Here is a 72,089-nt window from a genome sequence, read left to right on the forward strand (position 1 = left end):
TCATCGAGAAGTCTCGTGTTTAATTTCCAGCAAATCTTTTCTCGTGGAGTAATATTAGCCGCACACAAGCGTGTGATCAGCAGCCTGTGATCACTTAGGGCATTAAGGAATACCCACACAGAGTGCAGGAACCGGCTATGCTAGCAGAGACATAGACGCGGTCAATACGGCTTTTGAGACCACGGCCAGACCAGGTCATGCCGGCGCGACAACGCATCGGTTAAGTCTAACTCCTCCACCAGATCACGCAAGGCCTGCGCGCCATCGTGGTCGCGTCCAAGCCGCCGCGGTGTACCCCTAAGAGAGCGGCGGTCTTCCTTTAAGAGGACACAGTTAAAATCGCCCACTAACACTATTTTGGCTGGGCCAATAAATCGCTCTTCTAGCTCCTCAAAAAATTCTCGCTGTACAAAATGGCATGGGGCATATACATTAATGATGCGCATGCCAGTTTTAAGGTCAATCGATAAAAAGCTTCCTTCGTTGTCCCGATCATGGCGTAGGACTGACAGGCCGGCGTCTTTTAGGAAGATGAGCACAACTCCCCCAGAACCCTTTTTTCCAAAACTTCAATAGGATTTTGTGCTGAGACGCAGGTCAAAATATTCAATTTGTTCTTGCCGATGAATATAAGTTTCTTGAAGTACGAGGATGTCGGTCAATCTTTTTGGCGCGAGCCATGTCTATTGTTTCAGCTTGTTTGGCGGCTTTAGTTAAGACGCGAATGTAACGGTTGTGAGAACGAAGGAAAAGGCCAGGATGTAGCTAAAGGAAGGAAGGGAGGCAATGCACGACCACCTCATGAGGAGGGAGCGGTGTCATGGGCAGTGGGAGAAGCGGAAGGTGACTCCGCTGTGGAATCGCCGTCGTAGATGTCCGAGATGTCCGAGTAGCAATCACAATTCGTTGTGTTGCAAATGCAACAGGGAGGTTGGCTCGGCATTTCTATTTAGGTGTCAGAGCTGCTCTCGCTTATTGGGGGAGGGTTTTCAGAAACAAACGCTTCGTCAACGGCGCGTCGGTGGAAAATTCCGATGATGCAGATGGCGCTGATTTCTTGTTTTTCTTCTTGGGACTGCGCTTGCGTTTGTGCCGCGCTGTGGTCGTATCCATGTCCCTCTCTTCATCTTCTTCAGTTTCAACCGAGCGGTCTTTTGTAACGGCAGCGACGCCGGCCGCACAATATTTTTCCTCTACCATGGCGGCCAAGAGGGCACCTGGCATTGTCCAGTTTTACGTTTTATTTTCGGGGTCTGTTCGAACGCTGTAGAGGGTGCGGCAATGTCCGCAACCGCCTTCCCGGCAGCCGACTTTGGGGGCACCTCGTGGTCTTCATAGACTACTTCTGCTCGCTTGTCCTCTAATTCTTCAGATGGCGCGGCCGCGGCCGTCGCCTCCTTGCTATCTTCCTCGGTGATGGCGTTTGTAGACGCGTCACCCTGCGTCTCGGTTTCTTTCGGGTCCTCAGTGGTTGCGAGCGCGAGTGCGGGTGCGGGCTGCTTCCAATAGTCAGCTGGCTGTTCATTCACATCTTGATTTCCTAAGACAGACGCAAATGTCCTCTTCTCACATGCCTTTACAGTGTGGTCCTCACCACACCTAGGGAACACGACCTCACACATTTCATGCCCATACGCGCCGCAATGCTCGTACTGTGGCGTGTTGCAACTCGCGCCTATGTGGCCTTCGTATCTGCGCTTGCGACATACCCTCTTGACTCCTTCATACTCGCACTAAATGGTTGTATCAATAACATCGAGGAAGTTCGGAATCTCAGACTTCATCTCTATCTTGATCCGTCGGTTTCCTGTGGTGAGGAACGGGAAACCGGGGACGGTCTCGCGAGCTACGCTGACAATTTTTCCATAGGGCTGCAGTGCATTTGCCAACTCGATATCATGATGCTTCGATGAGTAGCCGAAGCCGCGCACCAGCGTCGCGCGCGTGCCCCGATACTCAAGCGTTACCGCAGTTACCTTAACATCTACGACGGGATCCTTCAGGAATCTTACAACAGCAGCCCGAGTCTTCAGGAAAATCTCGAACTTCCCGCCTGTGAAATCTTGAACGCCACCAAGTTCCGCTTTAGAAAAACGTTTCAATAGGATCTTCGTCAGTTTAAGTGTAGTGGTGCTATGCGGCACATGGCCAAAAAACGTAAAAAGCTTCAGCCGCTTGGCTCCTGGAATTGCGAGAACGCGCCGGCGAGCGCCGGGCGCGCAAGTGTCCTCGCAGTGACGCAAGCCAAGAATGGCGGCGTGGACGCACAATAATCAAATCACAGGGCCAGCTGACCAACTCACCCCTTTAGGTAACGTTTCCGTGCTTGCGTAGCCTTCTTTATCACGGAACACGAGCGTTGCTGTCCTGGCACATCTGAGTCACAGAACTTCACAAAAAGGTCGCGAGGCCAGAGCCCATGCGGCGCACGTCCGCTTAGCTCAGCATCTCAGAGAGCTCTACCGCCAAAAGAACCTCCAAGATGCTTGATTCAACCAGGGTTTGCGTTGATTACCGCTGTATTAACAAGATCACGAGAAAAGACTCCTACCATATGTCCCACATCTACGACAGTCTGGACTGCCTTCAAGGTGCAAAGCTATTTTCGTCACTTTAATTGCGCTCTGGTTATTGGCAGGTCCCGAAGACAGCTGAAGACCGAGCCAAAACCACATTTTATTACCCCAGATGGCCTATATGGTTTCACCGTCATGCCTTTTGGCCTATGCAACGTTCCGGCCACATTCGAGCGAATGATAGACACAGTTTTGCGTGGCCTAAGGTGGAGAAAGTTCCTGGGCTATTTGGACGATATCGTATTATTTTCGCCAGATTTCGAAACTCATATATGTCGCCAGAAGCACGAACGCAATTCAGCAGCTAAACTTTGAAAAATGCACTTTTGCTGCCCGTGAACTCACGATTTTAGGTCATGTCGTTTCGACAGATGGTGTGCACCCTGATCCTGCCTAACTTCGTTCCGTGACAGCGTTTACGACACCCACCAATGAGGAACTACGAAATTTCTTAAGGCTTTGCTCTTATTTTAGGTGCTTAATTCGCAATTGTGCATCAATTGCTGCCACCTTGACTGAGCTACTCGGCAGTGATACCACTTTGTCGACTTGTTCAGATGCGTGCGACAACGCTTACAGCGCCCTGCGTCATCTTCTAACGCTGGGCCATTTCGACGCAGAGGCTCCGACGAAAGTCCACACTGACGTCAGTGGTACTGGTCTCTTTGCAGTGTTTCGTCAGTGCAAAGCTGGATTCGACAAATATGTCGCTGCGTATGCCAGCCGCACACTCAGAAAAGCCGAACTATTGTGTAAAAAAAAAAGAATGACTCGCCGTTGTGTGGGCCGTTGGCAAATTTTGCCCTTGCGTGCATGGCCGTCCTTTCGAGGTCGTTGCGAACCATCATGCCCTCTGTTGGCTTTCTTCATTGAAAGATCCTTCTGGTCTCTTGGCCCGATGGGGACTTTGGCTCCAAGAATATGACATCCACGTCATCTATCGGTCGGGCCGTAAGCATCAAGACACCGATGCCTTGTCCCACTCCCCGCTACCAGCAGAAATTGCGAGACTCTGTCGAGACTTGCATATTCTCTCGTCATGAGGGAAATGCCTTCAGAGCAGCTCAAGGATCCTTGCAGTAGGGCACTTCTGAACTTTCTCTCCGACCCCTCGGTGGTATACCATCACGCACTCTGCGGCGACAAGCTTCAAATTTCGACACCCACGACAACCTGCTCTACCGTCGCAATTACCACTCTGATGGCCGCCAATGGCTCCTAGTCATTCCATGACAGCTACGGGCCTTTTACATTTGCTCAGCTTTTCAAACGGACATGCAATGCGATCACGGGGGCCTTTTTAGACGTACACGCATCTGCACCTCCGATGTTACTGCCGTGGCATGTATAACTTTGTTTTAAAGTACGTGCACTCGTGCCTCGACTGCCAACGCCGCAAAACGCCCACCCACCGTACTTCTGGAGATTTACAGTCACTTCCTTGTCCGCTTCACCCTTTCGACCATGTTGGAATTATTTATGTGGGCCCCGCCGTACACGGTATGTGACAAACAATGGATTATTGTTGCCATAGATCACCTGACGCGGTATGCTAAAACCACCACTCCCCCTGTGGCGACAGCCTAGGATGTGGCATCCTTTCTTCTACGGAGGTTTATCCTTAGACATGGTGGCCCTTGTGAACTGCTCAGCGACCGAGGACACATCTTCTTGTCCGACGTCATTCAACCTCTGCTCCTAGAGTGCAATGTAATTCACAGGACTTGCACTGCCTGCCACCCTCAAACAAATGGCCTCACTGAGCGTTTTAATCGTAATTTGGGTGACATGCTGTCTATGTACGCGACACGAACAGGCACGTCGTCCTTCCCTATATTACATTCGCGTACAATACAGCCCTACACCCTACTACAGGATTCTCTTCTCTCTTCCTTCTGTGTGGTCTTCATCCTTCCTTTCCCATCGATACTGTTACCGTACCACCCTGATACATCTCAGTGTACCACCGTTTCGCAAGTTGTCAAGCACACCGAAGATTGTCGCCAGATTGCACGGTCCCTCACGACGGCTACTCACTGCCTCCAATAAGCTTGCAACGCAGAAAATCCATCTGCCCCACATTTCCCGCCTGGCCCTCTCGTCTGGCTATGGATATCCCTCAGTACACCAGGCCTCTCCAGAAACCTGGCAAAATATCACGGTCCCTGTCGGGTCTATCGTAGCGGGAATATTCTTTCAATTACGTTATTGCGCCCCTCACGCCGTCTCCTGATCTCCGTCGCCGCGGACGTGAGACAGTCCACGTCCAATGCCTCAAGCCTTATTATGACCCCGTGGTCTCCTCCACTCCTTAAGACGCCAGTTTGGCTCCTTTTGTGGTCGGGGTCATTGTAAAGAAAAAGACGAGCTTGTGCTCGAACCTCGTGGTCGTCGTCTTCGCTCGCGCCTGGCTGGTCTCGCTGCTCTGTCACTGCTGCTGCTGGTGGTGGTAAAACATTTATTTTTGGAACCAGGGTACATTACAAAGGTTAAGGTGGTTCCTAATCCTGGCTGGTGTCTGTCAGGCCGTACCTGGCAGCGACCGCTTCAGCCCAGTCAACCAGCATCTTTTGCACTGCTGGGTCCGAGCTGGCGACCGCGATCTCTCAACCATCTTGGTCCGTGAGGCCACATTGGGGCGGTGGCTTGAAATCTTCGCATAAAAGCATTATGTTATTAAAGGTGGCTCCAGGTTCGCAACATAGAGAGCATACACCTGCTTTAGAGCTTCCAGTTTAATTCAGTGTTCTATAAGTAAGCCTCCACTCTCTTACGTCTTTCTGCGGACACCTGAAGGGAGGAAGTTGGGAGTGAAAGTGGATAGAGCGGAAGAGGAGCCGTAGTGGGTGCACGGCTACGGAGTAATTTCGATCGCTTGGGGATCATTAACGTGCACTGACATCGCACTGTCCATGGACGCCTCTTTAGGTTTTGGGAAAGGAGGGCACAGTATGCTCTGAGCGGAGACCACGGATTTTTGGACGCCCCCACTCTACTAGACCAAGGTCACGTGAAGGCCAAATTTAGTGCCACGTGAAGACCGACTCTACCTAGCGTAGTGCACATTTAGCTTCCATTGTAAATTCATTTATATGAAAGGAAAGCGGCGTCATATGCCAAGGTCACTTGAAGCTGAAGATTGGCCTCACGCTGACAGATAAAATGAGGTTTTGGATTAATAATAAAACAATTGTTTCACAGGAAAGTATAGGCGCAGTACTTGTCACACTAGTTCTGTGGACAAATATTATGGTGAGGCCACCAAAAAATATAAAATAATATGCCTCTGCCCGTGCCACTAGGAATAACGGGCTAAAGACAGCTTAACCACGCCCCAAGGGATGGGATAAAGGTGAGAATTAAAGTAAAAGCAAATACGAACCGTAATGGTTACACACGGAGTAATGCCGACAACTTAGGTATCTTTAACATGCAATGACATCGCACAGCACACGAATGCCTCTTTGTTTTACCTCCATCCAACTGCAGCCGCCGGCCATCGGGTTTGCTAAACCGAGCGACGCACGTCACCTCCTTCTCTTTCTCCACTTCACATTCGTGTAGAGAGAGAAACAGGCTTCGAACAGAAATGGATGAAATCTGTGATTGTGGCTAGTAGGGCTAAGCACTGCAAATTGTGTTCCCACAATGAATAGAAAGACTGTCTTTACTAGCTCTCCTCAGCGGAGAGCGCAGAATACTACTCCAGATTGAATGCGTGAAAACTATCATTCTCGTTGTGTAGCAAAAGGATGTCACAAGGCGCTGAGGGTAAGAACAATAGCTTCTGTTCGAGAAAGAACGAACAAAACTTGCAACCTTCTCCCAGAGTATAGTTATGGAAGGCAACGAAAACGGTTCAAACTCTGCGCACGCAAAATTCAAGCCGAGACCGAGACAATGAATCTAAAGTTGGAGATGTTGCGACTTCCTGTGATGTCGACATAACACAGCACAGCGCAGCAGCATTCTGCAGCCTTGGCAGTGAAGAAAAAAATCTTTAAAGGAATACCAATAACGTCGGGAGACTCAATTTACCCTTGAATTATAGCGCAAGGCGCATGACGTAACCCGTGAAGCAGCAAAAGACTAACTTGCAGAATATAATTACCAAAACCACGCAAAAATTGTTTCGTATACTGTAAATAAGCAGACTTGATTGCTCTCCTGGAATGTTTCATTAGAGAGATTAGTCTTAACTGTTGGCTCCAAAGAAGTACTCATGACCAATTCAAAACTGACAGAACTTCGGATAAAGAACAGTACACAAATAAAACTGCAGATCCCTCACTGGCCGTCTGAACGTCCATAGTAGATTTATTTGGGATGTTTGATGATGCTCCTCTGAAGCGGGAAAGGCTTGTTTCCACAAATTCCAGCCCAGTCATCCGCGTTTAGGGTGAATGTCATGGTGCCTCCGTAGCCATTTCTGACAGCCCATTCGGCCTGGAAGCATCCAAAATAATTTTTATTCTCAAAGTATATAAAAAGCACAAAAACCAAATGAAGTGCTTAATACTGCTAATATTTAAGCGCAAAACGCCTCCCGTATAAGCTTGATTCTTAAGCCATTAATTCAACGCGTTTTCTAGTTGTGTTTGTGGCTGTAACAACATTCATTCAAACTGGAAAAAGTAAAGCCGACTAAAAAAACTTAACGTGCAAAGATGAAAAGACAGAGAGGGGCAGGAATAGTCAATAGAGAGTGCTTGTATATACATAGATGAAATACAATACATATAGGTGCAATCAGGCGTACACTGGCTCTGTTCCTGACTAATAATGACCATTTTTGCCAAAGGACGACCTAAGATCGTCAATAACCCCGGAAGCATTTTCTAAGCAGCAACCTACCATTAAAGACAAGAAATACTGTTGCCTCTAAAACTGAGGAATGCTTTTTCTTAATGGCAGTAGATGAAATGCTGCCGTATATGTGAGGACCAAATTATTGTGGGCTGCTATCAACTTCAAACATCATCGATGTAATCGCTTTCTAAACTGGCATATGTGGCATATTCACGCTCATAGGAATATCTGGTACCTACGCACAAGGTTTCTAAAGTTGCGGCACAAGGGTAGCCGTTCTAGTAATAGCACACATTTTCTCCTTAATCTTTTCAGTTGTTTCAATTTTTTTCCTTTATATCCGCGTCCCGAGGGCTCATATTTATTTGTCCACCAAAGAAGAGACTTAAATTGACAAAAGAGGAGCGTGAAAATTTCGATACGCTATTGCGCATCGGAATCTACCCCATCTCACCGTTCACCACAACTTGGTAACCAGGGTGTCCGTGGGTATTGCGCACACTGCATTATTGCCCTGAGAAGCAGGCTTTCAATTCTTCCTTTTTCACATGGAAAGCGAGCAAAGTAATAGCAGAAATATTTGGTAGGACACCCGTTTCCTCTTTTTGACGTTCTGGGTTAGAATGCGCCTTCTTAATGTAACAATGTCCGCTATTTATTGTTCATTTTTGTACGCTCCTACATGTACTGATTTTTTTTTTACTCTCAAGGCTTATCCGGCGCTGCAGAGAGGTGCGTACAAGGGTTCAACAAAATCCGAGAATACAAACAAAATGAACAACTAAGCAGTGGAGCAGATTGAAAATCCAAAAAGGTGACAAAAGCAAAGTGCCATAACAAGAATAAGTGGCAGAGGCTTTAAGACAGGAAATTTCTTAACACGTCTTTGAATGCTTCAATTCGGGAAATGAGTGGGACGGATGGTTTTACTGTTTTCCGCTTCAGGCCAGCATCGAATGGAATAAATGAAGATCTGTACGGTAAAATGGAGGCCGAACTTTCAGCAGGCTCAGAAAGAGGTTATATTTTGAATAACAAGCTGGCTAAAAAGGTTTCTGGGTTTGAAAGAAAATGGAGAGATTTTTCTCGACAAATACATTTTGTTGACTCATTTAATATTTCATTACAAATAGCGGTACGGGAACAATTAGAAGTAATTAAACGCGCTGTTATATCGTAAAAGTAGTAAAGAAGGATTACTACAACGAAAGTATAATTTATAAAACGGTCTCTTTGGTTAATAGCTTAGTTTTCGTGTCTCCATGAATCAATTTAAAGTCAATTTCCAGTCAAGAGGGATCTAAATCATTCCATGTCTATGTGCCACTGTTGCACACAGTAAAGAAACTGCCCCTACCTTAATTGCCACGCTATCCTGGTCGTCGTAACTAATCCACAGGGTTCCATTATGTAGGAATGGAACCTTCGCTTCTTCGTCATATTCACACGAAGCTCCATCTTCCAACAACCTGCACACCTGGCAAATAATATACCACATGATGTTGTAAATTTTTGAGTTCTCTGTGTTATTCAAAACAAATTGATTACACAAAATTGTGTCAACTAGTGTTTTCTTGCTAATGCTTAGGTGTCCAGGAATGAAAATGTCCACAGCACAAAAGATAATGGTTATAGACCATTTTCGCGGCGAGGTAGAAAAAGCCTCGAACAGGAGCGCGCAGCCTCACTCCTCCTTTCTGCTCTGTGGGGACGCGGTGATTGCAGCGAAGGCGCCAGGGCAATCAACGCAGAAGCCCACGCGCTACGCAGTCTTTTGCACACAAAACATCTTGAACAGATGAAAACCGTCTAAGGTTCTCAAGTGATACGAGCGATGGTCAATTTCTAGTTCGTTACATTTCGTACGCTTTAGACATATCCTATACCTTACCTCTCTACCGTCTTTTCCCCCGTTCCTTTCCTTCCGATCCACGATTGTTTCATTTCTGCCGGCCATACATAGCTACTAACAAGTGCCGCGGCTAGCAAAACCTTTTCCTTTTCGTTAGTGTTTTAATTATCAAGGAAATAAGAGCTTAAAACAGATCGTTAATAAAAGATAGAGATGAAAAGCACTGTGAGTTCATATCGCTATTCCAGTTGCAGCTATTTCTATCGGGCTATGACGAGCGGCCGCTTAATTTCAAACACCAAGCAAAAATGTTTCGCTTGGCAGCCTTTCATGCGAGTTCCGAACAGTGTGTTTGTAGAGAAGAGACAGAAAAAGCTCAATACCCGTGTGAAAAGCGGATGATGTTCTTTACGGCAAAATTTTACGGTTGGCTGCCTGGAGAAGAAAAATTATTTCGACGTACCTGAAGGTTTTGCAAGTGTGAAAAAACATGATTGTCCCAACTGAAGACAACGATGCCAAATAAATTGGTCGTCACTTTATTGTTTAACCAAATAGTGCCACAGTAAACATTTTTAGAAAACATGGCTCTCATAAGCTTTTGGTGCCGATAATAAATGTGAATGTGGTCATGGGAACGACAGCCATTTCCTTTTAATAAGCAAATCTTGCGACAACAGATGTTTAATGTAATAGTTGTTCATAAAATTACCTTCATTTTGTCACTTTGAACGTCAAACTCTACATAACCAAACCAAATGAAACAAATTTCGCTGTGGTCATTATGGGACATTATTCGTAAAGTCAAGATTTTATGAGATTCTACTATCCATTTCCTATTTCTTCTGCTGGACCTCAGCATTACAGCTGCATCAGACGATTCACAGCGAGGGACCAGTCACAGAAATTCCAGGATAGCAGCTCCCGTCTTCGACGACAGCCATCGCTGCTAACCACAAGCAATTGGTAAACCGGTGGCAGAGTAATGCAGCGAATGCTGAAATACGATTGCCAGGTGGTCAGTGCCAAGGACGCTTCAACGCCACTTGTTACCCTCAAACAGTGATCGAGGGCACAGTAAATGGAAATGAAGTGGACAATGGATCATGAATATAACATTAGTGGATGCGCAACAACTTCTCCCAGTATCCGCTGAAGTAGTAAACAGTCTATTAGCATGATCGGTTTGCCCAACAAATTTAGCACGATTAGCGTTGCTCCTACAATCACATGAAACGGCATTGGCTTGCTTTCATTGCTCTAAGCTGTTGCGGTCACCCATCCATACAAATCTTTCAAGAATAAAAATTAGATCCAAAGATGTCCTGTATTGTTTTATTCACCACGCCAATGGTACGCCACCGCCCCTCTGTGCCATACAAAAGCTACACGCTGACTGTAATCAGGCTTGCGGTCCATGGCCGAGAAATGCCTTTTGCTTATATGAAATCGTATCTGTAGAACGTATTTATGAATTTCGCTTGCTACAAACACAAGATTTGCTCTCCTAATATTACAAACATGACATCACTACCAAGTTTACAACGCCGAAATACTGATATACCCACCATAAATCTGGATGTATGGGAAATTCTACGATTCCGTACAATTTTCAAGCTCAAATCTTTGGCTCACAATCTACCAGCAATACTGAATAAACTGATACACATAGTAAGCCCCAGTCGAGAAGAACACGAGGTCTTCGTTTTTAGAGCAATGAAATTGCTGTTTGCTGTTTTTTTATTTTTAGATGGAACAACTCACTTTTTACGATGAAGCTACTGAATTTGTTTCACTACTTTCTTTTTTTTTGTCATTCAAAATGTGAATTTCATGTTTTGAACTGTTTGCGTTAACAATTTTAAGATGCAATTAGTAAATGGTTTGATTTGTGTCTTTCTTTTTGATGCCCAATGTAAATTTCATGTTTTGCACTGTTTATCAACCGACTATATAATGATTGTTAGTGCTAAATCCTACTGCTGTGTTTTCTTTTTGTGTGCTACTGCCCCGTAGTGGTCTCTTGTACCTTAGTCAAGCTTCATGGGGAGCTTTTAGCCCAGGAGGCCATTGATTCATATATTTCGCTCATTTTTGAATGAATGGCTAGATGCTGCTGAAAAGATTTCTTTTTAAGTCAGAGCGAAAAAGTGTGCACATGCAAGCTCCGCAATACGGATCTGTGTTCCTTGTCTTCTCTCCCGCCGACGTGAACGCAAATACCAGCCACGGCCGGTCTCGAGGGAGAGCGCGTTTCTCTCTTATCTTACGGCCTCTCCAATGGGGTCTGTTTCCACCGCCCGCCGCGCCTCAGTGAGGTCGCCACCGCCCCACTGCTGCTCCTCCGCTACAGCCCTTCACGCGCAAGGGAAACGCGCGCTCGCTCTTCGCTCCGCCTGCATCGGTTGCAATCGGGAAGGTCCAGATGTTTCACCCCTTATGGCTTATAGGAAAAAGCCGTAATCAGCGTCTGATTTATCGTGTATAAGCAATAAAATAGGCAATAAAGCGCACGAGACCGCGCGCGCATTCGTTAGAGCTGTCGCGCACGGTCGAATGAAGTTTCGGGTGAACTTACATCATCACTTTTTGCCCCGAAATTTTTCACAAACCTATATGTACCATTTTATGCAGTGTGCCTTTTAAAGCTGTAAGCAGGTATAGCGCGACCTACCGCTAGTGCATGGCAAACTGTTCGATGGATATTCTGTCAACTACTGCCATTTTCGTTTAGAGAAAAAGAGGCACTGAAGAAAATTCATAGCACGTCTCAGATTCAGAGTAAGGAACAAAAATTTACCCATACAGTTAAAATTTCAGTTGTGTAGTGAAGTGGGATGTTCTAGCTTCGTTTAAAACAAATCAGTAAGTTGAAAGACAGCAGATGTATACGTAGTCTCGCGACTGACGCACACGTAGACAGTCGTAGTCAATTTAATACAGTGATAAAAACACAACATTTAATCAAGGAAATGGGCATAAACAGGTATGCATAATTGAAAAGAGCAGCAAGCAATAAACAAAATGTCCTTCAATGTTAACACATTGCACTCATTCATGAAAACGGTACATGCAGCTAGAAAATTAAAGTCTCAAAATCTTTCTGGATGGTTTGTGCACATAAGGAACTGGCCTTTCGTTCCTGTCTGTCACTTTCTTAGCATAATTGACAAGAAGGATTCTGAGAAATTTCTCACATTTTAAAGAAGCGGACCTTATAGCATGGCTATTGTCAATGCCTTCCGGGCAACTCAGCAAAGGTGTGTTCTCAAGTGCTGGCTGGATTAAGATTTGAAGGACTTCAAGGACATTTGTGTGTGGTAGGTGCACGACAGCTTTTTTAAAAAAAAAGACACAACCTTGTCCAAGAGGGCTACAAACTCTGATTTTTTGATAATGCAGTCCGCTAGAATCTTGTCGTCGCAGAATAGTGTACATGGGGCTGCTTCTTTCGCTGGTTTCAAGAAGGATAGCACAAGCGTCACACTTGAATTCACTGATTAACTTCACAATGTATCCAGCGACGTAAGCTAAACCAGAATACGTGACAGTGGGTAATGGGATGACAGGAAATACCATCACTTCTTTCAGTTCCTTGGTTACTGATTGCGGCAGAGCTGAAATGATTTCGTCGGTGTCGACAGTAGGTGCCTAGGCGCGCAATACAGCGCGACATACAACTCCTATGGTCACCTCTGAATAAATAGCACAGGGAAAAGCTTTTATACCCATTATAGAGGAGTCTCCCTTGAGTAACAGTGGCGAATCTGTAATAAGCAAAGCATTCTACCATAATAATGGGGCAGCGATTGCTCTCTATAAGGCAGGCATTACTTCACAGATAGTTACAAGGAACTATTAGTTCAAAAACATACTAGAAAAAGAAAGAAAATATTGCTAGGAATTAGTGCTTGAAATAGATTTCCTGTTTTTTCATGAAATAATCATGATATCATGCAAACATTTCATTAAACCAACGCTTATTTGCAAAATTAAAATAATATATTTATAATACAACATAAAACATTTATTGGTCTATAAATTATAGCAAAATTGACAACAAAACTTAAAAGAGTTCCTCTGACGTTATACTAATACTTTATGTCATGTAAGCATTGTGCAACTTATATTACATTTTTATAAAATTATTTTCATCTTCAGTGTTACCTCGATGGTTTCTCATCTAGCGCTGAAAGACGGTTTTCCCATTGTTGCTGTTATGTTTGCCTTGAAGAAGCTTCGATGTGATCACTACTCATTCATATTTTTTTTATTCATCTTCTTGTACAGGCTTGGGAAAAAATTCAGATTAAAATGAACACAAGTAGATACCATGCCGCAATACATGTCATATGCTTGTCGAACGTTTGCTGAGCGACAGTGTTTTTTAATATAAAGACTCCATTCACGTGTGTAGCACGCTGACAGGATGCCGCTGCAGCATCTACCTTCTGTAATCTCTCATTTAGGGGCTGCACTCACCACGAAACCCGCGGGCGACAGCGCGAAACCAGGCAAAAGCCACCCGACGCCACTGAAGCAGATGCGGAGCGAACAGTGAGCAGGTCGCGCCCCTTGCGGCGGCGGAGAGCGTACCTCAAGGAGAAAAGTTCCCATCGGTCACGCGGCGATTGAGAAGGCCGTATGAAAGAGCGCGGGCTCTCTCCCTCGAGACCGGCCGTGTACCAGCATGGCGGTTGTCCGCACCTTAGCCGCTAGATGGTGCCAACTACGCAAAATGGCAGCTAACAAGTAGAAGGGAATTGTGCAGTCTGTAAGCCGCGGATATTGTAAACATAGAACCTAATTACCATCCGACGCCGAAATGCGTTCAACTTAAACACGCAGAGATAACAGATAAAAATTCTCTCGTCTTATCTAGGCTAAGCCTGGTTATGCAAGAAAAAACCTGTTTTGCTTCGAAACACTGTGTTGTCAAGTCAGGATAGATTCATATATACAGAGCGGAAGTCAAACGATCGGTTCTTGCGCGCGGCTCTTCCATGGCTGTATTCGAATCTCAAGCACACCAAAGCCGGGTAAAGGCGTAATAAGATATCGGGACATTTTGAAGAGGGAGATCGTTGGAGGGGAGCCAAATGGGCAGTGGTGACGGTGGAGAGAACACGTAGGCAGGGGACTCGAAAGCTGTGCGGCATTGTGTCAAGCAATATTGCATATTTGTGGATATACGTACCGGTACGAATATAGTTTTAAGTGTGTGTGAACATTGAGAATTAGCAGCAGGGTTACGAAGTAAAAGAACCGAAGCAGCAGTAGAGGAAGAAGGGAGCGCCGCCGATCCCGTGCGCCGCACCTGATGTCAAATTGTGGCGCCCAAGACCGTTGCTCGAAGAGGGTTGTAAAACTGTCGCTTTAAAATGATTATATGCTGCAAAAGCTTTAAGGCTACGTGACACAGGAAAATAAGCCCTCATATTGCGCGCAACTCAAGAAACCTGCTTGCGACGTACCAACGCCTCAGGATGGTTGCTGTTTGAAACAGTGCTCTAAAGGTTTCATTGCACTTTACAAGTGTGAGCTACACTCTGAAGAGCTGCAGTCGCTGTTTCTAATCAAATGTTTTGAGCATTACTTAAGCCGTACGCATGTTACTTTGCAGACGTATAGCTCTGCTTTACATACATATAGGACATGCATCATGCAGTTCAGGGCGTGCAGCCCATAACAATACCCCCTTGTCTTCGAAGTACAGTCTTTGTCGAAAATATGTAGAGTGCTTCATGGGACAGTTACGAGGCTCGCTGCGCATCCTAGCTTGCTTTTCCCTGTGTGAAGACGTCAGATGCATCACCGTATATTTATTAAGAACTACACTCGCTCTCCTGAGTTAAAGCTGAATGTCTCCTTTATAGCCAGATTCTGCATTTCTCCATTGTTCACTCTTAGTACAAACTCAAGAAAGGAGTTGTTTCGTCCACGCTTTATACGCTTCCAATTAAAGCGTAACCCACTCGGGGATCCTGCCATCCTGCATAGCATGCCACATCCCTTAAAATTTCTGTATCATGCACTATGCCAGGGCACGCTCATGGCAAAAAATCATTTTAGCCTATCTGTTAGTGCTCTTTAATGACACTTGTGTTTGTCTTAAAGGTAGCTGTAGGTAGCTGTATTAATATTATAAACGTAAAATAAGGAGAAGAATTTGTATGCACGGTTGCTAAAGATCTGCTAAAGACGTGTATAACCACTGCGGATCCCATTACAAAAATAATATGCGCTCAAATATGAGCCCTTCATCATATCTGCAGAACAATTACGTGTAAAAACATAGCGAGCTGGGACACTTGCATTCGAACACACAAAAAAAAGTCTTGTTGGCTAGGTATACGTCTCTTGAGGCTTCTGTGCCCCTTCTCAAGAAACAGTGTCAAAGCATGCAAACACACTTGACGAGAAGAGTAACAAAGCGCTTACTAGGAACTGACAGTTTTCTGCCTCCTCATTAAGAACAATAATACTAATACATATGCGCTTAAAAAAGAAAATCAGAGGAAAAAGAACAAATTTAGAAAGTGCTTGCGATTGTACCATGAAACAAATGTAACCAGCGTTAAGAAGAACCGTTAAGGAGATAGCCGAGGCTAGGAAAATATCCATACAGGGAAGTACGCGTGTTAGCACCCTTACGGTATTATTGATGCAAACCCTGTCACCCCTATTGGACTGTTAATCCTTGTTTATTGTACATAGTGTGATTGTTGTGTCGGAATATTCTTCCGTTTTTGTCTGTCTTTTTTCTTATTTTACCGTCCTTCCTTTTTGGTTCTTTCTATGCCTGTTTTTGTTATTTGTTGTGTTACTTAGCTGGAAGAAAATTGTCAGTTTCTAGTCAGCGCTGTGTCTCTCTTCTCGTCGAATCTATCGTTTTGTGTTTGTGTTCTTCCTTTTGAAAGATCGGCCGACAAGCCCACCGATATGTCCTCGCCCATGTTTAGTGCAGGCTTCCACAAAACTGCAGAAATCACTTTATGGCACCTGTACGAAAGCATCTAGATTTCAAGACACGCAAATCCTTTGTGATCCCCACTTAAACGTGCACAATAGCCTTCCGGTTTTTGCTGCATCCTCGTTGCTGTGACTGCGTAGACATTCCCGAAACTCGTACCTTTCAGACAATTCACTTGAAACTTTAACGACGGTAAATAAAAAAAAGTAATATTTTCACAGTAGTGTCGAATCTTCCGTGAGGAATGACAACGACATTGAAATATCCCAAAATCTTAAAGGAAGTTTTGATCTCGCTTATACTTGAAGCCACGCCCTCGATTTCAACACTGGACATACAAACGCCGTTTCAGAATGCTTTCTGGGCCGTCCTTCTAAGCATATTTAGGATCGTGGAAATATTTAGTATAGAGTTACGTGTTTCAGGGCTAGGTCTGCAAAGAAGGCTGTGCAGAAGGCGAACGAAGAGGACGAAGTGCTTACTCTTTGGTACAAGCGCAGTCAAACTTCGAACTAGGCGCATCACTGCTTGAAAAGGAGCCAAGGTCGCAATGTTGCGCCATAAGCACAAAAGGAGCTGTACTGTCGCTCCGTGACTTGCTGGGTTGAGTCATGTAGGCTATCCCAGTCAGGCCACCACTGCGAAGCAGCCGCGACAGTGGTACGAAGATGGAACCCAGCACCTCCGCCAAAGATGTTACGTGTTTCGAGGCTAGTTCCAGAGTACAAGACAAGGTGTACATTGGACGACCACTGCCCAGGACAGCACAGCACAGAGCGAACAACACGCTCAGCCCTTCGACCTCGTCGATCGTCCTCTTCGCTCGCCTTGTTCGTAGCAATATCTTTCAGCAATTCTCCTTTTCAATAGGTGGTATACGATCGGCGCTGCGTTGATTCGACGCCACCCACCATTTTCGTGGTGCACGTAGCCATGCAGACGACCTAGAGCATTGCTGGTGCGGGTCTCGTGGTTGCACCGCTTTGTGACTCTCGGTGCGGACTACCGGCCATGGTCCCGCGGTGGTGTTTAGACCATAAAACGTTTGGACTACTGCGCGCTGCAGCTAGTTGAAAAACAGCGTTCAATAATGGCGTTCTGCACAGACAACCTAGTGCATTTTCCTGGTGCGGGTATCGTGTCTTGTAGTCGCAGTGCTTCCTTTGAGGATAATGTGCAGCGAACCATGTGCTGTCTTGTCAACTGCGCTGCGCCTCACCTGCGGAACTCATGAAACATGAGGCAGTACACGAAAGGTCTGTTAAAAGTTGAACGCCCAGATACGTCACAAACGTCAGGAAATGGTGGCGACGATCTTTTTGCTTTGCCAAAAACGAGTTGACCGACGATGTGGAAATTATCTACATATGGATAAAGCGGACATAAACTATACGTTCGTCCGCAGCACAAGCCTTTTGTCTAGAGAGCACTTAAAATGCAAACAAAAAGAAATATTTGCATTTGCACAATTATCTTGCGAATCGTCTAGATAAGTAGCCAAAGATTAAAATTCTGCATGATGATAACATCGTTGTGATCGGAGAGGTGTTTTCCGATCACATATTTCGATCCAGGCCGGAGCATACGCTAAATTTCGCCATTTTCTACTTTGTGTTTTCAGGTGCGCCATCGCAGTCATTTCGCGAAAAACTACTGATTCCATTCATGGCTCCATATGAAAGCTGATGGCGAAGTTGTCCACGCCACTGTGTGTGCATGAATTGTTTGGGGGAGACATATTTTCACACTGGAACGGTCCTTTTTTTTACGTACAGACGGTGGTAAACCGTCGTAGCAACCTTCCATGCTCGACAGTCCAGGGTCCGGAATCACGTACAACTTCAGACGTGCCCTTTTCCGACACTGTGTGTACCTAGAAAAAAAATCAACCCTCTATCGTTGGACTCCACAAATCAGCGGCTCCATTGCTAACTTTCCCTTCCCTCTTCAATTCTCCCATATCACTGTCCAAAACTCTGATTCGAATCTGTCATTTGCAGCCTCTCCAAAAAGCGTGGTCATCTTGTGGTTCCATTTTAAACTCGGCGCCCAGCCAGGCTGCCCCTTTTTCATGTAGTACGCAGTTAGTCAATTCGAAGCACCTTGTGGGATCAAGTGCATTCTCAGAGCTCCAAATACGAAGGTTCTCTCCAGACACTTCGCTCACCTGTTATGAAGAGCGCAATGCACACGCGGTAGTGGGTCATCTAGTCGTTCGGGTCCTCTCTGCGAATTCATTCCCGCCGTATTGTCTCCCGCTTTAATAAAAGCGATGCCGTCTTCGAGCACTCTCCCTGCCTTGGTTTTGATGTCGAGAAGGACACCACATGCGGCATATTTTCATCGTTGCTTCCGTTTCGTGACCGGCTCGTGCAACCGTAAACTGCATAGAACACCATCATGAAGCGTTGTTTTCTAACTGGCTGCAACGCGTAGTAGTTCAAACGTTTTGCCATCCAAACGCTACCGCGATACCGTGGCCAGCAGTCCACATCACTAGTGACAAAGCGCGGCCACCAGGAACCCGGTTGCTACGCGCACCTCAAAAATGGCGGGCGGCATCGGTGCCCCGCGGCGCGGCAGTGAGCCAGTGCATGCCACTCATAGGACCTAGAACCTGCTTTTGCTGCTTATTTTTGGTGAGCGTCCATATCTACCTTTTTTGCGCAATTTTAATGGCTACTTTAGGTTGGGGAAACCTATGCAATGGGATAAAGCCAGTTATAATCCCCATTGTTCCATACCATGTGGCTGAAGGGGGCCGGCTAAGGGGCAGTACTTCCCAGGCTTACTCAAAACAAACAAAAATGAGGAAGGCAAGAAAAATGAAATGATGTGCCATGTTTTTAACGAATAATCACAGCTATCGCGGACTTACTTCAGGATAGTAGACGAAGCCATCCCCTCTTTCTTGGCGTCCAGTGGCAAGTGCGCCGACTTCCCATGAGTCAGGATCTTTCAGCACCCACGCGAGCCCGTAAGTCGGAATACCGACCATGATTTTGGACTTTGGCATGCCCAAGTTCGCCCAGAGTTCAACGCTATTTTTCTGCACAGAATGCAAGGGCAAGGAACAAATAATCAGTTCACCTTTAACGCACCTCCTATGACATAAAATTTTTCAATAAATTTGCATGTTTCACGCACTGCTTTTTTTAAATTTTGTGTTGAGAGATCTAGCTGAAGCAGAGTTCTTGACACAGCGCAATCCTGTTGCTGCTGGAGAAGACCATTTACCCCTACGCCCATAGAGCACAACAAAATCTGTGCACTTTAGCTACTCTGCCTGAAAGGGTCTCTTAAAAATAAAGAAGGAACGAATTTGCGGTATTGTCAGAATGTATTCTAAATGGTATTGCGCACAAGTGTGCTTGCTCAATATGTAATTATATTTTGATTGTTCTTTTCCACTTCGTAACAGTGATGCTCCTTTTTATGTCACGAGAACTTGGGCAAAAATGCTTCCTAATAGTCACAGGCATTCGTTTTCACCGCAGCGTATACATAATTACCCGATAGACTGTTGGTCATTCTGCAGCATTTTGCTTCAATGTAACAATTCTGTTCAGCATTTTTGCTAGAGGCACGTAATTTTGCATCTAGTACTGCAATTAAACGAAAATTACTACAGGCATTTCCTCAACTCATGCCTGCTGTTGGACAATTACATTGTAGCGATAATATTAAAGAGATTCGCTGGCAGGTAGAAAAGCGATACCATTTCCGTAAACATAGGCGAATGTTTCCGACATGGCTTACTGCAAAAAGCACTGAACCTATGCTTCTTGACTTCTTGAACACGACGCTCTCGGTTCATTCTGCCTACCAAATAGCATTACATGGAAAGTTAATAACACGTGTTTGGTTTAGTTTTGTTCATCAACATGTTAGATCAGCAATATCTCACTTCCTTCCCTTATTCAGTTTAGGTCTCTCATAATACATATATACGATGACCGAAATGTGAAACCTAATGCACAACTCCGGGTGCCATTGTTGACTCCGCGATGGGGTAACGTATCCTTGTTTGTAATCTTGATTCGGTGCCTAACGTTCAACGTTGGAAGACGAACCTAAAGCATATCTTTTCATATTTGCGCGTGGTAGGAGGTTCTACTGCATATAAAATTTCCGCCAATCAATGACGTCGATTCTTAAGAAGGTTACTTAAAATTAAAAGCGCTTTACAGTATCAATGGCAACACACAGGTGAAAATGAGGACAATTTGCTCCACTATGTAATGACAGTCCCCCTGCAGGACGTTCGCGGCAATCGAAATGTACACTATATAAGTACGGCGAATGGCCGCCGTGATATTCGCCTTGATGTTAGTAAAGAATCTAGTAAAGCGTTTCTATTCGATCTGATCGCTACAGCTAAAAACAACTGCAAAACAAGATGTAAATGTCCGCAATAGTAAGCCCCCTATTCAGTACCATTGAGGTCCTCCAGCTCCGCCATAAAATTAAAAAACAAAAGTGCGATATTTTGCAATTCACTCATAGGTATATTTTAGCCCACATTCATAGGTTATATCACATGACTATTGCCTTGCCTTTTCTGGACACTATCTACTCAGAAAAGGAGAATGAACTTCTTAATGAGGAAAAATGAATGACATGTGAAACAAGCTTTTGAAGCCATGTTACTGCCATCTGAAGAGGTGTAAGCTTCCTCATCTTGGATAGAGCGTGAAAATTATTTACTGATATTAAAGGTGTGGGCGTTCACTGCTGTCAAAGAGAGCCTTGTATGCTACTCCACTCTGCGGAAGTCAGAAAAGGGAAGTAAAAGAGAGTTAGGGGGCGAATAGAGGGTGACATCATTATGCAGGGAAATTGTTTGTGAGAAGCCAGGATAATACGGAAACCATACACACACTTCATAACTTTTCCATACGCACCAGTTTTAACTGTATACACAGCGGCATAGGTGCAGAAAACTTTCCGTTTTTTTTTTCAGGGGACGTTTTTATTGCCTATGAGTGTAAGAAACTCCGCCGAGCACTTTTGCTAAGCCAAGATTGTTGTTTTGCGTTTATCGTCTGGTAGGTGCAGAAAAAAACATGCTTATTACAATTCCACCAGTTGGCGCACATGAATGTTGCAAGCTTTATGCTTGCGGCCTGGGGTACACTCAGCAGCTAATTAGCCATCACGTTGACTGCATATGGATTCTGAATGAGAAATGACGCTATGACGCTGAATGAGTATATGACGCTACCTTGAATGCTGCCCAAGGAAATGTTGGATCTAAAGTTTGATACGGAGTCTATGTTAGTATGTCTATGAGGTAGTAACAGTAGTCTCTCCAAGCTATAACCTGACCGGAGCTAGATCTAACAAAACAATTGTGTTAACCGAATGCTGCACTTACCACATTGAGCGTCTGTAGATACAAAGGTTCACTACATCTTGTGAACAAAGGACTGTTGTGATTCACCCAGGGCGTGTACCAGCTGTATAGGTGCAAGTCATACGTCATCAGGTTCACGAAGTCCACGAACCTGTTGAGACCATCAAAATTGTTGATGAAAAAATAAAACAATTTTACAATTTTCCTTACTATCTTTAATTGCGAAAGGTAAAGGAAGGACGGGGGAAATCACTCTGAAATGGGTTTTACTGAGGGTTCAACGGAATATAGTCCTCTGTAAGCTGCACGGCGAACAGCACAGGAACACAGTCCGTCTAGGTACAAACCAGCGAGCTCGAGCAGCGCAGCGGCACTTCGCTGTTCTCTTCCTCGTGTTTCGTGACATCCGCTCTTCGTTCACTACAATTCCCCCGGGAGCGAGGAGGAGCCACCCTGGCGACCTATGGCGAGGGCAAGACGAGCGGGTCGTAGTATGTTTTGAGGCGGCTCACGTGCACAGTTTCGCGGCCGCGATGACGCATGTTCGACAAGTATTGGATTTCTTCCCCATTTTCACTTAACTCGAGCCCAACATCAGGCTGTAGGAAGCGACTCAATCTCCTTCCTTTCTTTATATTTTGCTTTGTACAGTGCCCCGAACTATTATCATCACCACGAAACATCCACTTTAATCACGGCCATTTTCCACCAATGACACTTTTTTTGGAGTTTCCGAATTTGCTACAAAGATATCCCATTTGTACCATTCGTAAGCGGGAACTGGTTAAAAGTGCTAACAACGGGGCATGATATAGCATAAATCAGCGAATAATTGCAGAATAAAAAGATTTTATGTTGCCCTGGGTGTGATCACTGGATGGACGGAACTGTGACCTTCATAACGTCATAACGGCATCTTAACGGCAACGCGTCTGGTAGTTTTGAGCCTATCTCCTGTGAAGCGAACATTTGGTTAGCGTCCCACGCTTGTTACGTCATTCACGTTGCAACTCAATATCTTAGCCGCTTGACAACTTATGACTTCCTTTCAGGAATCCTCTTTCCCTAATCTCTATTGTTTTCCGCGAATATTAACTTTAGTTCTCGGCCAGATATTACAGACGGATCAGTGTATTCCTCGGTGTAAATTAATACCTGCCACTTTCAAGCGCCGCATTATTTTTTTTTATTTTAACTGGCGTGAATAATGCAGCCCCATCACGGTCCTTCACGAAACAACTACACGTGAGCAGTGCTCCTCGATTACACTTCATCTAATAATTAAGGCTAAGAAAAAGTCTTAGAATGATAAACAGCAGGGTAGAGCAAAACAGAGTACTTGATACCAACAATAAAAGGACTGCGAGAGTGTATATATGTCTGCTTGCAAGCACCATATTTTGATAAGGCAGCGCCTCTGGTAAGCCGAGTGCCCGAAGACGTGTAAGACAGGAGGATTGTTTAGAGACAGCCTCCGTATCGCAGCCTACAAACGAAGCCAAATGAACTAATAAAAAGTATTGGCAAATGCCGTCATTTTTTGAAACCCTCGCTGATGGTACGCATTGGCAAGCGTGGCAAAAAATCGGACTCATGGCGCAAGTTTCATAGTTAGTAGCTTTCTATTTGTTTTAGCTTTCATTTCCCTCAATACGAATGACTCCTACGTCGCTTGAAGAATGTGCGGTCTTAGAGCCCTTAATGCAATTGTTAGAGAGGTTTCGAATCACATAGGATATCGACAACTGGACACTCATAATTAACGCCCGTGTCAAAGCCACTCCAACAACGACAAATTTTGGCGCCGCAGAACAAGAGATATTCTGTAAGTCGAGATGGCTGTGAAGCTAGAAGCATGGGATTAGGAATAAGGCACAGTATGGCTACTATCCAGTGACCCTTAGATTATCCGTCTTTGGTAAAGGTATAAATAGCCTGAAGTGTCGGCTTCTCACTCTTACACCGGTACATTTAAGAAAGCCTTCAAGCTGCATATATCTACAAGGTTAGTTAGAGCAACTGCCTTCACCGTTTCAGACGTTTTAATCACTGACCTAGGCCAGATTTGAATTATTCGGGCCAACCTCTCTGCCTTTTCCTTTCAATAAATCCATCTATCTATTAATCACTGACCAGGCTTACGGGCTCCATAATACGAGCCAGCAGCAACATATGCAGGCAAGTTACATTTGGCAAGACGATACCCCTGCAGGATATATCTTCCATGATGTTTTTGTATTCAGATTGAACTCCCACTAGACGTGCGTAGTAGACCAATTTGCGGCTAAGCGTTTCGCTAACGAAACATGTTGCAATATTTTTCAGCTCAGCAACGGTTGTTGTGTGGTTACAGTGCTATAGCCTGTTGGTCCTGAAGAGAGGCATTTGATATCGACCACTGAGGCTCCTTTTTTATGATGGGAAAACCGAGGCGCCCGTGTATACTGTGCTATGACAGGGAACGTTAAAGAGCTCCAGGTGCTAGAAATTTCCATGCCCCTCCAGTACGGCGTCCCTTATAGATTGTATCTCTTTGGGGTATGTAACTAACCCATCAGCAATTTTATTCTCACATTCTTTTATTAATCTCCATTTTTCGCACCATTTTCTTCAAAACGACCCCTCGTCTGCCAAAAATTACATAGCTGATTAGGAAACGGGCTGGATCCTGCTGATTAGGCTGAATTAAAGAAGGACTTCATCTTTTTTTCTTCCGCACTGCTTACCGTGCCATGCGGCGGACGTAGTACCGTCCTACCACGAGTAGACTCGGCGCGGGAACTGCTACCGACAACAGCAGCTGCCGTTCTCCTTTTTTCCTGAATTCCTTAGACATCCCATACAAAAATTGTCTATGTACTTCAATGGAAAAGTTTATGGTCAGCTATGTCTATCTATGGCTATAAAGTGCCATTGAAATATTTATAGGCAGCTATAGAAAATTCTATACCACATTGTCTATAGCTTCTGGACAATACAAAATATTTTTAGCTAACTATAGAAAACCATATGTCCATGAAGCTATAGACTAGTAGCCATTCAGTTATCTTTAGCTGTCTATAGAAATGTCAATGCTTCTAAAGCCACAGACTGCAAGTCATATAACCTGTTTTAGCTGGCTATAGAATATTGTATATACCAAAAGCTATAGACCAGTAGGCGTACACCCTTATATGAAAGTACACATATCGTCGGTTCGAATCCCTCGCGCGACTTGTTCTCTAGCTTGATTAAGGGTTGTGTGCTGTATGCAACGAGGAACCGTATGTCATCAACTACAACGCTGTACGACAAAAGTATTACGTCACAGTCTTGGTATAACTGGTGGGAGCACTGTCGCCGCATGGAGGTACGCCTGCAGTGAGTACCTCCGACCCATGATGGTTTTAGTTGTGGGGACTGGTGGCCAATTTTCAGTCATTTATTCATCGAATTGAAAATAAAACCGAAGATATAGAGCATGACACACGTGCACATACACACTTGCGCATACACAAACACACGCGCGCGCGAACTTTCTATAGCTGACAATAGAAAATGCTAAAGACAGCAAATACTTAAATTAGGACACCAGAATGAGTCCATAGGTTATAGACTTCTATAGCAGGCTATAGCTTTTTGGGCCAAATATCTGTAGCCGACGATAGAAAGGATTTTCTATAGCTGGCCATAAAAGTTTGTTTGTGACCATAGAAAATGCTAAAGACTGCAGTACATAGGGAGCCATAAGTCTATAGAATAGGTTAAGGACTTCTATAGAATAGATTATCGAAAAACCTAAAGACTACCTACCATAGGAACGGCCATAGCTTTTTGGGCCCAATATCTGTAGCCGACCATACAAAGAAGTTTCTATAGCTGACCGTAAAAGTCTATACGTGTCTATAAAAAATGCTAAAGACTGCAGTAAATAGGGAACCATAAGTCCATAGAACAGGTTAAAGACTTCTATAGAACAGACTATAGAAAAACCTAAAGACAGCCGTAGAAGCGGCTATAGATATTTGGGCCAAATTTCTATAGCCGACCATACAAAGGATTTTCTATAGCTGACCATAGGAAATTTTTGTATGGGATGTCCTGCGCGGAAATGAAGGATCCATCTTCACATTGTCTCTTAAACCTATATTCAGGTCCTACACGTATCACATAATGTGAAGCTCCAACATGGCCACTTTGAGTTACGATTCTTTTAAAACAACTCGAAGTTACTATCTTTATGCAGGCTTACTCAATTCACCTTTTTCAGCGATCGCGTAGGAAACACTTGCGGCACATCCACTTATCGGGCTTCTGATGTCAGCTTAGAGAAGATCACTATCCGAGTACCCAGAAATTGATACGACCCGTCGAGGCATGAGACTACATTCAAATCGCAAATATACGTTTGAATTCTGAATTGACCTGACACTGTCCTTTGCCCTCTAGTCATGATCAAAATATTTCATTATTTTTCGCGTGGTACTTTACATGTAATTCGCACACAACACATATTTGTTATTTATGTATAAGAAATGAATTCTAAGGGTTGCGCAGGAGCATTCAAGAAATCAATAACAATCACTTCTTGCATCGTCATATACATCCCTGATCAAGCCGGTCCTGTGGATGTGGCTCCGGAGCGATGAGATGTGGCGGACAGATTTCGCGACCACTTCTGTTGTTAAGATGTACCCAAAGTACAATGGCATATGCGCCTCATAAAAAAATGCGAGATTGTCATCGCATAAGCGTTTACCTTAAACGTGCTCTCGACTACCCAAACGCACTTCTCTGTCAAACGTAACAGACCAGCCGGACCAGCGGCCAGTCACAGTTAGCAGCAGCCCTGTGGGTCCAAACGCTGTTACGTGCTCACTCCCGGCTGCAAATGTAACTTCTATGACATGCTGCTTTGCCCAAGGTTCTTTTTCTTTAATTATATTATTATAAGCGAGTTGCGCTCTGCGCCATTACAGCCTTTGGTGAAAACGCAGGCATATGCATGACAGGCAGCAAGGCGTGCTTTCAAACTGTGACAAGAACCAAAGAATGACGCCCCATTACTCGACTTGAATCCCGCTATGGTCGCCATCGTTACAGAGCGGTAATATTGGCAGTGAAACTGCACACGTTGCGTTATTAGTTTTCAGCTAAAGACCAGATATTCGGTGAAGCTGAATCCTGGAGAGAGCGCTGCGCGGCGAGAACGCAAAGCAAATTGACATGTTTAAGTGGGGCAAGCGGTAAAGCAGCAGAAGAGCGATGAGAAAAAACACGAGCCTATGTTATCTTAGCTGAAATAAAGGGAAAATGCACAATGGAGAGTGATCTAAGCGATGGGAAAATGGCCGAGAGTTCAATAGCGAAAAGGAAACGTTAGGAAGATAAGTTAACATATTTAGAACTTCTGTTATTGTTTGTTTTGTTTTGTTTAACGCCCCAAAATGACTCAGGCTATGAGAGACGCCGTAGTGGAGAACTCCGGAAATTTCGACCACCTGGGGTTCTTACCCTTTCATGGATCACTGCCTTGTCGTGGCGGAGGGGCTTGCGAAACTCGATGAAGTCGTGAGCTCTGCTGTGTAGGGCCACCCATGATAGACAGGTCACGGCAGAGAGTTCTGACAAAATGTGATTCACTGGAGAAGGTAATGGCAACCCACTCCAGTATTTTCTGCCAAGAAAACCCTATGGCCAGTCACAATACCATTATCAATATGGAGCCGGAAGATGAGCCCCCCAGGTTGGAAGGCGTCCCACATGTTACTGGGGATGAACAAAGGGCGATTCCTAGTAGCTCCAGGACGAATGAAGCGGCTGGGCTAAAGCCAAAAGGACGCTCAGTTGTGGATGTGTCGGGAAGACCGGAAAGTCCGATGTTGCAAGGAGATATATCACATAGCAACATGGAATGTAAGATCTATGACGCAAGGTAAACTGGATATCGTCAAGCGAGAAATGGACAGATTGAACATTGATATCTTGGGTATCAGCGAGCTCAAGTGGACCGGAATGGGAGAATTTAACTCCGGCGACCATTATGTCTTTTATTGTGGGCACGAATCCAAGAGAAGGAATGGGGTCGCTCTCATAGTAAACAGAAGAATGGGCAAAGCAGTGCTAGGGTACAACCCCAAAAACGACCGAATGATTTCACTTCGGATCCAAGGTCACCCTTTCAACATAACAGTTATCCAAGTCTATGCACCGACCACTGCTGCTGAAGAAGCTGACGTTGAGAGATTTTATGTGGACCTACAATGCCTTTTAGACCGCACCCCATCATCAGACGTCGTTTTTCTCATAGGAGACTGGAATGCTAAGGTAGTGAGTGAAGAAATATCCGGAATTACAGGCAAGTTCGGTCTTGGTGAGCCAAATGAAGCTGAGAAGAGGCTAGTAGAGTTCTGTCAAGAAAACAACCTGACCATAGCGAATACTCATTTTCAACAGCACAAGAGGCGCCTGTACACATGGATTTCACCGGACGGCCTGTACAGGAATCAGATCGATTATATTATTTGCCGGCAGAGATGGAGAAGCGCTATACAAGCAGTAAAAACAAGGCCTGGGGCCGATTGTGGCACCGATCATCAGCTTCTTGTTGCCAAAATTAAGCTTCGATTGAGGAAAACGCAGAAAACTAGAAGGCCTTTCAGGTATGATCTGGATCAAATTCCATTAGAATATGCTGCGGAAGTGAGGAATCGATTTCAAGAATTAGATCTAGAAGACAAAGAGCCCGAAGAGATGTGGACTGATCTTCGTGATATAATACAAGAAGTTGCTACTAAGGTAGTTCCAAAGCAAAAGAAATGCAAAAAAGCAAACTGATTATCTGAAGAGGCTTTGCAAATAGCCGAGGAAAGGAGGATGGCAAAAGGTATGAGGGAAAGAGAAAGATACAAGGTTCTCAATGCGGATTTTCAGAAAATAGCAAGGAGAGATAAGAATGCTTTCCTGAACATACAGTGTCAAGCAGTTCAGGACAACAGCCAATTAAGGAACACAAGAGCTCTGTATAAGACAATCAAAGATATCAAAGGAAGCTTCTGTGCTAAGCTGGGCGTGATAAAGGACAAACGAGGCAAGGACCTCACTGAAGCCTCAGAGATAAAGAAGAGGTGGCAGGAATACACAGAAGAACTGTACAGGAAGGACCCGGATGTGCAAACCCAACATAGGACGGCTGTGATTACTGATCTCGAGCCGGGCATCCTGAAGAGTGAAGTTGAATGGGCCTTAGCCAGCCTTGCTAAGAACAAAGCTAGCGGAATTGATGGTATTCCAGCTGAGTTGCTTCAAAACCTCAACCACGACGCTGTTAACACACTGCATACATTATGTCAAAAGATTTGGACAACCCTGCAGTGGCCACAGGATTGGAGGAGGTCAGTTTACATCCCCATTCCAAAGAAAGGCAGTGCCAAAGATTGTTCTAACTACCGCACGATCGCACTTATCTCGCATGCTAGCAAGGTGATGTTAAAAATCCTGCAAGGTAGGCTGCAGCAATGTGGATCGGGAGCTTCCGGACGTGCAAGCTGGGTTTCGCAAGGGCAGAGGAACTAGAGACCAAATTGCCAACCTTCGCTGGATCATGGAAAAAGCAAGAGAGTTCCAGAAACCCATCTACTTCTGCTTTATTGATTATGCGAAAGCGTTTGACTGCGTAGATCACAGCAGATTGTGGCAAGCTCTCCAAGAGATGGGAGTTCCAATTCACCTCATCTGTCTCCTCAGGAAACTTTATGAAGGGCGAGAGGCCACAGTCAGAACTGGGCATGGTCTTACTGATTGGTTTCCGATTGAGAAAGGGGTGAGGCAAGGCTGCATACTGTCGCCCTGCCTATTCAACCTATATGCAGAGTGCATCATGAGGAAGGCCGGTCTGGACGAGTCTTCAGCTGGAGTGAAGATTGCTGGAAAACGTATCAACAACCTTAGATATGCGGATGATACCACTTTAATGGCAGAAAGTGAAGTGGAACTCAAGAGACTTCTGATGCGCGTACAAGAAGAGAGTGAGAAGTTTGGGCTTAAACTGACCATTAAAAAGACGAAGATCATGGCGTCTTGCCCTATCAAGTCCTGGAGCATCAATGGACAAGAAGTGGAAGCTGTGACAGATTTTCTGTTCTTGGGAGCCAAGATTACCTCGGAAGGAGACTGCAGCCATGAAATTAGGAGACGCCTGCTTCTGGGAAAGAGAGCAATGGTTAGCCTTGACCGCCTAGTAAAGAGCAGAGACATTAGTCTGCCAACCAAGATCCGTATAACCCGTGCTATGGTCTTTCCAGTTGTGACGTATGGATGCGAGAGTTGGACTGTGAAAAAGGCTGACCGCCGAAGAATTGACGCGTTTGAATTGTGGTGCTGGCGAAGACTCTTAAGAGTTCCTTGGACTGCCAGAAGATCAAATCAGTCGATATTGTCGACCATAAACCCTGACTGCTCGTTGGAGGGTCAAATTCTAAAGTTAAAGCTCAGCTACTTTGGTCATCTGATGAGAAGAGCGGAGTCGCTGGGGAAAGATTTGATGTTGGGAAAGGTTGAGGGTCGCCGGAGAAGGGGTAGGCAGCGAACGCGATGGTTAGATGGCATTCTCGAGGCATTGCAGATGAAGCTATGTGATGTTAAGAAGATAGTGAGAGACCGGAAAGCGTGGCGTGACATGGTCCATAGGGTCACGAAGAGTCGGACACGACTGAACGCCTGAACTGAACTGAACTGGGGTTCTTTAACGTGCACTGACATCGCACAGCACACGGGCGCCTTTGCTTGTTGCCTCCATCGAAAAGCGGCTGCCGAGGCCGGGATTCGATTTCGGATCCTTGGGAATAGTAGCCGAGCGCCGTAATCACTGCGCCACCCCGGCTGGGGAGAACTTCTATTATATTCACAGAAACACACGTTTAACAATTCCCAAATTTTTTTTTACACAAATCGATCCTTTTCAGTGCCATCATGTAAGGGGCCATATGCGGGAAATTAGCTTGCAGATTACTTGCAAGAAGAATTTTATTGGAGTCGTGAAATACCCTCCGCACGTTTAGGTTCGTGGAATATAGATATAGTGATAATGAACATCAGCAAAGGGAATCGACGCCGTAATAGGGAGCTAGATGTTGGCTGTAGGCCGGATGTTCCAGTACCGTAGTAAAAGCATACGGTAGATTCTATTTCCTTTGTCACCCTATGGCCATAGAAATCAGAGAGCTTCCAATAATTTCTAAATGGTGCAATCTCCTACCATAGCTATCTTTATCGGAAGCCGAAAACAGCTCCCAACTATTGACTCATAAGAAACAATGCCTCGGCATCGCCTGAACCACAGTTCCACACAGTAAATTACTTTTTAAGTTGCATAAAGCAGGAATTAATGAAACTATTCTGATGTGGATTGAAGCTTATTTGAACAATCACAGGCAGGTTGTGCGTATGGGTGACTGTTTCTCTTCAAGATTAGAAGTGTTCTCTGGCGTTCCTCAAGGGTCGGTTCCAGCTCCATTATTGTTTTTAATTTATATTAACGACATTAACGAGGTTACTGAGTCTCCTGTAGAGTTGAAGGTTTTTGCAGACGATTGTTTAATTTACTCTCGAATAACTCAAACTGACGACCAGATCAGAATAGACCGAGTCCTTCATTCCTTGAATCTTTGGTGTGAGAAATGGGACATGGAAATTAATTACACCAAATCAACTTTCGCACATATAACATATAAAAAGAGTGTTAGGTTATATTCCTATAACGTTTGAAGCAATAAACTAAAACATGCTGATTCCTTCAAATATTTAGGAGTCACAATTACACATAACCTTCAGTGCCATAAACACATTATTAATGTGTGCTCAACAGCTTCACAAAAACTTTACTTTTTGAGAAAGAAATTAGAATATGCAACAAAGGATGCTTACAATCTTGTCCACCTATGAAATTTTCATACACCCATCCTTGGAGTACGCCTGTGCTGAACAAAAGTTTTAAAAGATAAACTGGAAGGTATTCAAAGAATGGCCGCTCATTTTATTTTGTCAATGTACAGAAGAACGGACCCAGTGACGGAAATATTAAACACATGTGAACTCTATTTACTTGAAAATCGAAGGCAAAAATCCAGGTTAAAGCTTTCATTTCAGATACTTCAAGGACATTCAAAGATAAGCAAAGATATATATATTTACTCCCCTGAAAATCGGAGCGCCAGAAGAAACCACACGAAAGCAGTCAAGCCTTGTGTCACACGAGTTGATGTTTTCCGCAACTCCTTTTTTCCTGATGTCATTGAATCTTGGAATGCTTTGCCAGTTGAGGTTGTTGAGCAGACGGACGTGCACAAATTCGAACGATCCATTGATGTTTTGTATATAGAGCGTGCAAATTGACAACTTGGCGTCATTATAATATGTTATGAATGGTATTTTATTTTATGCCCTCCCTATATCGACCCTCAAGCGAGGGTTAGCAGTATCAATAAAAAAAATTGCCATTCTTACAGGCATAGGATGAACATTCCAGGTAGTGAGCAATCACAATGCTCTGTGCTGGATCGTCATTCTGAAAGATCCCTCTGGCTGCCCTGCTCAATGGAGAATGCGATTTCAAGAATTCCACACGAGCGCTCATCGAAGCGCCGCCTGAAGGAGGTGGTGAAGACGCTTTCTTCCTACCAGTAATCTAGTTAGTTATTAGCTTTATAAAAGTTTTATGGCGCATAAGCAACTATGGCTAATATGTGTCAAACACAAGATTAGGTGGTTTGTTATCTCATATTATGCCTATATTGGAATGAAAACATCTCATTCTTGAGAAACGTGAAAACAAGAGAAAAATCGTCGAGTGCTTGCTCGACAAAAAGAAATGCAGGATGAAAAGAAATATATTTTTGTACCATACAGTAAAACACTTTTGCTAAGCTTGTCAAGTTGTCAGCGTGAAATTAGAAAGTGAATAAGGGTAAGCTCAATGCCACAAATGTTGTGCACAAGTTTGTCTTTTTTAGCGGGTAATTATGAATGACGTGCCTGTGTCCTGTGTATGAGGGACATATTTTTCCTCAATGAATAGTTTTTGGAGTTAACCTGATTGTCATTCTCCTAATGTGGGCTTTACGGGTAAAGCTTGTTGTTCGCTCATTTTCCTAAGCCGCCTGCTGCTTAGCTCTTAATTAGGTGCCACTCACTTCCTGCAATCTCTGTGTAGCATGCTGATTTGTTTCATTACACATTTTGTGCCCGTGCAGCGCATACAGCTGCTCTTTCATTACCCCTAATAACATAATGCTTCCTATCAACAGTTCAGCATTTTTTGGAGTTTATTGCAGCGATGACGTTTAAAGAATCTTATTTTCTTCACAACACAAACAGCGCAGCATTCAGCTTAAAATAGATGTACACTGAGGTAAACGTATTGTTTTCTCTGTTGTGCCCTGTACTATAAAGCTACCAACGTTTTGAGCCGTCTATTATAAAATTTGGCGTAACTTCTATATTTTTCATTCAGTGCTAGGTATTCTAGTAATATGTGCTCACGAGGTATTTTAGTTTTCTGAAATTGCATTAGTATAGCTTTGAATACTGGGGAGACTGTGTGCAATGGTCGGAGTGGTTTATGCATTGCGTTCATTTATTTAAGTCTTGGTAATTGTGCTCATGGCGCATGAGCAACGGCCTAACCAACAGGAGCTTAATTGTTGCTGAGCACAATTCTATATGTACATTTTGTGAGCATTGAATTACAGATGTTTTGAGTGAGAACGGATTTTAAAATGTATATTAGTGAGGTACTAATATCTTCTGATGCAGGCTCATTTGTTTCTACATAAACACTGGCTATATCGGGGATGCTCTATTAGCACCGTGTGATAACCGCAAAGCAATAATATCTATTGGGTCAAGTCGTTCCAAGTAGTGTGCCCTTGGTGAGTCATATACTATGCATCCGTAGTCTAACCTGCTACGCTCTACCGAGTGATATATTTGCAGAAGGCATGTTCAGTCGGACCCCTACCGTTTGCGTGAGAGCACGTTTAGGACGTGAATGGTTTGCGTAGCTTTCTTTTTATGGTTGTTTATATGGGGAAGAAATGCAAACTTTAGTCAAATGTCATACCTAAACATTTATGTTTCTGTTTCAATGGTAGAATGGTTTTGTTGAGTTATAGCATGAGATCGATCTGTGAGCCTCTTCTCAGTGAAAACACAATGGTTACTGTTTTTAAAGGGAAGCGTAAAACCCATTTATGTCTACCCAGGTAGCTCGTTTATTTAGTGTCCTTTAAATTTTCGTGCACACTTAGATATGCTGGAGGAAGTGCATGCTATTTGCTGGTCATATACATAGACCGAATAGATATGGACTTGCAGATTACTTCAGTTCTCGAATTCTTTTTTATTACAAAGTGTGTTGGGCTTACGTTCCATAACAGTGGCACGCCACTTTGTTGTGTGAAATTCATGGATAATACTGTGCATAAACAGACTTGCAATGCACGATTAATCAGGACGTCGTTCAGGCAGTTTAGGATCCTGCCACGAATACCTCTATCTGCTAAGTCGTTGAAAATGCCGAACCTCACCGCGGTATCGCTGGCTTTCTCCATGTCGAAGACCTCGATACAGTGCTTCCTGTCGCTGAACGCCTTCCTGATTGTCTTTTTGAGGCGGATGAGATGATCGCTGGTTGAGCACAATTTCTTAAAGCCACGCCGGTACATCCATATTTGACCGTGCTTCCAAAACTAATGCTAGTTTGATGTTTGCAATGTTTGTAAGGATTTCGCGATACAGCTTGTAACGGCTATTCGACTGCAACTTCAAATATTTGTGAGTGGTTTAGCTTTTGTTTAAAAGGGTACTATTATGATCTTTTTCAATACTTCCGATATTTTACAGTGTCCATATATTTTGCTAAAAAGTCGAACAATACGCGTATGTCAGCTTGCGACAGATCGGCAAGTATTTGATTGTGTGCATTGTTACCAGAAGATAAGACTATTAAGTTCCTATCCCAAATGGGAACTTTTTTCTGCTCTTTAGTTATGGTTTCTAAATGAGTGAATGTCGTCGTACAAGTCTGAAACTTTGGCATAATGGTCACCCAAAACTTGCCATGTTCCCACATTTTTTTAAAGCAATGACCTGGCAATCCAAGAAAAATATTTTGCAATGAGGTGTTCTCTGCGTTTATCCTCACGTATCGCGCTCTGGCTCTAGCCTTTTTTGAAGTTTACTCGGGTTTCTGCTGTTGAATACCTACGAAGGGTAATCCACGCTTTGTTTTGCTCCCTTTTTTGCTAATTTACATGCCTCCGTTTATGGTACCTTGTGTCCTGTCTTGCGTTTTATTACGTCTGTTGGATGGCTATGAAAGCTGCTGATATTATGATTGCGCTAAAACTCCATACAGTTCTTCTACAGTCAGTCCTTCACAGTACACTTCTACTGCGGCATATTCCTCTAAAAAGTTAACAGTCGGCGAGGTCAAGTTTGCAGCGCTGTGGTCTCGTTTGAATGATGGGTTTAGAAGATGATATCTTTAATACGGCCGGTAAATGATCACTTTCCTTGGGTCGTCTAAAATATCTCAATTAAAATGAGTAAAAACGGATGGTGATGGAAACGATAGATAAATGCAGATACAAGGGACTAAATTCTTCAGGCGTTCCCAATTGAGCTAAGGAGCAGGGAATCAGGGGTTTGTATGCACATTACCCCGCATCCAAAAGCAGTATTGTCATGCTTAGCCACCGATGTTAGACATTATATTAGGACGTATCGTGAGCGTGCGCGACGTAAGACTCTCCCGATCCGAACTGCAGGGCTACTGCAACCAATATTCTGCCGACTAAGCACTTTTATGATAGGAATGGATCTCCTCGGCTCATTCCCGTCTAGACGACGTAATACGTAGATCATTGTGCCCACTGACTACCTTACCTACTAGTCTGAGCAAAAGCCCTGTCTACTGATGTCGCAATATATGTCGCAGTTTTTCTTCGAAAGGTTTCTACAATGAGAAGGCGCCACTGAAGTACTCATTAGGGACAAGTAAACAACCTTTACGGCGGAGTTTGCGCAATTCAGCTTGAACTATAGAGAGACAAGTCACTGGAAGAAAACTGCGTACCTTGCGCTGGCCAATGGACTTAGCGTAAGAACAAAACTATCGCAGACTTTGCCTTGTACGTCAAAGCTGAACATAAGACATAGAACTCCGTCTTGCCCTTAGAGATCCTCATCTGTAAAACCTCCATTCAGGAGAAGATTAGGACGACTCTACTCAGTTCATGAATGCGAAAAAGCTCACCACCACGCTCGACGCAGTACTTCCGCGAGTTAGAGTCAAGGAAAGCCTCGATGTTGCGACTACGATCTAGCGCAGAGGCCCGACGACTCGCCCAGCTTTCAGTTTCATAAGTTTCAGTTTCTCCTTTATTTCAACTAAATAAGTGGTCAGTTTCCCCCTCTCAATTTGTTTATTAGTATATCAAGCACTGACTTTTCGTTCTATGCAATTTAGCAACACTGAACTCCTTTTTTTCTTTTTCGTTATTTCAATTGTTTGAGCAATCATACACCTAAAATAAATTTTCCTTATTACATCATCAAGCATTGGCTTTTCATTGTAGGTATTTTACACCTTTGAAAGCCTTTTCCATATTCTTATTTTTTTAACTGGTTCACTCAATTGATCAATTACTTAATCTAAATATTTTATTGGCATCATCATGCATCGGCTTTCATTCTAAGCATTTTGACACCGTTAAATCCCTTTATCCAATTCATTCATTTTCCTTTTCTGTAATGGACTAATTAATTACGATGATTTCTTTACTTTGCCATCTCCTATCACACGCCACTCAGCTATGAATCGTCGGAACCACAAATTACCATGATACAATTTTTGTATGTAGCCCTCGATTCTTTCCGACGAGCTCTTCAGAATTGAATGAGGCTACTGGTTAAAAAAATCAACTCTAAGGCCCTTAGAATGTTTACTTTGCACGTAACAGTGACTGAATATTTTTAAAACCATTACAACATTTTTTCTCGGTAGTGAGATACAGAAAATGTGCGTTGAGATCCTGTATAGCGGATATTGCAATAATGCAATCGCATGTGCGCGCGCTGACCAGCGCACAGCACACTACAACAATCATGGCGGTGGTGCAACTTCCGGAAAACTGGCGGATGTGCACGACCGGTCGGTCGGGTCGGTCTATTGCTTGCACTTTCTGAAATGCCTCAATAAGAGGCACCTTCTCCCGAATTTCGGAGTCATTTTGCAACCTTGTCCGGTTCATTATATATGTTTATTTCGAATGTGGGGTGCTTTAAACTCGCATCAAGTCACGAGGTTGTCACGTCCTTACCCTGTCGACCAATCAGATGTTTACCAAAACACGTTGCTGGGCTAGTTGGCGAAGCATTTTATTAAAAAAATATTCAGCGCTACATAAAAGACACAGACATTGGAAGAAAACACAGGACTTCCTGTGTTTTCTTGCAGTGTCCGTGTCTTTGATGTAGCGCTGAATACCTCTTTATTAAATCAGACGTTTGCAGCATAAATATTTCCTGTAAACGGTTCGCATGTCTTACCGACCGAACGAGCTGTATATGATTGGTGCAAAATGTTGTATTGTGTGCACAGTTGATATTTACCGTCTATCATGTACGCAATCCCCGCATTGCTCTACAACTCACCTGCGTTAACCGCACTGACGTACCCCTTATTTATATGTTTTAAAAGTCGAATTCCGACGAGGAAAGGAATCACAGATACGTATTTTCTGGAGCATATTAAAGGCTGTATGTAGGGTTTGGCCATAATCTATATATTCTTTCACATATTTAGTGCTGGTTTATATATGGCTCGTTTTCGCGTACCGGTTTGAAAGTTGACCTTGTTCTTTTTATTTTTCAGAAGTCTATGGTTGATCTTCTTCGATTTGCGATAATTTTTCTGCACTCGAATAAAAACACAAGTTAGAAAAGTGCTATTTTGTTCTGTGATAAGCGGCGTTTATTGACACAGTGTAATGTGCCTAATTTGTTTCAATAGACACTCCGTGCCAATGCAGAAAGCACTGGTGAAGGATCAAAGCGTACCTTTTAAGATTTCTTGCCTTACCTTTAGAAGTTGGAAGAAATGTTGAGCATCGCACATCGAAGGAAACTCCCAGTCAAGATCAAGCCCGTCGAGGCTAGCTGCATCCAGTAATTTTCGAGCGGAGGCAATAAATCTGAACATACGTCAAGAAATTAAACATGCTGTTTCAGTATACCATTTGCGATCGAAACAACGGGGCCGTTCAAAAGAACATATTTTCGAACTGAGTTTCTAAGCAGTGCAGTCGACTCAGTTTTGACAGGCGTGGGTCGTCAAAAGTGAAGCCCACAAATAGGAACACTTATGAAACAAAAGTTCACAAAGTGAGGACATCTATGTGACCATGTCGTAAACTTGATACTAAAAGTTGTAATCCTAATAATGAGTAAAGAGGGCAACAAACACTTAAATATCAAGTATCAAATAGCTTGTCGATATAAAGTGGGGGCTGTACGTTTGTATCGTTTATATTTCTGCACCCTAAAACGCCGAAAGAAACCATATTTGCGTAGTGTATGTAAACGATCCACCATTAAATCTTCCCATATGCACTACAATACGACCCTGAATCACTGATATCATATGGTCATGTCCAGTACCAATGGAAGGGAATAGAAGTTTCCATGATTGGTTTAGCCTTGTTCAAATTTTCAATTCCTTAAATCTACCTGCATCTCGCGGAAACACTGGACACCATGCTCTGGAAGTTTTCTTCGCCGCCACCTCCACCCACCGAGAACATTACTTTGATGTCTGGTCGGCGCTGGCGAAGTGAAGTGAAAGCGGTGAGGCCCTCTGGGCCACCAACATCAGAAAGGTTAATGGTGGAGTCGGATGAAACCGTGGCAAACCCCATGATGATATGGCTGCAGAGCTCGACATCAACTCCTTCAAACTGTAACGACGCGGAATTATTTTCCGGAGTCCTTAAGTAGCACACGTGCTTGAATGAGGAACCTGCGTAAAAAAAGAGACGGGCGTTGTGCTTTTGCTTCGGCTGTGTGCTCCCTTTGTAGAAACATTCTCCCGCTTTCTAATGGTGTACTTGAAATTATTATCAAGGTAACTGTTATATTGCACCCTTCGTAAGGCATTTGTTCTTTCAGGCCCTTTTATAAGTCACCTCCAATGTGGCGTTCACGAAAGTTGCCCTGAAAACTTCCCGCTATAGAAGGAAGGGGAAACGTTTTTCGTACAAAGAAGTCTAGCAGACTAGCATGCACAAAATATTATGCAGTTAGAGGTACAAATACCTGTCGGTGAGCCTACTCTAACCTTTTGCGAGCTGCGTTTTTAGCTGCCTTCCACTTCCTCTTCCTAAAACATGAAAGCGGGAAGCGTTATTGCGCCGGCCTACAGTGAGTATAAATGTAAACGCTTCTGCATCGTATAACCATAACTTCCACATTCGCAATATTATTTGCATTTTCTTCAGCAGCGGAAAAGACGGCGTGCACAGAAAAAGTGTGACCTATATGTTCTACCTCAGCGCTGCCTCTCGGGAGTTGAAGCTGTCAACAATTTGCAGTTACTGCACATATGTCTACCCCTCTCGTCACAAGCAACACGTCCATCACACACCTCTCCATATTGAAGCTTTTGTACGTGCCCACCGGCAGTTTATCACTTGGTGTCGGACAGTTGAGCAACGTTTTTGAGTGCTTCTCTACTATGTACCTTATGAACGCATTGTTGGGCAAGCTGCCTGCTGTTCATATCAGACCAAAGGCACGAAACGCACGCACACAAGGGCGCTCAGACTTCTAGTGTTCCTTGTGTGAGGTTAACAACACTCTCGCATTCAAAGCTTGCCACATCAATGCTACTGGTCTTTCAAGGTTGCAAGGCTTTAAACAATTGAAACCACCAAAGTCGTGCTCATGATTTTTTTTATTTCCCGGAGGTGTACTTGCCATAACGTTAAAATAATTTCCAATTCATCAGCTCTTGTATGATAACCTACCTGGCATGTGCAAAATGGAGTCTAAAATTTTCTATTCACAACGGAAGTACTCGACACATACTTTACCCTCCTTGGAACCCCTTTTAGAAGCTCATTACTAACGTATTGCGTCAGCAGACAAACGAATAAAAGCAAGACGTTCGTATGGATCTCAAGGTGGTTCAATTCAATGTGTTCATACCAGTTTTTCTAGTTATCTCGCAGGGATCGACAAAACGCTACCCATTCCCTTAACATATTCTCTTAACTATTTAATGGAATAGGAAGAACAACTTTAACACCAAGAGTTTTATGCGTTATCATGGCATTTCCTTTAATTATATTTATGGTATATTTTAGTTTCAGACTGCTCTGTCACAGTTGAAAACAATGTAGAAGAAAACTGAAGTCTGCAAAAAATTGCCGACGAATAAGTTACTTCCTAATGCGAAATTTGAGCTCAGGTCATCAGATGTTTCACCTTGTCGACAGATTGAAGCAAAGATGTCTGGCAACACATGTATGTTCATTTACAGACATTTGATTTTTTCACGAATATTCCTTCAAGAAACAGTGCACTAACAGTTCTTGATTGTCATGAAGGGAGTCTTGTGGTCGCAGGAATGAAGAGAGCAATTAGGTTATCGGAAGGTTGCGCGAGGCAGCGCGTGGGCCAATAGGACCATTGCGCGGCGAAGAGATAGCAGCTACTCATTGATGTCGCTGACGCCACTAGTGAGTCAATGTGGCTACGCATTTCGGCTTGGAAGGCACGCACCGTGATCCACTGATAGCAAGCCGGAGCTTCAGCAACCGGGTATATTGATTGATTTATAGAAAGGGAAATGCGCGGTAACTGTCTCACTTGTTTTCAGTGGACACCTCATGCGCGCCGTAAGAGAATGGAGTAAGGTGGGAGTGAAAGTGAAAAGAGAGAAAGAGGAGCCGTAGTGGAGAGCTACGGAGTAATTTCGATCACCTGGGGATCTTTAACGTGCACTGGCATCGCACAGCACACGGACGCATCTTCGTTTCGCCTCCATCGAAACGCAGCCGCCGACCTCGGGTTCGAACCTGGATACTCCGACACAGTAGTCGGGCGTCTTACCACTGCACCAACCCGGCGGGGATCGGCAACCGAAGAATACCGGAGAATATTGTCGCCACCACGCAAGAGGACGGAGGTCAGGAGCGCGCGCATCAATGGGAGGACACGCGCGGTCTCCGCCACAGAGGAAGAGGGAGGGCGGGGGCGAAGAAGCGCCTACTGCCCTGACTGCGGAGCTGGTTACGAGGGACAATGCCGACGACGACGTCGACAACGAAGCGAAACGCAGGAACGGGCTCCAAAGAGCCGCGCTCTAAAACGTTATGTCGAACACTTAAGCTCAGCGTTTAAGAGCATAGCGCGAGAGCATAGACTACCACCCCACATATTGTGTCCTGTCTGAAAACCTATATTTCAGGTTCTATTTTACTAACGTGGAACGCAATGGGATTGTTCTATTCTCTAGAGGGTAGTGTTACGTAACGGTATTCGCTGTTCGTGCGCCGGAGGACGATGAAGTGGGGCAGACTGACTGAGAACTGCGACGCTGAGGGTGGACAGATGTGTGCTGCCCTCAAACATACTTGAACTAAAATTATCGTTTTTGGATCCTTCCTGTAACATTATAAGCATTGGCTTTAATCAAGTCGTGTTCCATACCTGCGTTGCCTATCGGTAACGAGAACTTAAATGTCCTGGCCGGCTGACTCTGATATCGCCTACCCATATAAAAGAGAGCCCCGATTTTGTAGCTCCTGCTTAATGTATTACCAGGTACTCCACGCCCAGTTAGTTCGAAGCCACGTTAGCTACCAGCTAGCTGTGCTAGCTCCCTGCTCGTCTTTTGTCGCCCACAACACCACATTTTCAGAGAGCGAGGCCTTTTGCGATATCACGTTCAATGGTGTCATTCAGCAATTAAGTCCTTAGTTGCGTGCCTCTCGCTCGATTCGCTTCTACCTGAAGCAATTCATAGCGGCGCTCAGTAGCCAACCCCTCCCATGTCGTGTGAGGAAATTTGCCTGAAGAACGACAGGTGCATTTCACGTGTAAAGAAAAGAAGATTCTATGCTATGAGGTTCCAGGTTCTCTATAATAATGTTAATGACTGCGAATTACCGGCAATCGTCGTAGCTCTTGCTACGATAAAAGGATATCAATTATAATTATTAGTGTTCATTGTACCTCCTTGATCACATAAGCATATGTTGCTCAATTACAATTTGAGCGCACTCGACCCAACACTATTAGCTCATGTTTCTATGCTGAAGCCATCTACGATTGGATGTAGTAGAGTACCACTTACGTGCGGCATCTTCCTCTAATTGAGAGGAGGTCAAAGCAAAACACAACGTTTGCAGCAGTAGACGCATGCTGTGCACCGACGATGTGAAACGCATCTTGAATCTGTAATATAGCAGATGTTTTAAACATCGTCTATACAAACTATACAGGGTGTTATGGCTTATCCTAGCCAATCTTTACAAAAGATTATGCCTTTGCCCAGTGAAAGCGTTTATCGGCTCTATGGAGTCTGTGTCTCTATTATGTACTATTTTCGCGTGCTTCAAGCCTATTTCTATCTGCAATTTTCATTACGTAAATTTCACTTATTTGATTGAGGAACAAAGTGGCAGTTAAGAAGTGGTAAAACGTACTAGAAAACAGGCTAACCACGTACCTAGCTTTATATTATAGCTCTTCAAAAAAGCCTCTGGTTAGTACTGCATAGACGACGCGAAATGAGTATGCAAAGTCGTAGTTTTCAATACAATCTTCATATTCAGCACTAATACTTTACTCTGAAGCGAATAATTGAAACATCATGTAAATATATATTACTAATTAGTGAACGATAGAGAATCAAAACCTTGACAGAGACATTCACGATTGTAAAGAGGCAATAATGCGACAGCACGAACACTGCCACTAAGGCAACAAAGCCTCTTCCGATTGCACTTTACAGCGCCGGCACGGCCGCCATTTTAGTGCTTATGAAATCCATCTCCCACTGGAACCCACTCACAAAGCTTTTTCGTGAGGATTTGATATAACCGAAAGCGGTTTGCGTACTATGTCGAGACCAACTCTAAGAACGCACGCGTTCCTTCAAAACATGAAAACATCACTAGTGACGACCTGGCGTTGCAGCTTTAAACAACTCTTTTCCATGGACTGGGGAAGCGCACCGGCCTACAGAAAGGCAAAGGGCGTACATCCGTTTCCAGGCCAAGACGATGTGGATGGCACTCTCACCCCCTGCGTACTGGCGCGTGAATGTGAGGGGGAATGCGCCAACACGTGCGTAGAAATTATTGCCGCGAGCGCCAGATGATGAACTTACACTCCCGCCGCTGATCCTGTCGAGGTCATTAATAATGCGAAGTAGTTAGTATGGAAAGAAGGAACGTCTTGGTAGCCTTCCCTCCCCCCCCCCCTTTCCTAGAAACATACAGCCAGAATTTAATCTCGAAAGAAGGGCCAAATGAAGTGAAGCTCTAGAGCGATGGTTCAAGAACATGGTAGCGAAAGAAGTACTCTATGTTGATGCGGCAAGTGACAGAACAAGTGCGGCGGTAGCCTCGGTAGTTGATGACCGAGAGGCGCCGGTATCAGCGGCAACCATCAGAGGCCGCCACATAGAGACTGCGGAGGAAGTTGCGATAGCGCTAGCTTGCGTAGGAACGGAAGCCAAATTTTAATTAGCGACAACAAAACCACCAACCAAAATTTCGGAAAGGGGAGTATATCGCCGGTGGCAGCCAAAATTTTCACCCAAAGAATGCTGAATAGGAAAATTAAGTTAATTTGGACACCCGCTCACGCTGCCGCCCCTGGTAACGAGGCGGCTCACGAGCTAGCCCGAGCTCTCTGCTTCCGGGTAGCCGTCGAGCCCCCCCTGAAAACTGGGCATACGACGAGCGTCTACAAAATTACGGGGAAATCATCGACCATTATAAATTGGGACGTACACTGGTAGCTGCCGCGTGGAGGCGCCTAAAAACTAATACGTTAATGAACCTGGTCTTGGCGTTTCACGCGCTACCAGACCCTAGATACAATGATCTATGCGAACACTGTGGGGCGAGAGGGACCCTCGATCACATAATTTTGGAGTGCCCACAATCTCCAGGGATAGGACAAAATATTACAAGTAGAGAAGCCTGGGATACCCTGCTGCGAAGCGCGGACCCTGCGATCCAGCACCGCACCGTCCATCTGGCGGAAGAGGCCTCAACACGCCCAGGGCTACCTGCCAGCCTCTAATCCGCGGGCGCACGACTCCCCGTCTTCCACACCACGCGTTCCGGGGGCGGGGAAGAGGACGCCTATTTATGGAAGTAAAAACTGTATAACTAACTAACCAAAGCACTACTTCACTATGTTCACAGATTTCTGTCTTTAGGCCGCGTCCGCAAAATTGTGTCCGCAGCAGTTGTAATTAAGAAGTTCTAAAGGTTAATGAATTATGTTAATCAATAGAGAGCGAAGTATTGTTGTGCCAGAAAAACAATTAGGCAAATAAGTTAAGTAGTTGTTTATTAGAAGTAAAACATCTAAAAGTAAAAGCGAAAATGTTCTTTTTAGCTAATGGCTTGTCCCCACATTTGCATTTATCAAATACTTAAATAGTTAATTAAATCGGCCAATTATGGTGACTTTAAGATGTATCAAATACTGAACAGTTAATTAAATCAGTCAATTAAGGTGATGTGAAATATGTGACCTCAAGCAACCTAAGTCGAGCCAAAATAAGGCATAGAAGAAATTGGCGCTCACTGTGAAAGTATCAAAGACTAAAATAGGTAATTATGTAAGTAAATTAGGATGACGTCCAGGGTGTGACATCATCCTAAACGACGTCACACCCTTGACGTCATCCGACGAAAGTAGAGCCGAAAAAGGGCATAGGAAGAGATTGGTGCGCAATTTCGAAGTACCAAACTAAAATGGGTAAACAAGAAGTGAATTAAGCAACTGCAAGCAACTGAATAAAACAACAGCTGCATCCGTGCTTTCGCATTATTCCAATGCCGGTTCTGCAGTGCTCTTTAGTTTTTCGAATGGCCGCATCGTTTCCCTCTCCACATGCGCCCGCTGTCTTGGTACTGCTGCCAGCAGACTGGGAAAGTGGCACGCATCGACATTTCTCTTTACAAATACTGCTGTCTATAGACCACGACGCTCCCATCAGCCAACCGTGGCTTTCAGTAACTGACAGATGGCAGCGTTAAGCTTCAATATATTTATTTGAAATATTATGTAGATTCAGAGTTTGCTCCCCTTGCCACTCTGCAGCTATATGCTTGAGCAGGTACAGCAAATATCTAGCTGCCAAAATGTTTTTTTTTAAATTATCGCCAGGTCTAATTATTCATAAGTTATTGCAAAATGTACCTGAACACCGAAGTCTATAGTGATACTTTCTTTTATTTAATGCCATTTTTATTTTGTCTGGGAGCTTTATATACACGAATCACAACGATAGATGTGCCTCCGAGCGCTAAATAATTTTTAAGTGAATTTCTTATCTCACCTGTACTGGTTTCAACAGTCAGACGATGGCTGTGACATCTATTTGAAGTGGAAGTCACGTGCAGGATGAAAAACTACGAAATAGCTAGTCATTTTCCCTTTTATTTCACCACAACGCAAAAATCCATTCTGCCGCGAGAGCACGAATCACAATGAAAGGCACACGAGTATATCGCAAATTTTCATCCCTCACTACACTAGACTACACTGATGTTGTAGCCATACCTCGGCTGCTGAACTGGAAATTGAAACTGGGGAGAAAATCCAAGTTATAAATTATTGCATGCTTGTCAGGAAATCCTGCGTGGTGATCACCATTGTCGCCTGCATCATTATGAAGAGCTTTATGATATGATTTTGTCCGCGATATTTCTGAGTTGGCTTTGCGGGAAATTAAAGAAATTCCTGATCATCGAAAGAGTACGCGTATTTTTCAGCTGATCTGTTCCCCCAGAGCACGTGAACGACGCTAGTGATATTTTTTGCGACATGAATCGTGAACAGTTGCTATAAGCTGCCTGCTGAATTTCGTTGACTCAAGTGCGTGCGCTGACCGGCGTATTCCCGTTAACGAAATAGTGAAACAGGAAGATCCTTCAATCACTCATCACAAATATTGCCACGCGCTGGGTCCGCTGCTGCTTTTGCCAATGCAAACGAAAAACACGTGAAACATCTTAACCACCAGATAGGTAAACGTTGCGAGTTAGACAACGTTTTCGCTTCTTTACTAGCATTAAAGAGTATTGAGTGCACTAATATAAACTCACCGGAGCCAAAAATGTGCAGAGGTTGTGTCACCAACTAGGAAAACTGATGGTGGCGTGTTCGGAGCCGGCTTGGTATTGTTCTCACACATCATGTCTGCTCAAAGGAAGCATGTGGACGTCATAGTGCGAGGTTCTCGCCATGAAGCGTGGCATGATCAAAAACGGCTAGGGAAAGCTAACGAAAGGGTTCCATTTGCTACAGCACCATGATAAAGCTATATCAGCACAGGTCATGGAAAGGAAGCCGGCGTCTTGTGTTACGATATTTCTCATGTATCATAGTCACCATGCACGGCGTAATGTAACTTCTTCCTTTTTCTTCTTACGAAGGACAGGAAGCACTGCTTAGCAATAGCCATTTTGACATGCAAAAGTTTATCATGAAGAATGCGGCACTAATGAACGAGGAATGCCGGCAGAACCGATGTGGACAGGCGAAAAGTCGCAACTGAGGTTTATGGACCAAGCAACAAGCACCATATACATGAAAATAAAACAAACTCCAAACATGACATTTCGATAACCCAGTACAAATGAGAAAGTTACATAGTAAAGAAGCACGTTTCACTTGTCGAAGAGGAAGAACGAAGGTATGTTTTACCAGCAAAGACTGAGTTGGCGGCAAAAAATTCAGTTCGAAATTTACCTCGCGACGGAGGGCTGGCTGACCGCACCAGTTCTGGCACCGTCTGATATGGAAGACCACATAATTTATCGGAAGAGCTAGTTGGTGTGTCTATGCAAGATGGTGATTGTTGAAAAAAAAACAGGCACGCAAATGCTTGTTTTATTTTAGAACGCATATTTCAGGCACCCGTTACTCAGCTGAGTGGCGTCGGCGTCGCCGTTGGGGCAACCGGTCGGCAGCTATCGCGTAGACCACTCAGTAACATTTTTCACTAGTCAACCGGGACAAAGTTCTTCTCAGCCTCCTGTAACTTGCCATGCAGTCAGGAACACAGACGCCTGGTTCGTGCCAGCGTTGGCATCCTAGGCGACCCTAGAGGGAACTTGCGCTGGTCTTCAGTGTAGGACTATTGCGCGCCTACCTCGTCTGGACCTACTAAAGGGCGAAAAAATTACGGCGAAACGGAAGGCACGCTGCTGCGGTCAAAAGTGCTTGGGTAAGACAAATAAGGTTTGTTCATTATTCTATACCGCAGTTACCGTGCGAAACGAGAGGCGGAGTAGTTACATTCGTGCATGCTACACATGTAAGGTAGATCGTTGGGACTTTCATTTCTGCGCTGCATCATGATGCTATATATTATGCGACTTCTCTTATCGTACTGAGCATAAAATGATCTTTTAAGCAGAAATCATTTCTTTGCTGATGAGTGGGGTAGATAGGAGGTGTCTACCGAAAGAATCAGCAATCGTTGTCAGCTAAAGGTGTGCGTGCCTCGCCAGACATCTGCGAACAAAATGGTTGAATAATGTACAAATACTCGATTATGCTATGAACTTTATAAAACTCATAGTATGCGAGGAAAACAGTAACGGTTAGGTACAAGATTAGTGGCGGCAGCTATAGCTATAAGTTATAGTTAAAAAAATTACATCGTAGCTGCTGTACTTAAGTCTGAGATAATAGGTATAACGATAATAATGGCAGCGACTGATATTGGATAGATCGATATATAGGGATGATGATAGATAATCAGACGTTTAGATATTGAGTGCATAATGATAATAATTATTTGTGAAGAGAGATGATGGTGGTGATGTAAATAATGGTAGGTATAGTGTTAGTGGTGAGATTGTGAAAGTGATCCTGATAGGTATGATAGCGATTAGCTCACGAGGGTAGCAATAGATGATGATTGGGATAGAAGTGACAGCGATATTGATAGCGATGATGATTATATAAGTGATTGTGGTGGTATTAAAAGTGATGATGAAGGTGATATTTGCGAAGAAAAAGAGGATGAAAGAAGGAGTTTCGTTTTTTCAACTCTTCGGCATGTCTTACGAGCAGTGTTTAATTTTAATTCATTCACTTTTCGTACTTGCGCTATTTGAGGTGAGAGCGCAGTGTGAAGAGCGGCTGTTCGAACTCCTTCTCAGCGTTATCGTTGCTCTCGAGCATCATACCGTTGAACAGCTCGTGCACTTGCTTAAGCCTTATGAGATGAGGGAAAACATTGCAGTAAACAACAAGACTGTGAAGGCTGATGCTCACGGCGTTCTAGGATGGATGTTAAGACCATTTATATGGCACAGTCAGCCAGTTAATTACCTATGCGAATGCCCAGTTGGCTATCAGAAGTGCTAAGAATGAGGAAACGTGATGCAGCAATCAGCATGCGTTTAAAATTCGGCGTTGAAATTTTTCAGAGCACTGCGGAATCTGCGCGGCAGGAATGCAATAGCCTGAAGGTTTCTGCTTCAGAGTGTGCATTGCGCGCCCCTTGTAAAGGTTTTGCTAGTATAAAAGGCTCGTACCGCGCACCGAAAATTTCCGCTTCCTCTCGCGCGCTCATAAGCACTCCTGCAAATTATAGGATTGGACGGTATGCCATCGCTCCTATCGCGGAGCGTTCTAATAGCCACTTGACATTATCACCAAACTTGAGTGTCATGTAACCTTATCACATAGCATTTTCATTGTCGCGTGATGTTTACATACAATTTGACTGTCAGATGATTTCGCCTCGCTATACTCTAATAGTCGCCTGGCATATTCGTGCAACTTGACTGCCACGTGAACGTGGTTGTGTAACCTGAATGTCGCACGATTGATGATCGAATCAAATAATGAATTATATATAATAACTATTTTATCTACTCCAATTACATATTGCTACTTCTCTAAAGCTGAAGTTGTCTGTAGATAACCTTGACAGCTGTATGAATTAAGTAAATCCCTCACAAATTTGGTTTTCAATCTCAGCACAGAATAACCTACGAAGCAAGTAAACTATAACACACTATTTTTCATCGACACATTCACAAAACCCGTAACTTCGAACAAAACATTTCATTAATAAGTTGATTTATTTAACTAAATATAAATGACAAATATGCCTATACTACTTACTACACACTCTTTATTTACTGCCTTACATCATAAAACCCTTTCACAATAATACATATGGGGCAATTTTTTCTGTAGACAAATATTGCGTAAATGTTCAGCGGACAATTTTGGCCACCGAATATAGCCATGTACTGCTTTTTCATTCATAAACTCTAGCAAATCACTAGCATAATGTATCGAAGACGAACAATAAGTGAGCAGTGATCAAAACTAATCATCGATTCGAAGATTCGCTACCTTTTTCCTCCGAATAAAAAATATTTCACTTCAGCAGAACCCAATGCGCCTTTTAGTTTTTGAGTTACTTTCATGTATTTATTTATTCATTCATGCATAATTCCACAATGCTATAGGCATTACACAAAGGCCGATATACACCCAAGCAACGTACAATCGTACAGGCAGTAAATTTCACAATTCCTCTTGACCATACATGACATGACAATTCGTCACAATACATGGTAGTATATGACAGTAGTGCACACCTAAACATCAAAATCGCTGCGCACAAAAAGCTATTCTTTAAAACACTGTTTTAATATAAATGAAAAGAAAGGGGCCACCAAGAAAAATAAAACCTTAAGCGTTAAACGCTAAACAGAAGTTGTCATTGCACAAAATAGAAGCCACAGAAGCTGGCAACTTATTACACTTATCTACAGTTTTTTTTGAAAGAAATAATGTTTAAAAGAACTCATTTTTCATTACAATGATCTGATCTTTGGATGGCCATTGAAAGACATTGGACTCCTTGACAAACTCTAAACTAACCTCGCATGTTTCCCTCAGGCATTTTGCAAGCTGTGAACTCTATGAGCACATTTGTCGGATCATGCATTTCATTATTTGATTTGATATCATTACACTACGAAGCACCTTAACACGTATTTAATGGCCGTGTTTTATCTCCCCCTTCAATTCTATTATTTCTCTTACCATTCTTTTTTCAATCTTTCCCTCCCGAATTCCCCTACCCATATAGAGTAGCATGCCAGCGATGTCTAAACGCCGGCAAAATTCTGTTTTTCCATTAAAGAGTCTCTCTCTCTCTCTTCGCTTTGCAATACAGTACTTTAGGGCTGAAGGTAACTTAATTTTCTCATACCAGTGCAATTGTAAATTATATTATGTAATAACTAAGGCGGAGTCATTTCTTCTATGACTCAGCGGTTGCCATCTTAAGCTTGCTTAGCACTTATAATGTCCAGATTCCTATTATAATTACCAGAACAAAACGGACAGCTCTGTTCTGAAACAGTTGAAGTTTCTTAATTTTGCAGTGTCCGGATCCCTCACAGTGCATGCGTAGTATGGAGCGAAGATTCGAGCAAAATGAAATTCGAGAAATGTTTGAATGATTGTTTACGGACCGGGTGTTATCATCTATAGCTGCAAGTAATTGGAGAATTTTTTGGAGAATGTTTTCGCGATTCCCTCGGTGTCGCCAGCAGATGGAAGCTTATCGACATGGGCTGGTATGCCCACCAAGTAAATTCTTGTAACTGATACAGGCAACATATCATACTTGGGAAAACGTGTGTGCTGTTTGTCTTCATCCGGACACCAGTTTGCTACAAACCATGCTGTGGCCTCTGCATCAGGGCAAAGAAAGCCGTGCTCCACAGCATGGAAAGTTCGCCAGAGATGAGTGTGTTGAGAACTGCTCGCACCACCACAAACAACGTTCCCACTTAGAATTTTTTGATTACCTCCTCTGCTGACTGTCCTCGTTATATCAGTTGGTACAGTGAGTGCCTCGGAAGGCTGCGGCCCTGGTCCCAATCCCCGAAGCAGGGCGACGGTTTCTTTACCCACAAAGTTTCTGAGAAAGCTTTATCTCCTGCCTTTGTGCGGCATGGCCACGCATGGGCGGATGACAATGAGCAATTCCTCTTTTTGAGAAAGCTACTCGACCTTGGCGGATCAGCTTAAATATTCGACCGACACAAATCTCAATTCAGTTATTGATTTAACCTTCTCTCGTTCTACTATCTGCTCTGCAAACTATCTTTAATAGAATAATTAGTATAATGACTTCAACGGAAAAGCGTTTATCCCGAGTTCAATCCTCGCACCAAGAGAAATTTCCTTTATTTGCAAGTTCCGTCGAAAGGTGTATATCTCTCCTTAGTAGCCGTAAGGCTACGCTTGGGTGGATTTAAATCAGTAATTACTCGTTTATTAGGATGTGGGCGAAGGTCTGATTGCGGCTCTCCAATCAAGCTCCCTGGACTTGGTAACTAGCATTTGCGCGCCGTGTGTGCTGAGCGAACAGCTACATCTTCAAACACTAATGGGCCCATACCACACAGAGAAAACGTCAAAAGCGTTAGGTACGCCAGACAAGTGGTGCTCAACGAAACAGTAATGAATCAAGACCTATAAATATTTGTCTCAAATTTTCTGTAAGTATAGTTCTGGCTAGATTTTGTTTATAAGCTTTAACGTGGCAAAGCAACTACGGCTATTAGAGACCCCGTAAAGGAGGGCTCCGGAAATTGCGACCACCTGGGGTTATTTAACTTGCACTGGCATCGCACAACACATGGATGCCTTGCATTTCGCCTGCATCGAAAAGTGTTCGCGGCGGCAAGGTATCGATCAGGCATCCCTGGACAAAGCGATGGAGCACCCTAACTACTTCGGGGACCACTGCGGAAACAACAGTTGTTAGGTAGACAGGACGGTAGGACCAGCCCAAAAATTGTTCGCAATATCGATCTTAAAGAGTCCTAATTGCCTCCTAGACGTTCTGATACTAGATCAGAGTGCCCACTGTTCTCCCTTACGATTTGGTCTACGCAATCAATTCTTCACTGACGGGAAGAACGGGAAGGGGCGAGTGTTAATATAGCACGCGCTGAATACAAGGATACCCGGAGGTGAAAAAGAAGAAGCGCGTAAACTCCAAGACAGATCGCGAATATTTTCGTTCTTTTATTTAACATTCATTTAAACTTCAGTAGGCCGTAGCACTACTTCACTCAAGCATCACTGCCAGTGAACCTGATTTGCTCAAATCTCTAGTCACAGTTCTGCAGCACGGAATCTAAGAAAATGTAATTACCGCCTGGTCATGGCCAATCACCCCTGTTGGTATGGGTCAATTTCATAAGGGGGAACCGCGCGAAAAAACATTCTTTTTTATATTGCATACAGGAACCCTCCCAGTTAAAACATGGATGGAAGAAAAGGGCCTTTTTGTACCTTGGGGTCTCAAACTGTCTACTATGTAGGAAATCTGAAACAGTTGAGCACGTGTTCCTGGATTGTTGGGATGCGGTGTTTTACTGGGATGTGTTACATAGGACCCCCTTCATGGATCACTGCCTTTTCGTGGCGGAGGGGCTTGCGAAACTCGATGAAGTCGTGAGCTCTGCTGTGAAGGGCCACCCAAAATAGACAGGTCACGGCAGAGAGTTCTGACAAAATGTGATTCACTGGAGAATGTAATGGCAACCCACTCCAGTATTTCCTGCGAAGAAAACCCTATGGCCAGTCACAATACCATTAATAATATGGCGCCGGAAGATGAGCCCCCCAGGTTGGAAGGCGTCCCACATGTTACTGGGGATGAACAAAGGGCGATTCCTAGTAGCTCCAGGACGAATGAGGCGGCTGGGCTAAAGCCAAAAGGACGCTCAGTTATGGATGTGTCGGGAAGCGACCGGAAAGTCCGATGTTGCAAGGAGATATATCACATAGCAACATGGAATGTAAGATCTATGACGCAAGGTAAACTGGATGTCGTCAAGCGAACAATGGACAGATTGAACATTGATATCTTGGGTATCAGCGAGCTCAAGTGGACCGGAATGGGAGAATTTAACTCCGGCCACCATTATGTCTTTTATTGTGGGCACGAATTCAAGAGAAGGAATGGGGTCGCTCTCATAGTAAAACAAAAGAATGGGCAAAACAGTGCTAGGGTACAACCCCAAAAACGACCGAATGATTTCACTTTGGATCCAAGGTCACCCTTTCAACACAACAGTTAGCCAAGTCTATGCACCGACCACTACTGCTGCAGAAGCTGACGTTGAGAGATTTTATGCGGACCTACAATGCCTTTTAGATTGCACCCCATCATCAGACGTGGTTTTTCTCATAGGAGACTGGAATGCTAAGGTCGGGAGTGAAGAAATATCCGGAATTACAGGCAAGTTAGGTCTTGGCGAGCCAAATGAAGCTGGGCCGAGGCTAGTAGAGCTTTGTCAAGAAAACAACCTGACCATAGCGAATACTCATTTTCAACAGCACAAGAGGCGCCTGTACACATGAACTTCACCGGACGGCCTGTACAGGAATCAGATCGATTATATTCCTTGCCGGCAGAGATGGAGAAGCGCTATACAAGCAGTAAAAACAAGGCCTGGGGCCGATTGTGGCACCGATCATCAGCTTCTTGTTGCCAAAATTAAGCTTCGATAGAGGAAAACGCAGAGAACTAGAAGGCCTTTCAGGTATTATCTGGATCAAGTTCCATTAGAATATGCTGTGGAAGTGAGGAATCGATTTCGAGAATTAGATCTAGAAGACAGAGAGCCCGAAGAGATGTGAACTGATGTTCGTGATATAATACAAGAAGTTGCTACTAAGGTAGTTCCAAAGCAAAAGAAATGCAAGAAAGCAAACTGGTTATCTGAAGAGGCTTTGCAAATAGCTGAGGAAAGGAGGATGGCAAAGGTTATGGGGGAAAGAGAAAGATACAAGGTTCTCGATGCGGATTTTCAGAAAATAGCAAGGAGAGCTAAGAATGCCTTTCTGAACATACAGTGCCAAGCAGTTGAGGACAACAGCCAATTAAGGAACACAAGAGCTCTGTATAAGGCATTCAAAGATATCAAAGGTAGCTTCTGTGCTAAGCTGGGCGTGATAAAGGACAAACGAGGCAAGGACCTTACTGAAGCCTCAGAGATAAAGAAGAGGTGGCAGGAATACACAGAAGAACTGTACAAGAAGGACCCGAATGTGCAAACCCAACATAAGAGGATTGTGATCACTGTTCTCGAGCCGGGCATCCTGAAGAGTGAATTTGAATGGGCCTTAGCCAGCCTTGCTAAGAACAAAGCTAGCGGAATTGATGGCATTCCAACTGAGTTGCTTCAAAACCTCAACCATGGCGCTGTTAACATTCTGCATACATTATGTCAGAAGATTTGGACAACCCTGCGGTGGCCACAGGATTGGAGGAGGTCAGTTTACATCCCCATTCCAAAGAAAGGCAGTGCCAAAGATTGTTCAAACTACCGCACGATCGCGCTTATTTCGCATGCTAGCAAGGTGATGTTGAAAATCCTCCAAGGTAGGCTGCAGCAGTATGTGGATCGGGAGCTTCCGGACGTGCAAGCTGGGTTTCGCAAGGGCAGAGGAACTAGAGACCAAGTTGCCAACCTTCGCTGGATCATGGAAAAAGCAAGAGAGTTCCAGAAACCAATCTACTTCTGCTTTATTGATTATACGAAAGCGTTTGACTGCGTAGATCACAGCAGATTGTGGCAAGCTCTCCAAGAGATGGGAGTTTCAATTCACCTCATCTGTCTCCTAAGGAACCTGTATGAAGGGCAAGAGGCCACAGTCAGAACTGGGCATGGTCTTACTGATTGGTTTCCGATTGAGAAAGGAGTGAGGCAAGGCTGCATACTGTCGCCCTGCCTATTTAACCTATATGCAGAGTGCATCATGAGGATGGCCGGTCTGGACGAGTCTTCAGCTGGAGTGAAGATTGCTGGAAAACGTATCAACAACCTTAGATATGCAGATGATACCACTTTAATGGCAGAAAGTGAAGCGGAACTCAAGAGACTTCTGATGCGCGTACAAGAAGAGAGTGAGAAGTTTGGGCTTAAACTGAACATTAAAAAGACAAAGATCATGGCGTCTTGCCCTATCAAGTCCTGGAGCATCAAGGGACAAGAAGTGGAAGCTGTGACAGATTTTCTCTTCTTGGGTTCCAAGATTACCTCGGAAGGAGAGTGCAGCCATGAAATTAGGAGACGCCTGCTTCTGGGAAAGAGAGCAATGGTTAGCCTTGACCGCCTAGTAAAGAGCAGAGACATTAGTCTGCCAACCAAGATCCGTATAACTCGTGCTATGGTCTTTCCAGTTGTGATGTATGGATGCGAGAGTTGGACTGTGAAAAAGGCTGACCGCCGAAGAATTGACGCGTTTGAATTGCGGTGCTGGCGAAGACTCTTGAGAGTTCCTTGGACTGCCAGAAGATCAAATCAGTCAATATTGTCGACCATAAACCGTGACTGCTCATTGGAGGGTGAAATTCTAAAGCTAAAACTCAGCTACTTTGGTCATCTGATGAGAAGAGAGGAGTCGCTGGAGAAAGATTTGATGTTGGGAAAGGTTGAGGGTAGCCGGAGAAGGGGTAGGCAGCGAACGCGATGGTTAGATGGCATCCTCGAGGCACTGCAGATGAAGTTATGTGATGTTAGGAAGATAGTGAGAGACCGGAAAGCGTGGCGTGACATGGTCAATAGGGTCACGAAGAGTCGGACACGACTGAACGACTGAACTGAACTGAAGGCTGCAGCAGTATGGGGATCGGGAGCTTCTGGACGTGCAAGCTGGGTTTCGCAAGGGCAGAGGAACTAGAGACCAAACTGCCAACCTTCGCTGGAACATGGAAAAATCAAGAGAGTTCCAGAACAGCATCTACTTCTGCTTTATTGATTATGAGAAAGCGTTCGACTGCGTAGATCACAGCAGATTGTGGCAAGCTCTCCAAGGGATGGGAGTTCCAGTTCACCTCATCTGCCTCCTCAGGAACCTGTATGAAGGACAAGAGGCCACAGTGAGAACTGGGCATGGTCTTACTGATTGGTATCCGATTGAGAAAGGAGTGAGGCAAGGCTGCATACTGTCGCCCTTCCTATTTAACCTATATGCAGAGTGCATCATGAGGACGGCCAGTCTGGATAAGTCTTCAGCTGAAGTGAAGATTGCTGGAAAACGTATCAACAACCTTAGATATGCGGATGATACCACTTTAATGGCAGAAAGTGAAGAGGAACTCAAGAGACTTCTGATGCGCGTACAAGAAGAGAGTGAGAAGTTTGGGCTTAAACTCAACATTAAAAAGACAAAGATCATGGCGTCTTGCCCAATCAAGTCCTGCAGCATCAATGAACAAGAAGTGGAAGCTGTGACAGATTTTCTCTTCTTGGGCTCGAAGATTACCTCGGAAGGAGACTGCAGCCATGAAATTAGGAGACACCTGCTTCTGGGAAAGAGAGAAATGGTTAGTCTTGACCGCCTAGTAAAGAGCAGAGAGATTAGTCTGCCTACCAATATCCGTATAACTCGTGCTATGGTCTTTCCAGTTGTGATGTATGGATGCGAGAGTTGGACTGTGAAAATGGCTGACCGCCGAAGAATTGACGCGTTTGAATTGTGGTGCTGGCGAAGACTCTTGAGAGTTCCTTGGACTGCCAGAAGATCAAATCAGTCGATATTGTCGACCATAAACCCTGACTGCTCATCGAAGGGTCAATTTCTAAAGTTAAAGCTCAGCTACTTTGGTCATCTGATGAGAAGAGAGGAGTCGCTGGAGAAAGATTTGATGTTGGGAATATTGAGTGTCGCCGGAGTAAGGTTAGGCAGCGAACGCTATGGTTAGATGGCATCCTCGAGGCACTGCAGATGAAGTTATGTGATGTTAGGAAGATAGTGAGAGACCGGAAAGCGTGGCGTGACATGGTCCATAGGCTCACGAAGAGTCGGACACGACTGAACTGAACTGTTACAAAGGACAAATAAGTAAGACCTGTCATTGACGCCACGTGGAATTCGGTACTTAACTGTTAATGATGATTTTCAGTATGACCTCATCATGCTATGGGGCCTTCACAGTATTCGGAGTAGGATGGCTTATAGACACTGTGATGTCGATGCACGATCTGTATGTAATTATTTTGTTGAACAAGTGTATAAACTAAAAGAAATTTTGAAGCAGCTAGACGCTGCGGAGGAGGTCTAGAATCTGATGGGCGAACTTGTTGTAATGAAAGTCCATTATACACGGTTGTCAGCCAAGGGGCATGGCAACCACAATCTTTTACTCATGTATTTGTACCAATTCATGAAATAAAGAAAAAAAAGCCGGGATGGTGCAGTGGTAAGACACCCGACTACTGTGCCGTAGTACCCGGGTTCGAACCCGACCTTGGCGGCTGCGTTTCGATGGATGTGAAACGAAGAGGCGCTCGTGTGCTGTGCGATGTCAGCGCACGCTAAAGATGCCCAGGTCGTCGAAGTTACTCCGCAGCCCTGTACTACGGCTCCTCTTTCTCTCTTTCCACTTTCGCTGCCACCTTTCTCCCTTCCCTTACGGCGCGGTTAAGGTGTCCACAGAAAACAAGCGAGAAAGGTAGCGCGCCTTTCTCTTCCTATAAAGCAATCAGCTACAGAGCCAGTCGCAGGCCCGGGAAATTTCTTTTCCTTCTTCCTAGTCTCTGTTGTAGGCCGTCATTGCACCTGCCACTTCGGTTGTGGACGACGGCTGTTGCGGCGCGTGTCTTTCTCTCCCTCTTCTTTTTCTTTCTCTATTTTCTCTTCTGTCCGCACGAGGCAGCGGCGGTGGCTCAGCAGGCCCGTGCAAATTCTTTTCCTTCTTTCTACACCCACAACATTACAGCAATGCAACAACACGCACCTGCAGACGAAGGACTTCCTACGGTTGCCTTGCTCATGGCTTAGAAAGAACCGGCAGAAAATAAACTATTTATATAGGCAGGCAATTCGCAGTACCGAACGGCGGCTATGCGTCTCGGCTCGGACGGTGCGATCTATCGAGCGCTGCATCGGATAATATATAATAGTTAGTTCACAGGAAGGGAAAGGCGCTGTCTCTGTCACACTTGTTTCTGTGGGCACCTGAACCGTGCCGTAAAGGAAGGGAGGAAGTCGGTTGTGAAAGTGGAAAGAGAGAAAGAGGAACCATAGAGAAGGCTACGGAGTAATTTCGACCACCTGGGGATCTTATCAGCATTTCGTTGACCGCATCAAAGTTCCCAGGCGGTCTAGACAGAATCCACTTTACAGCAGGGAGCATGTGATGACTGCAGACGCTTTCCTGCTCCACACGGTCAGCCCTCCGCAGCGGCACGCGCATGCGCAGTGCAGAACCTAGTTACGAGGGAAAACGCTTACGGCGACGCCATGAATCGCAGGAACGGGCGCCAAAGTGCTTCACTCTAATACACATGGATGTAAAGGAAAATAAAATGGGATATCAGTTACCTGATCAGGTGGTTTCAAGACAGCGAACGTTAACTGTACCTTACTTTGAAGGCGGCGAAAAATTCGCATGCTAGTCTCCAGCTCTCTAACTGTAAATGACAATTTTTCTTTGCAAATGTGGCCATATGTGTTCGAGATTTGTATTGAACTTTCCATTAGATGTATTCATTAGTTGCTACTTGAATAACCCTCTAACAAATAAAATAATATTGCCACGTGCCTAGCGCCGCGCGACAGCCGTATTTGGTGCCGACGACGACGAAGCGGTGGTTGGCACGAGCGGCGCGCTGGTGCTGGACTCTGTGACTCTGTGTTCGGAACGACAAGCCAACCTTATTCTCGGGTCCTCGGCTACGTGTACTTTCAGGGCTCCCTCTGACTTCAGTCGTGACACTGGTGGAGGTGCCATCGATGATCCCTTCTCCCGCAGACGACCCTACGCGGCCGCCTCTCGTGACCACGCCTGTTCATCGTACCAGCCGACGGCTCCGAGGCTTGTCCCCCGAGGCCTTCCCTCTTGACGAAGAGACTCTGGCTGTGGCAACGACACCACCCGCCCGTACCATGACTGTCCCTTCCACCCCTTCGTCCTGTCTCATCCTTCAGACCCCACGTACCCCTAAACCATTTCACGGTGAGCATTTTGAAGACGCCGAGGACTGGCTAGCTCACTATGAAAGGGTCGCGACGTTTAACGGCTGGGACGACGCTGCGAAAATGCGGAACGTCTACTTCAGCCTTGAAGACACTGCTCGGACATGGTTCGAGAACCGCGAGGCCACATTCTCTACGTGGCCGGCCTTCCGAAGTCAGCTCCTCGGTACGTACGCCAACAGTGACCGCCGAGAGAATGCCGAGCGTGCCCTGACCTCTCGAGTTCAGCGTCAGAACGAGGGGGTCGCAATGTACGTTGAAGACGTCATGCGCCTTTGCTATCGCGCCGACCCGTCTATGAGTGAGGAGAAGGTTCGGCACCTGATGCACGGCGTCAAAGAACAGCTTTTTTCCGGCCTCGTGCGGAACCCGCCCACCACCGTCGCGGCGTTTCTGGCTGAAGCTGTGACCGCGGAGAAACTGCTACAGCAGCGATGCAGCCAGTACGGTCGGCCGCTGAATTCCATCTCCACACTACCACCGTCTGAACGAACCGACTACAATCTCGGGGCAGATATGAGCTCCCTTCGCGACCTCATTCGCACCGTGGTTCGCGAGGAGCTCCAGAAAGTTCATGGATCATTTACTCCTGGCGCAGCTTCCCTGGCCAACATCATCCGTGAGGAGGTCCAGAACGCACTCACGCCACCAACAAGTACAGTCGTTCCACCACCACCCCCGGGCCCCACCGAGCGGATGACTTATGCTGATGCCACACGCCGCCCAGCCCTGCTACCTACCCCTTCGCCTTACACGAAACCTCAGGTCGCTGTGCACGCTGCGTCACCGCTGCCCCTTTGGGCAGATCGGCACCAGGCGCCCCGGAAAACTGATCTCTGGCGCGCTCCAGATAACCGCCCTCTCTGCTACCACTGTGGCGAGGTAGGTCACCTGTACCGGCAGTGCCCTTATCGTCAGATGTGCCTTAGGGGATTTTCCCCCGACAGCCCTCGTCCACGGCCTGGTCAGCGGCCTCAAGACATCACCGAGTACGTCACCCGCCAGCGTACGTCACCCGCAAGTCTGCCACATTCTCCTCGTCGCGAGTCGCGCTCGCCTTCGCCTCGTCGCTCTTCACCCTCTCGGTCACGGTATACCGCTGGACGCCATGGTTCCTCGAGCCCTCATCGGGAAAACTAGCTCCGGCGACCTTTGGGGGCGAGGCCGCCGCACACCGATTCGCTGTAAAGCTTCCACCGCCGCACCGCTCGATTCGCCCCGACGTCGAACGCCGAATTCCTGTCCAGTTTTCGCCGCACAGACCAGATCGCCCCGACGTCGTCCGCATCGCCGACCAGCTATCACCGCCGTGTCGCTTAAATCGCCCCGACGCAGACCACACAACTGCCGCCCAGCTTGCGTCGCCGCACCGCTTGCTTCACTCCGACCTGCCGTCGACATTGAATTGTCCCGACGCCGACCACCCAACCGCCGTCCAGCTTCCGCCACCACACCGCTCACTTCACTCCGAACCGACGTCGACAGGCCCTGGTCTTGGCCGGGTCTCCCTGGACATCCCTGTTATCGTCGACACGAAGGAGGTCAGCGCTTTAGTTGATACGGGAGCCGATTATTCTATCCTTAGCGGGCGGCTTACAAGGACACTGAAAAAGGTGATGACGCCATGCAACGGACCAGACATACGTACGGCAGGAGGACATGTGGTTGCACCCTGGGTATGTGTACAGCCTGGGTTACGGTGCGAGGCTGCACATTTGTTGCGACTTTTCTCGTTCTACGCGAATGCTCTCGTGATGTTATTCTTGGCATCGACTTCCTTCGTGAGCACGGTGCCACTATAGATCTACCGAACCGCTTGGTGACGTTTTCCGCCAAACTGGCCACTCAAAAGCATGAGTACCGCGGGTCCCACTCCACGCTGCGAGTCGCCGATGATAGCCTCACAGTGCCACCACGCGCCAGCATCCTCGCCAGAGTTACTTGTGACGAGCCACATCACGGCCTCCGGGTTGTTGAGCCTGTCTCCCTCTCACTCGCCCTGGGAGTTTCTGTGGCAAGAGGTCTTTGTTTCCTTCGTGGAAGAGAGACGGAGGTACTTGTCACCAATTTCTCCAATGAACATCGACATCTGTTCCGTGGCACTGTCATTGCTTACGTCGACCATCTGCATGAAGTCGCCGAATGTTTTGATTCAGAGGAAGCTACGCCTAGCACTGAACCGGATGATGCCGTACACGCTGTCGACATCAATTCTAGCCTTTCCTCCGTTGAAAAAAGGCAACTCCAAGATCTATTGCTGAAGTTTCGTGTGTGCTTCACGTCTTCATCTAAAGTGCAGCAAACGTCGGTCATTAAACACCGGATTATCACGCATGAAGGCACTCGACCCATCCACCAGCAGCCCTATCGTGTGCCTCCTCGGGAGAGAGATGCTATCCTAAAGCAAGTCAAGGAGATGCTCGCCGAAGGCGTCATTCAACCTTCGAGCAGCCCATGGTCCTCGCCTGTAGTCCTCGTTAAAAAGAAAGACGGAACACTTCGTTTCTGCGTTGACTATCGGAAACTTAACAGTATGACAAAGAAGGACGTCTATCCGCTGCCACGGATTGATGACTCTCTCGACCGACTTCGCCGAGCCAAGTACTTCTCCTCCATTGACCTCAGGAGTGGTTATTGGCAAATTGAAGTTGATGAGAGGGACCGTGAAAAAACTGCCTTCGTAACACTAGATGGGCTCTATGAATTCCGCGTCCTCCCATTCGGGCTCTGCTGTGCTCCTGCCACCTTCTAGCGGATGATGGACACTGTGCTCACAGGTCTTAAGTGGCAGACATGCCTTGTTTATCTCGACGACGTAATAATTTTTTCACCGACGTTCACGGAACACCTGCGCTGCCTGAGAACTGTTCTCGAAGCTGTCCGGTCTGCCAACCTTTCTCTCAAGCCTCAAAATTGCCACTTCGGGTTCACCGAATTGAAGTTTCTTGGACACATCGTGAGTGCTGATGGCATCCGAGCTGACCCTGAGAAACTTGCTGCCGTTGCTGCCTTTCCCGTCCCCGCCCACAAAAAAGCAGTCCGACGGTTTTTGGGGCTGTGCTCCTATTATCGTCACTTTATCAAAAAGTTTGCACAGATGGCCAGCCCTCTGATTCTCCAGACTCGAGATGACGCATCATTTTCCTGGGACGCCGAGCAGCAGATGGCTTTCGACGAGTTACGACGCCGGCTCCAGACACCCCCGATCCTGGCACATTTCGACGATGATACCGACACAGAATTACACACGGATGCGAGCAACGTCGGCCTTGGTGCTGTTCTAGTTCAGCACCAAGACGGGGTCGAGAAAGTAATTACCTACGCCAGCCGTGCACTTTCCCGTGCTGAGTATAACTATTCCACCACTGAAAAAGAATGTTTGGCGGTAGTATGGGCCGCTGCCAAGTTTCGCCCGTACCTTTATGGCCGACCGTTTCGCGTCATCACTGACCATCACTCGTTCTGTTGGCTGAAAAACTTAAAGGATTCTTGTGGCCGCTTAGCACGTTGGGCATTGCGCCTACAGGAGTTCGATTTCGATGTTATTTATGTCTGGCCGGAAGCACACCGATGCTGATAGCATGTCCCGCGCGCCCGTCGGCCCTCCTTCGTCAGATGCCACCGACGACGATAGCTTTCTCGGAGCAGTCACTACGTCCGATCTCGCCTCCAAACAGCGTGCCGACAGCAAGCTGCGACTGATTATTGACCATCTTGAAGGTGGGCATCCTACAATACCCCGATACCTTGCTCGGGGGTTGTCGTCGTATTGCCTCCGCAATGGGGTGCTTTATAAGAATTCTACGTCGAGTGCGAAAACATACCTGCTAGTCATACCGGCTGATCTAAGGCACGAAATCCTCCTGGCCTGCCACGACGAACCAACTTCAGGGCATCTTGGCTTTACACGCACCCTAAACCGAGTCCGGCAGAACTTCTACTGGCCACATCTTTCTCCGAGCGTTAGACGTTACGTACAGACTTGTCGACAATGCCAGCGGCGAAAAATACCCACGCTCAAGCCATCCGGTATGTTACAATCTGTTGATCACCCCTCACACCCTTCGAGCAAGTGGGCATGGACCTTTTAGGCCCATTTCCTTTACCCTCGAATGGACACAAGTGGATCGTAGTCGCCACAGACTACTTAACACGCTACGTTGAAACGAAGGCCCTTGCCTGAGGTACTGCCTGCGAAGTTGCTCGATTCTTTATGAACGACATTGTGCTCAGACACGGTGCACCGTCGACCATCATTACTGACCCAGGAAAGGCATTTACAGCTCGGCTACCGCGGGACACCTTAACTCTCAGCCATACCGAGCATCGCACAACAACAGCGTATCAACCTCAGACAAATAGATTAACGGAACGACTAAACGAAACTTTGGCGGACATGATCTCAATGTACATCGACGTTGAGCATAAAATGTGGGACGAGATCCTGCCGTATGTCACCTTCGCCTACAATACGGCGCCGCAGGAAACCACGAAGTTTACGCCGTTCCGTCTCGTATATGACAGAGACGCCTGCCGATGTTGGACGCGATGCTCCCGTGCGGGGAAGAAGCGGTCGAACCCGGCGCCGCCCATTTCGTAGAACAGGCCGAGCAAGCCCGTCAGCTGGCCCGCTTGCACATCAAGGAGCAGCATGCCACCGACGCTCGACACTATAACCTTCGGCACAGGGAGGCCCACTACGAACCAGGGGACCAAGTGTGGGTGTGGACCCCCGTGCGTCACAAATGCTTGAGCGAGAAACTACTCCATCGCTATTTCGGACCCTATAAAGTCCTGCGCCGCTTAAACAAAGTTAATTACGAAGTCATTCCAGATGGAACTGTGACCGTCACTGTTCGACGCCAGCGGCCTGAAATTGTGCATGTGGTGCGCTTAAAGCAGTACTTTTCGCGTGACTAAGCGTTCCTTGCAAGTGAAACCTTGCGTTATTGTACAGTTCACCTCAAGCCTAATTTTTTTCTCCTCGCACCTTGTCATCTGGACGATGTCTTCTTTCACGGGGGGGGGGGGGGATAATGCCACGTGCCTAGCGCCGCGCGACAGCCGTGTTTGGTGCCGACGACGACGAAGTGGTGGTTGGCACGAGCGGCGCGCTGGTGCTTGACTCTGTGATTCTGTGTTCGGAACGACAAGCCGACCTTATTCTCGGGTCCTCGGCTACGTGTACTTTCACGGCCCCCTCTGACTTCAGTCGTGACAATATTTAAACGCCTTACTGAAAAGCACTTCATCGTGACACGATGTTCAGTTCATTTACTTCCCCATGCTTAAACCTGTCGTGAATAAATGAAACTTCCTAAAGCAAAATTAAAGGCTAAACAAACATTGTAAAAATACCATCGGTATCTGTTTCTGAGACCAGCTTGAGTATGGTATAACGAAACACTCTCTTCTCTTCCATATATAAAAACAAGCAATGGAGATTGCGTTTATTGATTGATTGAATGTCCGTTATTGAATGGGAAGGCTGATGGCCATGGATGGGAATAAAGGGGAGTAGACAGAATCTTCATTGTTTACGTCGTCACTCGAATCACATTGCTCTAACCAGGCCACTAAGCGAGCCATACTTGGCAAATATTATCTGTGTGTTAGCATGAGTTTCTAGAAGGGAACGGTAGTTCAGGCGGTAGGGTTCGATCTCGGGGCGTCCAGTAGAAAAAGCAGGGCAGTCCCAAAGTAAATGATATATGCCGCGGCGGGTTAGAGTCCTACAGTGGGGGCACGTAATCATTTTCTCCGTATACTGACGCCAGCGGTCCATATAATGTGGCGTGTGAGCCGCATGGGCAATGAGCGTATTCAAAAAGACTTCTTGACTTCGGGTGAGGTGGGTTCTTCTCGTAAAAGGTGTGTCTGGTGTGGTTTACCTGCATGCGATGCTGACTGAAGCTACGAAGACTGGTCCGAGTATAGTGCATAAGGGCAAGAGAAGGGGTGAGTTGCCCGCCCAAGGTCGAATAAGAATGAAGCAAGGGGGGTGGGGAAGTAAATGTGGACATCCCACCTGCCAAGGCAGCCGCGGCGTGTGCCGCCGCATTGCCCCCTGATTCGTCCGAGTGACCTGGAGTCCAGTGAATAGCGACGGTTCTGGTCGCGAGTTGGTGGAGTTTAAGGAGGCGCTGTCTGGCCGTAGCTGTTGCATCTTGTGAACCCGGAGTAGTGATTTCCTTGTAAGCTTCAAAGGAATCAGTAAGAATACGTATTGACCCAGTTCCGGTGCAAGGCACTCCTGACAAGGCTCCCCAAATCGCGAGGAGTTCAGCGTGAAGAGGGGTACCTTGAGGTAGGTGGCAGGCACAAGCGCCTGAAAGGGAAGGGTTGTCGTCGCATACCCAGGCCATAGATGCAAATTCTCTTGTAATCGATGTGTCGGTGTATATGTCAGTCGTATCAAGGATTCGCTTTTGTCGGTGATGGGCAGCGAGAAGCTCCCGGGGAATGACAAAACCGCTGTTTATAGGTCGGCGATGGAGGCGTGTGACTACTGGCATCTCCCAAGGGGGAAGAGATGCATATAGGGCTTGTGTTTTGTCGTTACGCTGTTCATCCCAGGCCAGCAGGCGACGCCCCTGGACAGTGTTCTCTAGACGTACTTGATGACGCGTCTGTGACTCGGTAACGATGGTAGTGAGCGGTGGAAGAGCGGCAAAACGCTCAAGTTCGGCTATAGGAGTGTGCTTAGGTAGACCGGTAATAGTGCGTAGTGTTGCGCGATGAAGGCGTTCGACCTTAGCGAAGTCAGTCTTCGACAGTTGGAGGACGGGTGTGCCATAGAGGATTTTTAGAGCGCAGCTCTTTGGCGTCCGTTCCTGGGTTTCGCGTCGGCGTCGGCGTCGTTGTCGGCCTCGTAACCAGCTCCGCCCCCCTTTCATCCCCCCAGCGCTAGCAGCGACCGACTGATACCGCTGGATGCCGCTGATACCGCTAGAGAGTCAAGATAACGTGACTGCATAGAACACCGTCGCCGCCATGCAGAAAGAGGAGGGGAGGGTCCCCCCCCCTGTTCCTGTGTGGCGGATAGGGTGCCCTTCAGTTGCAGACGCGCCGGTTATTTCACGTAGGCCCCGGCACGTTGACGAATACGTGTCCACCTTCCCACGGCTAGACCTGGTTCTTGGCGCTGCGGAAGCGAGGGTATCATATTGTTTGCGTCGGCATCGGCGGCGTTGTCCCTGAAACCAAATCCGCAGCTGGGGTTGACTCACTATCGGCGTCAGCAGCATCAGTCATTCGCTGCTATCTCTTCCCTCCTCCCTTTATCGCGTTGTCCGCTTGCTGCGCCCGCTTCTGCCCCCATCGTTTGCCGCTGGGTGTACACGCCGCCCCCCTCCCCCTCTTCCTGCGAGTCTCTGGTTGTCAAAGCGCCGGCTCGAACTTAATTCCTTTCTTCGCTCCTCCTCCAATGCAACCCCTGTGCGGTGGCAATCAGAGAGCCAGATCGGTGGCGACGGATCTGTATACGTGCACCGCCCGAGCCGAAATTGCCGTTGCCGTTCGCCACTGCGAAATTATCTGCCAGTTCTTTCTGAGCCATGAGCGAGACGACCGGTGGAAGTCCTCCGTCTGCTGCTGCTGCTGCTGCTGCTGCTGCTGCTGCTGCTGCTGCTGCTGCTGCTGCTGCTGCTGCTGCTGCTGCTGCTGCTGCTGCTGCTGCTGCTGCTGCTGCTGCTGCTGCTGCTGCTGCTAAACGAGCTGCCAGAGCAGAGGGACCATGTCGAACGTATATCAGTCTATTTCTCCGACCACAAAGCTTAATTCATGACTGTCAAGAACTGTTAGTGGAGTTTTTGTTAAAGGAATACGTGTGAAAAATAAAAAAAAAAAATTCGTTAATAGCGCATACATGTGCTGCGCGATTTCTTTGCCTCAATCTATCGAAAAGGTGAAACAGCTTATTCGCTGCGCTCAAATTTCGCATTATGAAGTAGCGTAATCGTCGGTAATTTTTGCGACCGCCGCTGCTCTGGCCATCACACGGCAGGCATGTTGCCGCGCACAGCAGTGCCGGTTGGATAGGCGACGAATAGTAGTACTTCAGCAGTGGTGGCCAAAGGCGTTGTAACTGATGAACCCATTTCTGGGGGCTGTTGGAGCTTGATATGGGCAGGCCAAGAATGCGGATTTGCCCATTTGAGGAGGTGATGGTGTTGGCTCCGATGTGAAGATGGATCTGCATATTGGGGTTGGTTTTATGTTTTCCGTCGATACTAATCAATTCTTTTTAATGTGGTGCGAGTTCGAGCCCAATTTTGGTTAGTGTATCTTCAAGACAAAGAAGGGCGGCTTGAAGTTCAGTCTCCATAGAATATTTGTCTACGTCATCCGCTGCCTCAGTCGAGATGGTAATATCATCCGCATATATAGCGAATCTTGCGCTTGTACTGATTTCCAGATTCTCGGCGACGCGTGTCATGGCCACGTTGAACAATATGGGTCCGATAATGGAGCCCTGAGGTACACCCCTATCCAAGTAATAGGTTTTCGGCACCCATCCCGGAGTTTTGACATGTAGCTGAATGGGTCTAGATGTCAAAAAATTGCGGATCCAGATTTGGGTACGAGTACTACGAAAGCGTTTGGCGAGTTCCTCCAGGATAAACTCATGGCGAACATTGTCAAAAGGCTTTGTGAATATCGACAGCCAGGAGATAGTCAGGTAGCGTTTTAGGACGAGCTCTATTCAGAACTCTTCGCAAAAGACAAAGGCAGTCATGCGTTCCGAGGTTAGGGTGGAAGCCGGCTTGAGCTGTATGAAATCAGGACTGACGTATTCAATATAGTGACTAATCCGGGTATGCAGCAGGCGCTCGATGAGTTTACAGAGATGTGAAGTCAGTGCAATTGGACGCAAATTCCTAGGAAGTCGAGGGGTTTCGCCATGTTTAGGGATAGGAAGAATAAGAGAAAGCTTGAGGTTATCCGGTACCGTTCCGGTCTCCCAGTAAGAATTAATGATGTCGAGAAGGGCATCCTGGGCTGCCGACTCGAGATTGCGAAGCTCCTGCCAACTGACTCGGTAATACCCGGGTGTGGTGTGAGCTCGAGCTCTTTCGAGGGCTGTTTTCAGTTCTCCCTTTGAGAATGGGTGATCCAGGTCTGGATCAGGGCTTCCGACTGGGAAAATGGAAACTGCTGGTGGAGGCGTTAGGCTGGCGTGTGGGAAAACTGTGCGTATAAATTTATCTTCAACATCAGCCGGGTTGCTATTGAGAGGGAGATCGGCGAGAGGTGGGGCCCCGCGTGCCTTGCCATTTAGGCCACGAAAGATGCGCCAAAGTTGTGATAGGCCCGGTACTGGTCCAAGACGGTCGCATGTAGAGTACCAAGCCTCACTTTGCAGGTGAAGCTGGTATGCCCGGATAAGCTTGAATTGTCGTCGAAGAAGCACGAGATCTTTGTGACGTTTTCCGCGTGTCTGAAAACGTTGCGTGAGGTGTTCTGCGTGACGCCAAAGGTTAGCCAGGTGAGCATCCATGCCAACTGTGGAATCGTCACAGGTGATATATTCGAGAGCTTGAAGACGGGCCTCTCGGAGTACAGACAGGAAGGAGTCAATATCCGGGAAGGGGGTCGTAGTATTAGCACGAAACTTGTCCCAGTTGAAAAACGAACGTTTCGTCCGAACGCGAAGACATTTACGATTGAGAGTGAGCAAGATGGGCAAGTGATCACTACCCCAAGAATTAGAAAGCACTTCCCAGCGCCGAAGAAGATGAGGTGATGAGAATGTAAGGTCTAGTGTAGTGTCTGCTTGAGAGGGATGGAGACCGATAGGGGTCGGCGCGTTAGGTTCGTTGCACAGGGTAAGAAGAGTTTGATCAAGGGCGTCATATAGGTGTTCACTACGTTGACTAAGCTGAGATGAGCTCCAGGCTGCGTGATGTGCGTTGAAATCTCCGCCAATAAGAATAGGATAAGGGTGTGCTGCGTTTTCAAGGTCAGGGAGCCAGGTACAGGGTTCTCCCATGACGTTACCTGGCCGGAAATAGGCCGATGCTACGACAATTAAGGTTTTTGGCCAGGGGCGAAGATTTTTACTGCAACAATCTCACGAGTGGAAGAGCAAAGGAACTGAAGCGAGAGCTGAGTGGAAGAATCGTTTCAGATTAAGACGGCCGCCTGTCCCTCTGAACGGCCGTTTTAATGTTGGATAGTAGGTGTCTGGTAAGTGCAGTAACCAGGAATTTTACAAGGACCGCGCTTTTCTTGAAGACGTATGAAAAGAGGACGGCGCTGAGGCACAAATGTACGAAGGGTAGGACCGTTCTGATTGAAGCTTCTGCAGTTTCATTGAATCCCATAAGCCATAGTACTCATGAAAGGGGCACAGATTTACGGTGCTTACTATCGTCTGTGAGTGTGTTACGTTGGAACTCCTCAAACACAGTGTGCAGATGGCTCTGCATGTAAGTGAGGGCAGCAGTAAGAGTTTTCCTTTCGTAGAGTTTCTTCCAGCTTTTGTGTCTCTTGGGCGCGTTCCTGTCGGATTAGCCCCAGCATGTGGGTATAGGCGGAATCAGACGCTGTGACCGGTTGCGGCCGGCGGGTAGGCGAACGGCTTTTGAGGCCCTTCTGTGAGCGGCTGCGTTGCGGAGTCTGGGAACGAGTTCGGGTGTCCATTGTTATCTGGTCCTTAGTTTTCATCTCCCGGAGACGCTGATTTTCGTGGCGTAGTTCAGATATTTCTGCTCTGAGGCTCTCAATGACCTCGGCTAAATCTGGAAAAGAGGTCTTTTCAGCATATGATACATGTTTGGAGACACTATGTGAGGATGTCACCTGCAGCGTATTCGGATCATCCGACTTCTTAGGTGCCGATTTGTCGACAGGCTTTGCATAAGCTCGAGTCGGGCACTGGGCACTCAGGGCGATATTCGTGGAAGCGCCGCACGCTACGCAATGAGGAAACTGCTTCCAGCCGGGGTCTTCAGGGTGCGGGTTCTTACCGCAATCCCGACAAACGGCGGGAAACGAGCAGTATTTGGCTACATGGCCGATGTAGTGACAGTTATAACATGCGACTGGGCGCGGGTGGTATTCGCGGATTCGTGTAATCTCGTAGTCGAATACTAGGCGAGAAGGTAACGTGTCTGATGCGAAGGTCAGAAGTAGCAAATTTGTCTTGCCGAGCATGCTGTCATTGCGTTTATTGCGCGAGAGAATTTCCGCCCGGTTGTTTGCTGTTGGTGGCTGTAGGAAGAAGGACAAGCAAATGCGCGGGTTTGCTGCTGGCTCTGTAGCGTAGCCACCTCCGCTGCCTGATTTATTTTATTTATTTATTTATAGGCGCGGTAACTGTCTCACTTTTCTCCTGTGGACACCGCAACCGCGCCGTAAGCGAAGGGAGGAAGATGGGAGTGAAAGTGCAAAGAGAGAAAGAGGAGCCGTAGTGGATGGCTACGTGGTAATTTCGACCACCTGGGGATCTTTAACGTGCGCTGACATCGCACAGCCCACGGACGCCTCTTCGTTTCGCCTCCATCGAAACGCAGCCGCCGAGGTCGGGTTCGAACTCGGGTACTCCGGCACCGTAGTCGGGCGTCTTACCACTGCACAACCCCGGCGGGCCACCTCCGCTGCCTAGTGCATACAGACGAGAAAATAGAGAAGAAAGAAAACGAAGAGGGAAAGAAAGACGCGCGCCGCAACAAGAGCCGTCGTCCACCACCGAAGCGGTGGCGGGTGCAATGACGGCCTACAACAGATAAAAATTTGGTGTCCGGCTAGCTCCCGCCACAAGCGGCGGAGACCTACCTGTCCAGACCCGTTATTTGCAAAAAATACCACAATTGCTATTGTTGTGGCTATAGGAAGAAGGAAAAGAAAATACACGGGCCTGCTTCTGGCTCTCTAGCTGTGCCACCTCCGCTGCCTCGTGCGGACAGAATTAGTTCACATTGGTTCACAGGACGAGAAAGGCGCAGTATCTTCCGTTTTGCATTCCGCATTCCGTTTTGCATCTGTTATGTGCGCGTTTGAAGCGCCCTGGTCGCGGGCAGAGAACTCATGAAAAGACTGCCATATGTGTGTGTATTTTCGCTGGTGTTTGGGTGTGTTTGTAAGCAAACGGAGCGGCCGTGGCAGACTCCTCCTCCCTCTGTACTGTCCCAACTGTTGAGGTGGCCTGCGAGCTGGCACCGCACGGTCGACCAGCAGAAGAGCGTCGCTCCCGAAGACATCCGATCTGCTTGCAACCATCCCCTCCGAGCCAGCGAGTCAGCTTCTGATAATTCGACGGGCGCTGGCGGTCAACATTTGTAACGGGGGTGGAAGGCGTCTTCACCAGCCACAGCCGCGGCAAAATGACGGGGGAAGGGAGGATTCCCCAGGAGCCTGGCGAGGAGGAATTTGAGGGAGAGAACGACTTTGAAGCGTCCGAGCGAAGCGGCAAAACGGGAGTCTCGTTTCGGGTGCCGTGACGAGAGGCCGCACCCTGATTGAAGTTGTGCTGCAATTTGTATATAGTGTAAATAAATTCTGTATTCTGCAATTAGAGTGAATTCCGGTCCATGTAATCGGGAGATGAGAGAAATTTGAAGAAAACAACAAGAAAAGAAGAGCCTGATATTTAACTGCATCTATATGTTATTAATCATCCTCGGTAGTTCTTTACCTGAGGTACTCAGAAAGACAAATATAATTAGCAATTATCCGATTAGAGCTGTAATCTCCAGCAAGCCGGAACCTCACTCTTACCATTCCAGGTCTCAATACTTCCTCTTGCGATTGGCAAATACCACTGGATACACAAGTTTAAAATCTTTCTTTATTGATGGATTCTATTCGCGGATCGGTGCGCACTTGGTGATGGGAATCCTTTGGTTCACATTTTTTTCGGTGATGACATACACGGGAACAGGATCAGATTCATGGTTCTCGTGCACAAAGGCGCAAACTTTCTCTAATGCCGTCCATGAAAGTGTGGTTGGTAGTATGACGTTTTTATGTCTCACTGATATAAAAAAATTTGAAAGAAAGTTACCGCTGGCCGCCGGTAAGAAGATAATAAAGAGGGCCTGCCGTTCTAAATGGTGATATACCAAACGAGCTGTTGATGCGGCTGTCTATTTTCGCCATTTGAGGAGCAGCTATGCTGTATGTAACCTAATCTAGACAGTGTTTACTTTCGCTAGTCTTGTTCACAGCAGTAATGCAGTG

The 72,089-nt window shown here is 45.9% G+C and overlaps 1 protein-coding gene across 1 annotated transcript; it reads right to left on the bottom strand.

Annotated features, from left to right (window-relative positions):
- Positions 1-6,866: 6,866 nt before the first annotated feature.
- Positions 6,867-39,635, bottom strand: LOC146199937 (acidic mammalian chitinase-like). The gene is made up of 9 exons (XM_084592234.1): positions 39,629-39,635; positions 38,334-38,622; positions 37,687-37,798; positions 29,988-29,999; positions 24,293-24,393; positions 21,588-21,717; positions 19,089-19,259; positions 8,743-8,862; positions 6,867-7,022 (listed from the first exon to the last, which is right to left on the bottom strand). The coding sequence occupies exons 1-9, from the start codon at positions 39,633-39,635 to the stop codon at positions 6,894-6,896; spliced, it is 1,071 nt and encodes a 356-aa protein (XP_084448360.1). The 3' UTR covers positions 6,867-6,893.
- Positions 39,636-72,089: the final 32,454 nt, after the last annotated feature.

The sequence above is a fragment of the Amblyomma maculatum genome, chromosome 2 (assembly GCF_055883805.1).
Source record: "Amblyomma maculatum isolate TAMU_Amacu chromosome 2, ASM5588380v1, whole genome shotgun sequence".
NCBI classification, from domain to species: Eukaryota; Metazoa; Arthropoda; class Arachnida; order Ixodida; family Ixodidae; genus Amblyomma; species Amblyomma maculatum.

Coding starts and splice junctions, on each gene's coding strand:
- LOC146199937 (XM_084592234.1), bottom strand. Junction 37,799..38,333: donor AGTGTTTCCGCGAGATGCAG/GTAGATTTAAGG, acceptor ACGTATGTTCAG/ATTTATTGCCTCCGCTCGAA. Junction 21,718..24,292: donor TACGTCCGCCGCATGGCACG/GTAAGCAGTGCG, acceptor TGGTCTCAACAG/GTTCGTGGACTTCGTGAACC.